We start from the raw sequence: 72,089 nt of genomic DNA, 5'->3' as shown, positions 1-72,089 counted from the left end.
GTCATGCACCCCTGAAGAGTGGTCTATTCTTATTGAATCTCGATAGTACTAACACACATATTCATAATGTTGAAACCAAAAGATGCAGAGTTGATAATGATAGTGTAACTTATTTGTGGTACTGCCGTTTAGGTCATATCGGTGTAAAGCGCATGAAGAAACTCCATACTGATGGACTTTTGGAACCACTTGATTATGAATCACTTGGTACTTGCGAACCGTGCCTCATGGGCAAGATGACTAAAACGCCGTTCTCCGGTACTATGGAGAGAGCAACAGATTTGTTAGAAATCATACATACAGATGTATGTGGTCTGATGAATATTGAGGCTCGTGGCGGATATCGTTATTTTCTCACCTTCACGGATGATTTAAGCAGATATGGGTATATCTACTTAATGAAACATAAGTCTGAAACGTTTGAAAAGTTCAAAGAATTTCAGAGTGAAGTTGAAAATCATCGTAACAAGAAAATAAAGTTTCTACGATCTGATCGTAGAGGAGAATGTTTGAGTTACGAGTTTGGTGTACATTTGAAACAATGCGGAATAGTTTTGCAACTCACGCCACCCGGAACACCACAGTGTAATGGTGTGTCCGAACGTCGTAATCGTACTTTACTAGATATGGTGCGATCTATGATGTCTCTTACTGATTTACCGCTATCGTTTTGGGGTTATGCTTTGGAGACGGCCGCATTCACGTTAAATAGGGCACCATCAAAATCCGTTGAGACGACGTCTTATGAACTATGGTTTGGCAAGAAACCAAAGTTGTCGTTTCTGAAAGTTTGGGGCTGCGATGCTTATGTGAAAAAGCTTCAACCTGATAAGCTCGAACCCAAATCGGAGAAATGTGTCTTCATAGGATATCCAAAGGAGACTATTTGATACACCTTCTATCACAGATCCGAAGGCAAGACTTTTGTTGCTAAGTTTGGAAACTTTCTGGAGAAGGAGTTTCTCTCGAAAGAAGTGAGTGGGAGGAAAGTAGAACTTGACGAGGTAACTGTACCTGCTCCCTTATTGGAAAGTAGTACATCACAGAAAACTGTTTCTGTGACACCTACACCAATTAGTGAGGAAGCTAATGATAATGATCATGAAACTTCAGAACAAGATACTACTAAACCTCGTAGATCAACCAAAGTGAGATCCGCACCAGAGTGGTACGGTAATCCTGTTCTGGAAGTCATGCTACTAGATCATGATGAACCTACGAACTATGAAGAAGCGATGGTGAGCCCAGATTCCGCAAAATGGCTTGAAGCCATGAAATCTGAGATGGGATCCATGTATGAGAACAAAGTATGGACTTTGGTTGACTTGCCCAATGATCGGCAAGCAATTGAGAATAAATGGATCTTCAAGAAGGAGACTGACGCCGACGGTAATATTACTGTCTACAAAGCTCGACTTGTCTCAAAAGGGTTTCGGCAAGTTCAAGGGATTGACTATGATGAGACCTTCTCACCTGTAGCGATGCTTAAGTCTGTCCAAATCATGTTAGCAATTGCCGCATTTTATGGTTATGAAATTTGGCAGATGGATGTCAAAACTGCATTCCTGAATGGATTTCTGGAACAAAGAGTTGTATATGATGCAACCGGAAGGTTTTGTAGATCCAAAGGGAGCTAACAAAGTGTGCAAGCTCCAGCGATCCATTTATGGACTGGTGCAAGCCTCTCGGAGTTGGAATAAACGCTTTGATAGTGTGATCAAAGCATTTGGTTTTATACAGACTTTTGGAGAAGTCTGTATTTACAAGAAAGTGAGTGGGAGCTTTGTAGCATTTCTGATATTATATGTGGATGACATATTACTGATTGGAAATGATATAGAATTTCTGGATAGCATAAATGGATACTTGAATAAGAGTTTTTCAATGAAAGACCTCGGTGAAGCTGCTTACATATTAGGCATAAAGATCTATAGAGATAGATCAAAACGTTTAATTGGAATTTCACAAAGCACATACCTTGACATGATTTTGAAGAAGTTCAAAATGGATCAAGCAAAGAAAGGGTTCTTGCCTGTGTTACAAGGTGTGAAATTGAGTAAGACTCAATGCCCGACCACTACAGAAGATAGAGAGAAGATGAAAGATGTTCCCTATGCTTCAGCCATAGGCTCTATCATGTATGAAATGTTGTGTACCAGATCTGATGTGTGCCTTGCTATAAGTCTAGCAGGGAGGTACCAAAGTAATTCAGGAGTGGATCACTGGACAGCGGTCAAGAACATCCTGAAGTACCTGAAAAGGACTAATGATATGTTTCTCGTATATGGAGGTGACAAAGAGCTCATCGTAAACGGTTACGTTGATGCAAGCTTTGACACTGATCCGGACGATTCTAAATCGCAAACCAGATACGTGTTTACATTAAACGGTGGAGCTGTCAGTTGGTGCAGTTATAAACAGAGCGTCATGGCGGGATCTACGTGTGAAGCGGAATACATAGCTGCTTCGGAAGCAGCGAATGAAGGAGTCTGGATGAAGGAGTTCATATCCGATCTAGGTGTCATACCTCGTGCATCGGGTCAAATGAAAATCTTTTGTGACAATACTGGTTCAATTGCCTTGGCGAAGGAATCCAGATTTCACAAGAGAACCAAGCACATCAAGAGACGCTTCAATTCCATCCGGGATCTAGTCCAGGTGGGAGACATAGAGATTTGCAAGATACATACGGATCTGAATGTTGTAGACCTGTTGACTAAGCCTCTTCCACGAGCAAAACATGATCAGCACCAAGGCTCCATGGGTGTTAGAATCATTACTGTGTAATCTAGATTATTGACTCTAGTGCAAGTGGGAGACTGAAGGAAATATGCCCTGGAGGCAATAATAAAGTTATTATTTATTTCCTTATATCATGATAAATATTTATTATTCATGCTAGAATTGTATTAACCGGAAACATAATACATGTGTGAATACATAGACAAACATAGTGTCACTAGTATGCCTCTACTTGACTAGCTCGTTGATCAAAGATGGTTATGTTTCCTAACCATAGACATGAGTTGTCATTTGATTAACGGGATCACATCATTAGGAGAATGATGTGATTGACTTGACCCATTTCGTTAGCTTAGCACTTCATCGTTTAGTATGTTGCTATTGCTTTCTTCATGACTTATACATGTTCCTATGACTATGAGATTATGCAACTCCCGTTTGCCAGAGGAACACTTTGTGTGCTACCAAACGTCACAACGTAACTGGGTGATTATAAAGGAGCTCTACAGGTGTCTCCAAAGGTACATGTTGGGTTGGCGTATTTTGAGATTAGGATTTGTCACTCCGATTGTCGGAGAGGTATCTCTGGGCCCTCTCGGTAATGCACATCACTTAAGCCTTGCAAGCATTGCAACTAATGAGTTAGTTGCGGGATGATGTATTACAGAACGAGCAAAGAGACTTGCCGGTAACGAGATTGAACTAGGTATAGGATACCGACGATCGAATCTCGGGCAAGTAACATACCGATGACAAAGGGAACAACGTATATTGTTATGCGGTCTGACCGATAAAAGATCTTCGTAGAATATGTAGGAGCCAATATGAGCATCCAGGTTCCGCTATTGGTTATTGACCGGAGACGTGTCTCGGTCATGTCTACATTGTTCTCGAACCCGTAGGGTCCGCACGCTTAAGGTTACGATGACAGTTATATTATGAGTTTATGCATTTTGATGTACCGAAGGTTTTTCGGAGTCCCGGATGTGATCACGGACATGACGAGGAGTCTCGAAATGGTAGAGACATAAAGATTGATATATTGGAAGCCTATGTTTGGATATCGAAAGTGTTCCGGGTGAAATCGGGATTTTACCGGAGTACCGGGAGGTTACCGGAACCCCCCGGGAGGTATATGGGCCTTAGTGGGCCTTAGTGGAAGAGAGGAGAGGTGGCCAGAGATGGGCCGCGCCCCCTCCCCCCTTGGTCCGAATTGGACAAGGAGAGGGGGCCGGCCCCCCTTCCTCCCCTCTCTCCTCTTCCCCCCCCCCCCTTCACGAATCCTATTCCAACTAGGAAAGGGGGGAGTCCTACTCCCAGAAGGAGTAGGACTCCTCCTGGCGCGCCACACCTTGGCCGGCCGGCCCCCCTCCCTTGAACCTTTATATACGGAGGCAGGGGCACCCCTAGAGACACAAGTTGATCCACGTGATCATATTCTTAGCCGTGTGCGGTGCCCCCTTCCACTATAGGCCTCGATAATATTGTAGCGGTGCTTAGGCGAAGCCCTGTGATGGTAGTACATCAAGATCGTCACCACGCCGTCGTGCTGACGGAACTCTTCCCCGACACTTTGCTGGATCGGAGTCCGGGGATCGTCATCGAGCTGAACGTGTGCTAGAACTCGGAGGTGCCGTAGTTTCGGTGCTTGATCGGTCGGGCCGTGGAGACGTACGACTACATCAACCAAACGCTTCCGTTGTCGATCTACAAGGGTACGTAGATCATACTCTCCCCTCTTGTTGCTATGCATCACCTTGATCTTGCGTGAGCGTAGGAATTTTTTTGAAATTACTACGAAACCCAACAGACAATAGGGAAAATAATTCAAGTACATCACTACGAGACTCTCCTCAATGATAACCTAAGTGCCCTCATTTTTTGCATTTATGCTGCAATGTGGCATCATTATTTTCATTCAATAGTTTATACCAATAGTCAATCCAGTTACACGTTGTGAATAATACCAATACCAACTTGTAACACCCTCGATGCGGCTATATCTCCCACGTGTCGAAGTACGACTTAGAGGCATAACCGCATTGAAAGCAATGTCGCAAGTGAGGTAATCTTCACACAACCCATGTAATACATAAGGGAAAGAGATACATAGTTGGCTTACAATCGCAACTTCACACAATTACATGAATAAAACATTACATCATACAGATACAATCAAGGTCCGACTACGGAACCAAAATAAAAGAAGAACCCCAAATGCGACACGGTCCCCGATCGACCCCAACTGGGCACCACTACTGATCAACTAGAACGAAACAACACAAAGGACAAGATCTTCATCGAGCTCCTCCTGAGCTTGGTTGCGTCATCTGCACGGACTCATCGGCACCTGCAAGCTGGTTTTGGAAGTATCTGTGAGCCACAGGGACTCAGCAATCTCGCACCCTCGCGATCAAGACTATTTAAGCTTATGGGTAAGGTAAAGGTATGAGGTGGAGCTGCAGCAAGCGACTAGCATATATGGTGGCTAACATACGCAAGTGAGAGCGAGAAGAGAAGGCAAGGCACGGTCGATAAAATCTATGATCAAGAAGTGATCCTAAAGCAACCTACGTCAAACATACCTCCAACACCGTGTTCACTTCCCGGACTCCGCCGGAAAGAGACCATCACGGTTACACACGCGGTTGATGCATTTTAATTAAGGTCATCTTCAGGTTTTCTACAACCGGACGTTAACAAATTCCCATCTGCCCATAACCGCGGGCACGGCTTTCGAAAGTTCAAATCCCTGCAGGGGAGTCCCAACTTAGCCCATGACAAGCTCTCACAGTCAACGAAGAAATAGACCTTCTCCCGAGACATTCCGATCAGACTCGGTATCCCGGTTCTACAAGACACTTCAACAAGTTAAAACAAATCCAGCAACACCGCCCGAATGTGCCGACAAATCCTGATAGGAGCTGCACATATCTCGTTCTCAGGGCACACTCAGATGAGCCAGACGTCGGGTAGGCCAGCCCAGAGTTGCCCCTGGTAGCCCCGGACATCGCTCGGTTGGACCAACACTCAGAGGAGCACTGGCCCGGGGGGGTTAAAATAATGATGACCCTTGGGCGCGCGACCCCCAAGGGAAAAGAAAAGGCTAGGTGGCGAATGGTAAGACCAATGTTGAGCATTGCTGGAAGAGTTTTACTCAAGGCGAACTGTCAAGGGGTTCCCATTATTACCCAACCGCGTAAGGAACGCAAAAACCGGGAACATAACACCGATATGACGGAAACTAGGGCGGCAAGAGTGGAACAAAACATCAGGCATAAGGCCGAGCCTTCCACCCTTTACCAAGTATATAGATGCATTAATTAAATAAGATATATAGTGATATCCCAACAAGTAAACATGTTCCAATAAGGAACAACATCTCCATGTTCCAACAAGGAACAAACTTCAATCTTCACCTGCAACTAACAACGCTATAAGAGGGGCTGAGCAAAGCGGTAACATAGCCAAGCAACGGTTTGCTAGGACAAGGTGGGTTAGGGGCTTGGTTCAACAATATAGGAGGCATGATAAGCAAGTGGTAGGTATCGCAGCATAGGCATAGCAAAAGAGCGAGCGACTAGCAAGCAAAGATAGAAGTGATTTCAAGGGTATGGTCATCTTGCCTGAAATCCCGCAAGGAAGAAGAACGGGTCCATGAAGAAGACAAACAGACATAGTCGAATGGGTCCTCACAAACGCGACGTTACCGGAACCAACCCGAAGAAGCAAACACCGGAAAGAAGCACACAACATAGTAAACAACCAACAAGAACATGATATGATATGCGGGATGCGGTATACGATGCATATGCATGATTTGGCAATGAATGAATGAACCTGGCCTCAACTTGGAAATCCAAGGGTGCCACTGGAAAGGTGAGATGAAATCGCTTGAAAACGATATAAAGATCACCGGAATCGGATTACGGTTTGGAAATGGCAAGCAATGCAAATATGACACCGGTCTGCGATATACAACAAGTAGCCATCTAAATGCAACAAGATGAACATGCTACAGCACTCAAACATGGCAACAAAATACATGGCAGGGATCCATTCATGATGTTTAACAAAAGACTAGCACTGAGCTACGGCCAATTCATCCATTAACTGATTCAAACAAGCATGGCAAAAATGCAAACGGTAAACAGATTTCAGACTTAGTGAAATTAACACTTGTCTGGAATATCAGATCAGGTAGCACAATTTGGAGCATGAAATCTATATGCTACAGGGTCTGAACATGGCAAAGTAAAGCATGGCATGGAGCTACTCAAAGAGCTTAACAAAAGTCCCTTAGTGACCTTGAGCCAAAAGGGATCAGAAAATACAATTGCAAGCATATGAACATGGCAAAAATATAATCAGTTCTCAGACTTAGTGAAAACTGGAGCATGCTGAAACAGATATCAAGTAGGCATGTTTACGAGCTCGATGCACTCACTACAGAGCATGACATGACAATTTAAGCATGCACCCATCAAGAATACAAATTATACAAGCTAGACATGGCAAGAACAATAACATAGCATGCACGGATCAACTACAACATCCTCGGCAAAATCGCTAACAAGTAGACAATCTGCCCAGATTCACGAACTAGCAAAAGTAGAGCTCGATTGACTCAAGCTAGGGTGCTCCATAATTGCAAGCAAAGACATGGATGGATAGAGCACTACAGGATTAACAAAACATCCTTACTGATTATCCTCAAAAGAGGCACGGATCACTAGGAAACAACATGAACATATGGCATATTGATAAAAACAGATCAAGGACTTAGTGGAATTGCTAAGTCCCTGAAATCAGCATTAACGAATGCACCACTTTGCAAGCTTGTGCTAGTCACCACACACATCACAAAAATACATGGATGGCACCTCTGGAAATATGGCAAAACATATAACAAAACTCATGAAGAGCTCATGGGCATATCATGCACACAATAATCATGGCAAAAATGACAAATAGCTAATTGGAGCAGCAGATCTGACAATTAACTCAAATAGCTCTCTTCCAACAGCATTTCGGGCATCAAGATGAGCTCAAATGAAAATGATGCAATGAGATGAAATAATGTGCTCTTTGAGACGAACATTTTGATATGCTATATGCATGAATCGGAGCTATGGATGCAAAGTTACGATGTGATGAACATGAGCATTTGAAACATGGAAAACTCGGGGACTTCAAGGCGGCGCGGATCTGGCCGGACTTCGTCGGAAGCTCGCCGGAAAAGAGACGGAGGGGGGTCGCCGGAGGACGGGGACGGCACCGGCGAAGGGCGAGGCGATGGAGGGGCACTGGCGACGATGCGCGGCGGCGGCACGGTGCCCGGGGCGCACCGGCTCGGCGGAGGAGGAGTGGAGCATCGGCGAGCAGCGGACGGGCGGCGCGGGATCCGGCTCGGTGGCGCGGGCGCCAACGGGAGAAGCGCGCGGCGGTGGGGAACGGCGTGTGGCGGCGGAGGCGCGCGGGCTCGGTGGCGCGGATCTGGCCCAGGGCGGCTTGGGCGGGCCGGCCGCGGGCCCGGCCGCGCGGGAGGAGAGAGAGAGGGCGGCGGGAGGTGAGGTGGCGGCGTCCGGTTGGTTGGCGGCGGCGGCGGGGTGACGTGGCGCGACGCCACTGGCCGGAGCGAGGTGGAGGGCGGACATGTCCGGCGGCGGGGATTTTTGTCCGGTGACGCGAGGTAGGGGAAGGCTAGGGTTAGACCGCAAATTTCGGAGGGGATCACTTATTTATAGGTAGAGGGAGCTAGGAGAGTCCAAATGAGATGCGGTTTTCGGCCATGCGATCGTGATCGAACGACCGAGATAATGGAGGAGGTTTAGGTGGATTTTGGGCCAAATTGGAAGGGTGTTGGGCTGCAACACACACGAGGCCTTCTCGGTCCCTCGGTTAACCGTTGGAGTATCAAACGAAGTTCAAATGGTACGAAACTTGACAGGCGGTCTACCGGTAGTAAAATAAGGCCGCTTGGCAAGTCTCGGTCCAATCCGGAAATGTTTAACCCCCACACACGAAAGAAAGGTAGAAAGGACCACCGGAGGAGAACGTAGCGCCGGAATGCAAAACGGACAACGGGGAAAATGCTCGGATGCATGAGACGAACACGTATGCAAATGAAATGCGCATGATGACATGATATGAAATGCAAGACACGCAAGCAATGACAAGGCAACAACAGCGAATAACTGGACGACACCTGGCATATCGGTCTCGGAGTGTTACAAAGGGTCAGGTGATCTTATATGCTGAAAATATGCCGCATTCTGGTGGCCAACCTTTTACTATTTTGTTGGAATGAACTCGACAAACTACCAAATGGTTGATCGACATATTAAGTTGTCCGGAAGGTATAATTCCCATTCCAGAAGCACAACCACAAATTTGACCAAATAGATGTAGGTAGGAAAGTCAATAAATCAATAACAGGTGATCGACAGATTCTGCGACATGCACCACAAAATTCACAGGCATTGCTACCTTTCCATCCGTTTTAAGCTTATTATTCTTAGTTAACTCTCCATTCCTCAAAATTGTCCAAAGAACAAATTAATTTTCAGGGGCAGTGAAAGTTCATACATGGTTTTGAATAGGTAAAAGACGGATTTGAGTTGTCAGAGCTGGATAAGAGGAATGTACTGAAAGCTTAATCCCAAACTCTCGTTTCTCTTATTTAAATGCACTAAACACATTCCTTATATAACTGCTGGATTGTTAATTAGAGATATCTGTCTTCTGATTATCTCAATATATATGCTTGTCCAGGTACAAATGACGTAGTGCCGGCCAACGGCAAGAAGTTAGCCACGTTCTCAAGGCGGCCAGCTCCACCGGAGGAGAGGGACTCCACTGCATTCAACGAGCTGTTCATCATCGCTCACGAGGCCCTTGTTGTTGCTCACCATCGTCCCAATGCTCTATCCCTCATGAACTTAGTTGAGAGGTATCCCAAGTCTCTGATCTAGCATGTGATAAAATGGATGCATCAATCTCAACAATAGGTTCAGTCGCAGACTGTCCATTCAAGCAAAATTAATAACACGTCTCCGAAAAGGCAAAAGCTCACCACTAAAAATTTAGAAGTCATGCACATAACAAACTTCTCATTTTGTACCTATGCCGTTGCTTATGTAAAGTGCACTGTTCACAGTCAGATTATTCATGTAAAGATCCATAATGGGGCTTCTATGCATATATGTATCTATTTCTGCAGCTATTCTCTGCTTGAAATCTTAATTTTTTTAATTAAGACAATCATCACATATGCTAATCAGAACATAAAAGTGTGTTAAAGGGTCGACCACTAGCTGGCACCGTCCAGCTCCCCCTCAAGAGGCGCGCAACGGGCGCGCACAACACCTAGTCACAGTTTAAGGGCGCCTCTTCAAAACCAGATTTTTTTCACAATCCCACGGAAATAGGGCGCAGCTCCTTAACTATCCTATTAATTGGGGCGCATTAGGCTGCTTCCGTTTTTCTTCCTCAACTGCATGCAAGTGGGAACATGAATGGTTTGTGCAGCGCATGCAAGTGTGAACATGAGTGCAAGTGGGAATCGGTTTCTCGTTAGGTGCCTCGTTAGGTGCCGGAGGGCGAGATGGGCGTGAGAGGCCGATGCGCCGTCGAGGCAAAGTAGTCGGAGGAGGAAGATGCTCGAAACCAGCCGTGCCGATGGAGAAGGAAGGAGCACCCGCGCGTCCGGTGAGACCAAGAGGAGGAAGACCTCCGGGCGGCGGTGCTCTCGGCTGGAAAGCGACCCTAGAAAGCCCACGGAGGCCAAGAGGAGGAGGCCGGCGATCTTTTGCACCTTGTTGCGGCGGCGCCATTGGAGAGAGGAGAGAGGAGAGAAGATGGAGCCGTCTGTTCGTGTTCCTCCATCGTTGCAGCTACTTATAGAGCGAAACACCGGCGGGAACATAGGCGGGTGCTTTCAACTCTGAAATTTTCGTTTTAGATTTGGTAGCGCAGATCGGCGGGAGATTTGGATGGAAACCGAGCGGGGGAGAAAGGAAAGTGCGCGGGGAAAAAGGAGGGCGCGGGAGGAAGAAGGAAACTCGCTAAAATTTTGCTCTAAACCGTCTCCACCAATGCATGCGATCGGTTGCTTCTTTTACTGGACGGGGAGGTTACAAAGCGTTGGTTTAGCGATTCATTAGGCGCATCTTCTTCAATAACGCAGCTCCAGTGCCTCCTTTTTCCTGCCAATCACACCGCACCTTGGGCCCGGAGCAACACGAGATACGCCCAACAAACTGTGATGGAGGGAGTACTACTTATACTGTAACGGATTAGAAGTACTCCCTCCATTTACTTATATAAGGCCACTATGGAAAATACACTTTGCATTTATACAAGGCCGCCAATGCAATAGTTAATGATATTTCCTCGAACTAGCAACCTATTTAATACTTGCATGCACACAGTCATAATGACACTTCAATCAGCTTTCTATCCCTTTCGTGTATACATGATGCGTATTAATGATCTCACTAAACGAAAAGAAAAGTCGATTTACAAAGCAAGGCATTAAATTTTACCTTGATACATGTAATATGAGTTTGTGACCTTGTATATAAAAATGGAGGGAATAATTTTCTTGTTAGGCAGTTGAGAATATGACTTCTTTCTCCCCTGCTAATTAATCAATTAAGCGCTAGACAACTATTACCATGGCTGCCATGCCGTGTACATATCGCCCAGCGCGTTGGCGTCGTCGGCCGTGTTGGCCGTTGACGGCCGCGTTGCCACGGAGCTTCATTATTCGTCATATCCATCAATCCACGTGCTGTCATAAACATTTGGCCCTTGGATATAGAACATGGTTTCATAGTGCTTAATTAATTGACGCAAGGACCGCGAGGCAGGCGTGGTGAGCAATCTTCAAATCATTCGAATTCGAATGAATTGACGCAAGAATTGAGGTCCACGCATGCGCCACATTTACTAGTACCTCCATGATCGATGTTAGACTTCTTCAAAGGGACTTGTACGCGTACAAAACACGGATATACTTAATTTCACATATGCATGTGCGCTGCACAAAAATGACGCGGAAACTAATGAAGCTGACACATCATCTCCATCGATGCCAACATCTTGTCCTCCATTCGCACGCGTATATATACCCCCGCCACGCGCGCCATACTATCATCAACTCCTTTCAAGGCATACAAATCAAGTTAATTACCAGCTCCCAATCAGCTAGCCAGCAGATCATCTAGTGAAAAGGAAGCAAGATCGATGAATAGTCGCCCGATCATGGCGGTGCCGTCGGTGTTCGCCGCCTTCGACGAGGACGGCGACGGCAAGGTGTCCGCGTCCGAGCTGCGACGCTGCATGGAGGCGACACTGGGCGAGGACGTGTCTGAGGAGGAGGCGGCGGCGGTCCTCGCGACGGTGGACGTCGACGGCGACGGACTGCTAAACCAAAAAGAGTTCTCGAGGCTGACAGCCGGCGCCGGTGCTCAGGAAGAGGACGATGCCGACGTGAAGCGAAGGTGCCTGAGGGAGGCGTTCGGGATGTACGCGTCGTCGCCCACGGAAGACACGATTACGCCGGCGAGCCTGAGGCGGACGCTGAGCAGGTTGGGGTCGCACGAGCTGGGCGTGGAGGAGTGCCGGGCAATGATCTGCAGATTCGACCTCGACGGCGACGGCAAACTCTCCTTCGACGAGTTCCGGGTCATGATGATGGCCTGATCATGGACTCTCTTCGTCGCATTCTTCTAGTAGATACATGTAATGTTCACTTAATTCATTGGTCGATCACATATGTGACATGTGATATATATGTACAGTCATGTGTTCATTCATTCATTGTTTTGCTCGCACGATCTGTATATGTTACCAGGGAAGTTGTGGCCTTAGTTCAAATGTGGACTACATTAAACAGAACCACATAACTGTTGCATGACATGCAGAAAAGGCTCATTCTCAAATTTGTTGCAAAAAACACGGCACGTAAATTTTTGCAAATCGCACTAATAGCTCGTTTTGGCCCGGATAATCCCAAACTGACAAAGGGGCCCACATGTAAGGACGACATGGCATGACACAACGGTTCATGGCTGTGCTCGCAAACAGTACTTTTTTATTATCCACGTAACCAGAAAACTAGTCGCCTATATGTCCACCCGAAAATTCCATGACGGTTCTAGAGAACTGAAATATTGGAATACATGTCCATCTAAAAAGAAGGCTAGTCGCCCGCATCCCCTGTGTTTTGATCTAACTCCATGCAAATGATGATGTCATGCATGCTATTTTTCAAATTGCCTTTAGTTCTTCTTATTTTAAGTTATAACTTTCAAACCGCATATTGGAATCAAGATCAATACTACTTTATTCCAAATGGGTAGGGCTACAAGCCGGCGACAAGAGTTCCTCAATGCATGGGGTCCTCTGTCGAGCCACACATCTGTAACCCGCTCAGAACGACTATATCTTGCCAGACAATCTGCAACACTATTCTAAGACCTATGAAGTTTCTGAGGAATAAACACCGTATCGATCATTAAGGACTTAACCTCAGCAATGAAATGACCATAAACCGAGCGAAAGCATCTTGACGGAGCACGTCTTTCTTCCCCTGTGGCAAGGTGACTTCGCCGGTGGCTCCGGCGACTGGTGGCGAGAAAGGGAATTCTGGTGCCTTGGCTCCCGCTAGTTGAAATGCTATGGTTTTTCGTCCTCGCAATGGTGGTGTTCGGATGGATGGCGTCGCTTCTTCTTCGAGTCAGTCTTTCGGGTTCCAGTCCTCTTCAAGTTTGTTCATTTGGATGGATTAGACGGAGGCCCGAAATAGATTTCTACCAGATCCACATGGCGGCAATGTTAGGTTTCTTGTCGTGCGTACGCGACGGCGAGATTCGATGTTACATTCTTTGGACTCATTCAAGGGTTCAACAACGACGATTGCGGCTTCTGGGTGTTGTTCCTTAGGGATACATGTGCACGAAGACTTCTCGCCTGTCATCGATATGGCCAGACTGACTCCGATATGGAAGTGGCAACAACGACGCCGGCGTCCTTCTCATAAAAAAATATTATAATATAATAAGTGTCTTAAATAAAGCTTGTCTACTGACGGAGTATTGGCGAGTTCTATATGGTCGATCTAGACGAAATGTCACAAATCGATCTAGCTGAGATATCTGGACTTTTGCTTTGGTAGATCACCTGCCTTCCTCCTGACGCAGGGTGCCTTTATATGTGGGGCCCAGGTTGGTTGTTTTGGCTTTCCTTATGGTACTTTAGGTGCTCCTATGGATAGGGATGTAAGAGCATCTACAACCGGGCACTCTAAACCATCCTCATACACCTAGGGGGCGCCTCGGTCAGTGACCGGTCAAAAAGGACCGACCTAGACGGGCGCCTCAAACGGTCCTTAAATGCGCAGGCTGATCGTCGGCCCTCATATTCAACCCAAATGTAGGGCGGATATGGCGAGGCCCGGGCGCGACCGGGCGTGTCTACCACGTCGGTATGATAGCTAGGCCCCACACGGAATCGCTCAGAAACCCAGCAGTCGGACTCTGACGGGCATCTCCTCCGATGGGGGTGTGAACGCCGCATGGCGCCGCTCCGGCTTGTCGCCGGAGGCCAAACTCCGCCTGTTTAACCACTCGGCGTCCCCAACCCTCGCTACAACCTCTTCCTCCCTCTCTGTGCCGCCAGCCCAAACACATCTCTCTCCATCTCCACCTTTTCCCTCGCCGTCCGGCATGGCCCGACAAAAGAAGACTGCCTATGCTATGCTAATGCCAGAGCACCCCTTCTAGATCAAGGACGAGATCCGGGTGAGGCGCGTCACCCGCATCACAGCTGGCCTGCCTTCGGACTCATGGGAGCCAGAGGAGGAGGAGCTGGTTCCGATGGAGGTGGCGGATCTGATGGAGGACGAGGCGAAGCAACCAGAGGAGGAGTTGGTGCCGGCTAGGAGCTTCGACATGGAGGACGCCATGGCGGAGTATGTGTTCGCCCACGCGGCGGAGATGGCAAAGTAGCAGGTTATCCTAAAATCCATCCACGTTGAGGCCGATGTCGAGGTTAATTGGCAGTTCATCCGACAGGAACGGGCGGCGATCGGCAGGCTTTATTGGCCATATTCCTGGAGGCATAGGGTCCCCCCTTATTGCCCCTGCGGCCGATGTCCAGCTCCCCCTTCCCCACTCTCCCCTCGTTATTGGCCATATTCCTGGGAAGCGTAGGTCCCCCTTAGTGCCCCTGAGGCCCGGCTATCTAGCTCCTCCCTCCCCCATACCCCAGCTACCCAGCTCTCCTACCCAGCATAGCCCCAGCCCACTCCTACCCCCTGCCCCGACTCTCTCATCGGAGCATAGCTCTCACTGATAGTCCGCCCCAAGCTCTCCCCCTTCACCGTGCGTGCAAGCCTACTCCCCAGTTGTCGGCAGCCTCCTCCCCCGTCTCCTGCGTCGAAGGCCTCCACAAAGTCAAACAGTCCCCCGACCTATCGGCTACTCCATGGTGGATCCAAGTAAAGATATCGCATAGTGGGAACAGATGGAGAGAGGGCAAACTGGTGGCGAGGATGGCTCCGAATCTTGCGAGGGGTTGGGAATCGACTCTGCTTTTTTCTTTCTTTTGAGATCAGGGATCGGCTCCGTTGTGTGAGGGAGACGAAGAGGAATATCCTATCAGCCGCATTCTATGGCAGATTGTCAACTTAAAGCATACACAAGGATTGATTTGGGCGGACCCATCGCATAGATTTCACGTTTTGATTTTGGGTTTCCAATCAGTTTTTCCGGTTTTATCAAAGATTCCTGAATCGGGTTTTATTTTTTGTTTTCCTATTTCAATTTAGTTTTTAGATTTTCCCTTTTCCTTTATTCCAGTTTCCTTTTCTGTTTTTCTCTTTTTCTGATTTTGTTTTATTTCATTTTTTCTTTGTCAAGTTTGTTTCATTTTACAAAAAATATTTGTAAATTTCAAAAAACATGTTCCTATTTTTCAAAAAAATTGAAGAAAAAAAATCACATATTTGATTATTTTTGTGAATTTCAAATTTTGTTCACGGCTTTCAAATAGGGTTAGGGATTTTCAAAAAATGTTCAAAAGTCAATTAAATGATCTTGTTTTATAAATGTGTTCATAATTTTTTAAAATATTCCCTTTATTAATTTATTAAAAAATTCAAAACTTGCTCATATTTTCTGAAAACTTGATTGTGTTTGTTAAAAATTGTTCGGAATTTGAAAATATGTTCCTGTTTCCAAAATTTGTAGAGAAATATAAAAATGCTCCCATTTTAAAATTTTGTTCAAAGTTTAATACATTGTTTATGCTATAAAAAATTGTTCAGTTTGTACAAGTTCTGTAAATGTTCCTGTTTTTAAAATTTGTGCACACATTAAAACATGTTCGCATATTTCATAAACTTCTTGGGCTTTTCAAAATTTGTTCCGATTTTTTAATAAATATTCAGAATTTTCAAGAAATGTTTGAAAACATAAAAAATCAGAGCTGCGAACATAGGTAGTTTTAAATAATCCGCACTGCATATTTGCCGCGAACACTGTCCAGCACCAATGGCTAGCTGCTTGCGTGCATTAGAGAGGGGGTCGTGAGTTTGATGCGTGGCTAAGGCACCGCATTTTTTGCAATTTTTACACCGCTGGCTGCTCCTTTGTAGGCTGGCTCAGCCTGGGGAGTCTCTGTGCAAAGCCCCGCCGTTCTGCCGCTTAATGCGACACATAGGGGGTTCCGCTGTGTATATCGCTGCAGGCTCCAGCATACGAGAGCAATTAGTTGAAGAACGCTTTTTCGGAAATTGGAAGCCTCACAACGATCAGCGGCACTTGCCGCGCTTTCAGCCGCCGTCACGTATCGCGCTCTGGACGATCTCTTCGGATTTATTTTTATTTTTCCGCACACATTTTCTGCTTTTTAAATGGCTTTTTTAGTTTTCTTTGACTTTTTTATTTTTCATCGGTCTTACTTAGCTTTTGGACCTAATCTTTTTTAAAATTGCCCAAAAAATTGTATTTTTTTTCTTCCGCGAAAGGCATGGTTTTGCTTTGCGAGAGGCACTGGCGCACAACCATGCCTCTCGAAAACGAAAAAATATGTGTGTATTGTTTTTTTCCTTCTGCGAGAGGTACAGTTTTTGCTTCCGCAAGAGTCACGGTTTTGCTTTTTGCGAGAGGCACGACCATGCCTCTCGGGAAACCGAAAAAATGTGTTTTCTATTTTTTTTCTTCCGTGAGAGGCATGGTTTTGCTTCCGCAAGAGACACGGTTGTGCTTTTGTGAGAGGCACGGGCGTGCCTCTCAAAAACGGAAAAAACACGTTTTATGTTTTTTTTTCCTTTCGCCAGAGGGAAGGTTTTGCTTCCGCGAGAAGCACGGTTGTGCTTTCGCGAGAGGCACGAACATGCCTCTCGGAAACGAAAAAAAACACGTTTTCTGTTTTTTTTGCGAGAACAGTTTTGCTTTCATGAGAGGCACGATTGTGGTTTCGCGAGAGGCACGGCCGTGTCTCTTTCAAAAAAGGAAAAAACCATGCTTCCGGTTTGGTTTTTTCGTTCAGTTTTTTGACCAGTTTTTTTTAAATCGTCAAAATCTATTAACATGGGATCTAGTTTAATCTCGACGCAAAGAATCCAATGATGAAAATGGTTCGAGATTTGAACGCACGGTTTAAGAGATGTAACGTTTTAAATAAACGAATCTACGAAAAAATGGGAACCTCCGGGTTGTGACAAGTGGCGCACGTGCAGCGTGTCATTTGCCACAACCTGAGAGGTGGGAGTGACCTTTGCAAGGAGTACTCCTCAATTAGTGATTTTGTCAGAACGCAGCCGCACAAATCTTGCATGGGCCTAGGTCAGTTCTGAAGATGCGGCCCACTCTACGTGTTCAGTGGACTAGGCTGGAGATGAGATTAGGTTTGTTTCTAGGCCGGCCCAATCAAACTAGCCTTTTTCTTTTTCAAATTAGTAACCACACCTTTTTTTTTAACTACTAGTAGTTTCTTTGTTCACTAAAAAACCTAGTAGTTTCTTTGTTCTGAAAAAAGAACTAGTTTCTTTAGATGCATTAGCAACTATTCCTCCTGTGTGACTGAAACATCTATTGTGTTTTCCTACATAACTTTGTTAATATTTTTCAATTTTTTTATTTTACAACTACTTTCGTCATAATAGAATCCATTTCCGCACGACACAAGTTGCAACACACATATCGCATAAAAATAGAACCACCACTCTAAGATGTGTGAACCAGTAATGTTAAGAAAAAGGAACATTTAGAGTCCCCAGCTTTATTATCATAATTTCTGTGGATTTTTCAGAATATCTACTTTTCGTGGCTTTTGATGTTAGCTTGATTATCAGTTCGCTTTTGTAATCCTGAATCCTGAGAATGAAAAGGCTGACTTTGTGGTTAATTGCGGAAAGAGGAAATACATGACAAAAAAAATGCTAAAAACAGGTTCGGTATGAAGAAGAAAAAAGTACACTTAATTCTAGTGAGTTTGTACACAGAACTAAGGGAAAGTAGTGGCATTTTTAATAAGGATCATATACCTGCCGCAACTCTAGTGAGACAGGACAGACACTGCATGGCGGTGTTCTCCACACTAGCACCTTCCTCCTCGACGTCTTCCCGCCGTGCTGCCGCCGCCGCCCTTGTCGAGCTCGAGACGCAGATGATAAAGAGCGCGCAGAGAAAGCAGCCTGCGAGGAACGAGACCAGCACGCAGAGGAGCCCGACCCTGGTGACATGAATGTAGTAGTAGTAGTAGTACGGGGCTGCGGCCGGGCCCTGCTGCCGGTCGGCTGGTGGCTGCTGAAGAATCGCCGAGGCCGCAGCGGCCACCGGAGGCGGCGGCGGTGTCTGGAGTCCCGGCCCCGCTGCAGGGGAAGGTGGCGGCGTGAAAAATGTTGCCGCTGCAGGGTTTATATGGTGGTGTGTCGCCGATATCAGTACCTACCTTCCCATGCACCGCTAGCTGTTGCTGCCGGCATAGGGACAATCTCTACGAAAATGCTAAATGGAGGACTAGCTCCACTTTTAAAAAATAACCTCTTAATTTAAAAAAAAACATCCATATGAACGTGTATGATTTTTTGAGGTTTTTTTGAAACTTACAAAAAATGTGATTTTTGAATTTTAAGAAAACCGATCTTCATGGAGCTCGTCCTCCAAATTGCCCTACTCCAGTTTCTTCTTATAGTGAAGCAAACAAAATGTAGCATGTATGGCATACGAGATACTGAGGTAACGTTTGGTTCACTTGCTATCTTTTTTTTCTTTGCGGGTATGGTTCAGTTACTATCCTTCATGTTGAAGTATATTCCCTGGCTCCCTCTATCAGTACGAAATTTTAGAGTAATTGGTTGGGACATAAATTCAATATGTTGTCAGAGCCAAAAGGTTTTGAGAAACTCTGCAAACACAATATTTTTAAAAAAAATGCATCCTAAGGAGTAAAAAAACTAAGATGTGAGGGGGGGGGGGAGGGGGGGTTAAAATATATCGAACCCTTTCTCTACCAGTTCAAGTTTTTAAAGTAACTGGTTGAAGCATGAGTTCAATACATCAATGAGATATGATAGTCAATTTCTTTTTTGCGACGCCACTCATTTGGTTTAAGAGTAGCAATGCAAAATGATAGGATAACTAGAAGCTTTTAATATTCCTCTAAAAACAGATTGGTGAGAGCCGGTAAACTAAACTATGGCGGATAAAGGCAACCACATGCGCTTCACCTCGCACTAATTTTTTTTCTCAGTCACATCCCCCGAACGAGTTGGCTACGACGGTTGGTTTCTTTGCGGCAGCACATGCCCTCTCCTCACTCCCTATCTATCCATGAAACCTTCTCGTTTAACCATCACTGACCTATTAAACTTTGGGGCATACACCTTTATGTAGGAGAAACAACCGAATTGGACATTTCCAAGTATGAGGTCAAATAGAAAGTAAAAAATACCTAGAAATATGAGAACAAAATATGTTATTTAGACTAAAGTAGGCACCCAACCTTGAACAATGCACCAAGTAACCAATTCATGCAGTAGTTAGGCTTTTTATAACAAAACCCATTGAATAATATGCACCTGCACCTTGCTTCCCTTTCCGATTACTCTTCCTTCCTCACCTGCCATGCATTACACCCTCTATGTGCAAGGCAAATTCGAACAATTTGTACTAGACATTCGTTAATACGTTTCACAACTCCCTTTCACATGTTTGTTGTCTGCAATCAGTATGTTTTAAGAAAAAGGAAAGGGCCTCTCCTCAACTAACTTATCGTTGGCGCACGTCAACCACCTCCGCAGCCGTCAATCAATCTTTGATTGATCGGCGCACAACGCCCTCTCCCATCGGACACATGTGCTTGCAACATGGGTCGTGTTGCAGACAGCCGAGCGACATGAGGCATGTTGTGGTGGGTAACACGACCAACTACAAAGGGGTTTGGTGATGTTGCAATAGTTAGGTGGATGGATGGCGAGTGTTTGCAACATGGGGCATGTTGCAATCTCCCAAGCGCAACATGGGGCCCATTACGGTGGGAAATGTAGGTCGTGTTGTAGATAGCTAAGCACAACGTCAAGATGTCACCATTAGTAAAGGGATTTATTGCGACGGCAACATGGGGCACGTTGCAATCTCCTGAGCGAAACATGCATGGGGCCCATTACGGTGGGCATCATGGACAGTGTTACAAACAACCAAGCGCAACGTCAAGACGCGACCACCATTGACGGGATTTGTTGCGACAGCAACATAAGACATATTTGCAATCTCTTGAGTGCAACATGGGGCACATTACAATGGGAAACGTGGGTTGTGTTGTAGACAATCGAGTGAACGTCAAGACGAGAGCACCATAGAAGGGATTTGTTGTGGTGACAACATAAGACACGCTGCAGTCAACTAAGCGCAACATGGGGCACATTACAGTGTGCAACATCGTGCGTGTTGCAGACAACCGAGCGAACGTCACGACGAGAGCACCATAGAAGGAATTTGTTGCGGTGACATCATAAGAAATGCTGCAATGAACGCAACATGGCGGGCAACGTGTTGCGTGTTGCAGGCGACCGAGCAAACGTCAAGACGCGGCAATCGGCGAAGGGATTTGTTGTGGCGGCAACATAAGACACGTTGCAATCTCCCGAGCACAACATGAGGCACATTATGGTGGGCAACGTGGGTTGTGTTGCGAAGAACCAACCGCAACATCAAGATGCGGCCATCAACGAAGGGGTTTGTTGCGGCAGCAACATAAGACAGGTTGCAACGATCAAACAACAGCCGACGATACTCTCGCATGCACAATCCATTGGCTCTGGAGGCTACCGACCGGATCCAGGTGTCAACTGACCGATGCGTACCCAAAAAAGAGGGTTCAGTAGGAAGAAAGAAAGAAAGCACACTTAATTACACCGATTCCTGAATCAATGTCCCCAACAAACGATGACAATTAGTACGAGCTATAGTATCACAGTCCACATAAGTACTACTTCAACTACCTGAGTCCACAGACTAGTACTCCAACCACACCTCAAACTAGCTAAACCATCTTCTAGTAAGAATCATACACATGCCACGATTCTAGCTAGGCAGGACAGACATTGCAGAGCGGTGTTCTCCATAGTAGGACCTTCCTCGACGTCCTGGCTCCCCGTCGCCGCCGTTGTAGAGCGCGCGACGCAGAAGATGAAGAGGGCGCAGAGAAAGCAGCCTGCGAGGAACGAGACCAGCACGCACAGAAACCCGATCCCAGTGACATGAATGCAGTAGCAGTAAGGGATTGCGGGCGGCTGCTGATCTGCCGCCGGTGGCTGCTGAACGATCCTCGAGGACGCGGCAGGTACCGAAGGTGGCAGTGGTGTTTGGAGCATCGTCGCCGCTGCAGGGGGAGGTGGCGGACGGACCTTGTCGAGGGCCCGGCCGGTAGCGACGGGGACGGGGACGGTGACACTAATAGAAAATGGGGCAACGGTCTAGGCCGGGTCAGTCCATTAGTCCCGGTTCAGTCCAGAACCGGGACCAATGGGGGCGTTGGACCCGGTTCGTGAGCCCAGGGGCCGGCCGGGCCACGTTGGCCAACCGATTGAACCCCTCCGGACAAAGAGCGCATTTGTTGCTCAGTGCGGGGTTTTGGTTAGGGACAAGATCCCGATCAGCATCCAGCAATGGTTAAAGCCGGCTACAGAAGACCCTGAGGTGTCTTATGTCAATGATATGCAGAAAAATGATCTTTGGACTGAGCTGAAGTCAAATTTCACCCTACCGCCAGAGGATGATCCGGAGAAGCCAGTTAAAGAGCAATTAATCAAGTCTTTTGCTCTTAAGAGGATGGCAGAACTATTCAGGAGGTGGAAGAAAGAGCTGAATAAGTTTGTCGAAAATAAAGAGACACCAGAATTCAAGGGCAGATATGAGAAGATCAGAGATCACTGGCCCGCATTTGTGGCCCACAAGACATCGGAAAAGAGTAAGAAAATGTCGACGACAAATAAGCAAAATGCTGCGAAGAAGAAGCATCACCATCGAACGGGGTCAGGTGGCTACCTCGCAGCCCGGCCTAAGTGGGCCAAGATTGAGAATGATCTGGTTGATAAAGGGATCGAACCAGAGACAATTAACTGGCCAGACCGTTGCGGACTTGGTTCTTCGGGGCTGGTGGAACCTTGGACCCTGTATCAGGGAAGTGCATTTGGACGGACGAGCAAATGGAAATACCAGTCAAGAGGCTTAAGCACTATATCAAAGCAGCGCGGCAAGGGACGTTCGTTCCAGATAGAGAGAACGACGAGCTCACAATGGCCCTCGGGAATCCTGAGCACCCTGGACAGACACGAGGCACGCCAGGCTCCATTCCGTGGAAGGCTGGGTTTCCGGACGCAGGCGGTTACAAATGCCACGAGAGGAGGAAGAAAGTGGAGCAGACCCAACTGCAGGCGCTACACACTAGGGTACAAGCGATAGAGGAACGAGAAGCAAATCGCAGCAAACGAACTGTCGAAGCTTTCCCCGAAGCTACCCCGCCATCTCAGCGGAGAAGCAGCGTGGCTTCCACCGAGCTGCTTCAGCCGGAGCATGTCTTGACGGCTCCTGCCAGCTATCCCGTGGATGCTATCACGGAGTCTCAAAATTGCCACCTTATAACGCAATGGATTAATATGAAGGTCAAGGCGGCTGTTGGCTCTGTTTTTCCTACTGAACCCGGCGTAACTTTTCACTGCCGGCCGATTCCAGAAGGATATGCTAGGGTGATGGTGGATGAAATAACGGAGGGATTTGAGGACCTCCAACTTGACCACCCTACCGGTGAAGAGGAGACTCGGCTGGGTTCTGCTCTGAAGACTCCATGCCTATGGCGGAAGGAGCTCATCAACCTTCCGAACTGGATGCCTCCGCCTCCTCCTCCTCCTCCGGCGAGTCAGGGCACTCCGCCTCCTCCACCGCCTCCTCCTCCGGCGAGTGACGATCAGGGTACTCGGCCGGCTCCTTCTCCGGCGCATGGCGGCACTCCGCCTCCTTCTCCGCTTGTGTCGGCGCGCCCGAGCAGCCAGCCTCCTCCTTCTCCGCCTCGTCAGCAAGGGCGGAAGAGACCTGCCGCCGCTACGGCTGCTCCGGCGCGTCGTAGTCCTTCTCCTCCGCCTCGTAAGCAAGTAAAGAAGACAACCGCTCCGTCTGCTCTGCCGGCGTCTAGCAGTATAGCTAGAGGCGGGAGGACGTACATATTCGGTCCTTCTCTGAAGACTCCAGAGAAGTTACCATACGAGAGGACCCCGGAGGAGAACGCCGAGATCGCGCGAGAAGAAGTGAGGAACTTATTTGAAGGGGTGAAAGAAAAGAAACATCCACCTCCGGAGGAGAATGTAGATCCGGTGAAAGCGAAGCGCACTCTGGCTGCCCTGACAAAACCAGCCAAGTCTCCGCCGAAAGGAAACTATGAGCACATTATTGGAAAGGAATTTGCCGAAGCGGAGCGGTCGGGAAGTACTGTCAGTGATCAAAGGTTGAAAGAACGACGAGCTGGGAAACAAATTGCCCAGCTCGGCGAACAAGCGAAGCAATCGTGCCCCCCGCTCAAGGTGCCTAGCGACATCATCGCTAATGATCCAAGGATGGTGCCCGGTTATAGCAATCTTGGAGATTACCTGCCCGACGATGTACATTATGATTTCATGGAGGTGCAGATACAAAGATACGAGTACGGGAAGCCTCTCGTCAAAGATGAAGATCTCTATCAACGATGATGCGAAGATTGCATGATTGATACTTGAAAATCTGCAGAGAGTCTAGGGGGAGGAGTATTTTGTATGTGAGAGTTAAAAAGGAGTATGACCTCGTTGGAATTGATCTGTTGCCTGTTCCATTTGAGGAGTTCTTTCAGTTTTCAATCAATTGGCCCTCGATAAAGCAACGGTCACCTGCTACTGTCTGTAAGTAGTACTACTTCTGTCATTAAGTCTCTCTATATAGCTCAGCTCTTTCATTGCATGTATTTATAATTATCCTCACTATATTATGCAGATTGAAGATCGTCGAATTAAAGAAAAGACAAATCGGTGATATTGGGTTCATTAACACAAATATCATAGATGCAACTCAGGTTAAATTTCATGCCGCAGATACCGAGGCCAACTTGCTACGATCGTTGGTAATAAATGAAAACAAAGATATAATACTCTTTTCTTACAACTTCAAGTGAGTGTTACTGTCTTGTGCGTATTCGGTTTCCCTTATATATTAGTCAAGGTTATAGTAATGTAATTGATGAGTTATGCATGCGTGTGCAGTTTCCACTATATTCAACTTGCTACGATCGTTGGTAATAAATGAAAACAAAGATATAATACTCTTTTCTTACAACTTCAAGTGAGTGTTACTGTCTTGTGCGTATTCGGTTTCCCTTATATATTAGTCAAGGTTATAGTAATGTAATTGATGAGTTATGCATGCGTGTGCAGTTTCCACTATATTCTCCTAGAGATTAAGCTTGAGCAGGGACTAGTAACCGTCTTAGACTCAAGACGAAAAGATCCCCAGGACTATGCGGACATGACTCAAATGCTCGAGAAGTAAGTTAAATCGATCATTATCCACCATATCAGCAACTTTGTTCATTTCCTGATATATCAAGTAATTGTTTTCTTTGTCTGGCAGGGTTTGGAAAAAATTCTCCAAAAAAGCTCCGGGACTCCCGAAGAAGCTGCAATTTAGACACCCGAAAGTAAGTACTATAGTAGCATGTTCCGCGCATCTCCTATTGATTCAAGCGCTAGTTTCATCAATACCATTTGGCATTCTTGCTTATCAGTTTGATTGACCTCTATTTCTTGTAAAGTGGTTGTGGCAGGAACAAGGGAATGATTTCTGTGGATACTACGTTTGCGAGTCCATCCGTCACACGACCTGTGAGCGGGGCTACTCTGACGAACAATATGAAGTGCGTAAATAACAACATTCACAATTTTATTTTATTATCATCATTTGTGTTGAGTTTCATTCATTCATATATATATGTATTGACCCCCTTCTTCAAATTAGATGTTTCGGAAGCGGGATGAACTCCTAGCACCAGCTCGCATGCGAGCAATTCAAGAGGAATTGGCGGCATTCTTTCTTAACCACGTGATCGCTGAAGACGGAGAATACTATGTGGACCATGAGTCCGTATGTTAGGAGATTATATTTGTAAGAGATAATTATTGTATATATGTAGCCGGTAGTGTCGGATAGATATACGAGAACTTGTTGTTCGACCAATCTTTCGGAGAAGGAGAGGTGGTCGATATCACTTCTCTCTGTATGCATATATGTTCATGATGATCTTCTGTTTCCTTTGTTTGCTTACTAGCTAGCTAGCGTGTCTAGTCCTCTCTATACGTATGTATAGTACGTAGCGTCGACCAAGCACGGACATAAGAGAGGACACTTCTCTCTATTAATTATAGCTAGTTAACACAATATATGAAACACCTAAATTAACTCCCCAAGCCCCCCCCCCTCCCTAAATAAAAACAAAAACTCCAGCCACAGAAAAGTTGACGCGTGGATGCCTATTGGTCCCGGTTAATGCCACCAACCGGGACCAAAGGCCCTTCTGCCTGGGCTCCGCGCACAGGCCACGTGAAGGCACATCTGTCCCGGTTCTGGATTGAACCGAGACTAAAGGTACAGGGCATTAGTACCGGCCCTTTAGTCCCGGTTCAGGAACCGGGACAAAAGGCCCTTACGAACCGGAACAACAGGCCCTTTTTCTACTAGTGTGAGGAGGATGATGATGATGCACAGGATCGCAGCTGGCTGCTGTGCCATTGTGGATCAAGAGAAGCAACGAGTTAATTAGCTAGCACCGGGGGAGAGTGTGGTGCTGTGGTAACGAGTAGATCATGCTGTGTCCAAGTTTTAAGCAATGGTGCGGGCAGATACGTTGGGGCCCTCATCATATAGTAGCCGTGGTAACCAATTGTGATTTCGTGTGGTCGGCCCCGTACACGTCTTGCTGATTTGTTTAGTGCAGTCCGCCCGCTTTTGACTTGCCCGCCCGCCCGCTAGCGCCGCAAAGGTTTGCAGCACCGAAAACTAAAGAAACTGTTTTCATGTCTTCTCCCGGCGTGGGAACGTGTGGGGTGGCTGCCGGCAGGCCGGACACAGGCGGTGATGGGGTAGTGCCATGTCATCAACTGACGATTCAATCACTAGTAGCAAGGTGTCCGTGCATTGCACGGAACATCAAGATTTATTTTTTTACAAAACACCTGTTGTAAGTCACTCATGCAGAAGTAATTTCATGTGTAAAAACTAATGATATTTCGAGAATTTTATTGAAAAAATGGTATCTCAAGAATTTTATCGAAAAAAAAATAAAAGATTGAAGATAAGGTGAGGAGGAGTGGAGCGTGGTGGTGACTGGTGGTCAGACTGGGCGGAGGCATGAGGATGGACGGTGCCGGCAGGCGGCAGCGGCCACCATGCTAGATTGTTCCAGAGACTTCATTTTTTAATTGCTCAAAATGAGGTTGTGGGATATAAGGATGAACGAGGCAAGGCCTTATCTATAAATATAGAGAGAGGTGCGGGTATCTTTTGTAAAATTATTATAGTTTGCTTTCTATCCGTCAGATATAGATCGGATGGTCTATAATACAAGATGGCAGGCACACTATCATCACCAACTCAGTTTTTTATAAAAAGTAGAGATTTTGGGAAATCTCCAAGGACCCCTAAAACTAATAACATGGTATCTGTACACGAACGCGGTGTGTCTACGGATAGTGATGAAGCCGGTCATCCAACCATGCCCACATACATGTCAAAGCAGTTGAACAAACCAGATAAATTTTATGCAAACCGGATAGTTTTCATTCAAAATGGACCAAGTTCATTATATTTTCAACATATTTCAACTAAACCAAAGCGGACAAGACTTTTTTTAACCTAGTCTAAAGATCGCCATCCGTGGCGGGTCCGTGTCCCACGTCCTGTCTTCCCATGTCCGGCAAGCTCATTAGCCGTGAGCCACGGGAAGTGAAGTTGCGGGAGAAGAAGAGTAGGAGTGGCCTTCCTGGGACCCAAGCTAGTCGGCGCAACCGACGTGGAGCTGGAGTTGTCCACCGCACGCGACTCCTCTTTTGCCACCTCTACACCGACCTTCGCCCGCAGGTCGCACTCTAGTTTTCTGCCTCTTATGGGCTAGGTTGCTCGATTAGAATTAATAGATGAGCTGAGGTGGTAAAAAAAATATTGTCACATAAAGAAGAAATATGTGTTGTGCTATACTAACGATTTCAATGAGCTATTCATGAAACTCGTTAGCTCGTCCGTTAAGCCAATTTTTTTGGAACCTTCTAGAAGGTATCTGAACCCTTTTTTCTATTTCTTTTTCATTCTTCCTCTCTTTTTCCGTTTTCCTTTTCCCATTTCAAGATTTTTCATTTCTTTCCTTTTTATTTTCTTTCATATTTTTTCAAGTCTATTTTTCTTTTTCAACAAATGTTCACATTTTTAATTTGTGTTCACAAATTCACAAACTTTGTAGGAATTTTCAAAAAATGTTCCCATTTTCCAAATTCTGTTTAAAAATTTAAAATACATTCAGATTTTAAAAAAAAATGCAAATTCAAAAAAGTTTGGAAATTTCAAAAAATGTTCCCACTTTCTAATTTTGTTCAAAAATTTGAAAAAAATTCATGTTTTGTAATTTGTTCTCAAATTCAAAATAAAGTTCTAGGAATTTTAAAAATGTTTGCATTTTCCTTTTTTGTTCAGAAAAATTCAAATAATGTTCATGTTTTCAAATTTTGTACATAAACCCAAGAAATGATCCAGAGAATTTTCAAAAATGTTTGTGTTTCAGAAAAATTTCTCTTAATATTGAAAAATATTCTCATTTTCAATTTTTGTTAATGTTTGCATTTTTTTACAAAATGTTCTTGCTTCCAATTTGTTCCTTTTTTGCAAAAAAATGTTTGAGAATCACAAACAATGTTCGTGTTTCCGTGAATTGTTTGAGGTTTCAAAAAAATTCACAATATTGAAAATGTTCGTTTTTCAAAAATTATTTACTTTTTCGAAAAATAAAATCATGTCCAAAATTTCAAAATTGTTTTAATCTGTTGTGACTTATAGTTCATATACGATGGACTGCCATATTATACACAAATTCCCATGAATTACAGTGGGTAGCGACCTGGTTTCCAAGTAGGGGGTGCTCGGTGTTCGATCCCTCGCTGGGAATTTAGTTGTTGGTGTTTTTTGCGACGTTTAAAGTTTTGCCTTTTCGTTTGTTTCTTTTTAGTCTTGCGCTGCTAATCAAGCATAAGAGTTAGCCGGTAACAACGGCTACCACAGCGTGCGCAACACTATGAAGTCACGGGTTCGAATCCTTAGCGCTAGTGTGCTCCTCTTTTTGTGTTTTTTCACCTCGTGAACGCCAAGCCCAGGCATGCCACCCCTGTGCGAAACGTCGACTCTTTGACGCAAGGGGCGTCACATAGGAGCTCCTTGATGCCTGTGCAACAGGGGTGCCCATCGGGCTCGATAGCTCCTATTCAGCGTGTACGTCGCTCGCGAGCGGGAGCGCGCGCACCCCGCTGCTCCCCGTGCGAACAATTGGGCTGACCGTATTTGCAACCGGTTCTTTCTTTTCTTAATTTTTTCTTTCGGTTTTTTCCGTCTTCTTTTTTCTCTTTTTCTTTCTCTTCAAATCCTCTTTTTTTATTTATTTTTTATTTTTATCTTTTTAACTTCTTCTTATTCGGTTTTTCAAAATCCGCGAGCATTTTGCTGAAATCTAGGAACATCATGTTTCAAATTAGTAAACACTTTACAAAATCGGTGAACATTTTCTTAAATTCAATTGTTCTTCATCAAATTCAAAAATAATTCATCATATGTTCAAAAAATTGATGAAACTTTTAAATATGTTAAACATATTCAAAATTAATCATCAAATTCAAAATTTTCGTCAAATTCTAAATTAGTTCATCAACCTAAAAAATTTCATAATATCAAAAAATGTTTATGAAATTTATAAAATTTTCATCATATTAAAAAAATCATCAACTTCGAAAAATGTTCTCAAATTCAAAAAAATGTTCATTGAATTTAAACGTAAAAATTTTTTGAATCCGCAAACATTTTTTGAATGAACGGTTTGGTAAAATTCATGAATATTTATTTAATCCGCCAAACATTTTTTAAACACGAAGCTTTTATGATTTCTGCAAGATTTTTCCAAAATGCAGTTTTAAAAAAAACTGTTTATAAATTTGGAATTCATTATAAATTTCCAATATTTTCCAAAATTCTGGGCATGTTTGCCAGCGCCTCAGGCGCCAAGTAGGGGCTCCCATTGGGCTTCAGCTCATAAAGCGGATTTAATCCAGATGCACCAAGCTCCCCTTGCTCTAGCAACTATAAGAGCCCAGGTTATCAAGCTCAGATTTTATATACCTAAAGATGCAATGATGGTTGATGAGTGATGACCCATGTACTTCTTCAAAGACAAGTGTTGCTAAGAAGCTGTATGAGTTCTTATTTTTATTTTAGAGATCCAAAATCAAATTATATTTTTTTGTACAGCAAAAATCAAACTATATCTTAGTTTTACTGTAGTGATAATTAAATCCATAAACTGATGATACTATCAAAAGGGAATCAGAGATCAGTAGTGATACTTTTTCCTGCTGTGTGCTCATAGATCACACTCGAAATCACCAAAACACTGCAGCCATTTCCCCTACTATCGCTCACGAGCAACATACGCAACACCGCAATTACCAAAGACGAGCTTCCTGAGCACGCGTTCCTCATAGATGGATCGAAATCGTCATCAGGCTCAGGATCGGTGGTTCTTTGAAGAAAAGTGTAAGGCTATGGCCCTGTTTGGTTCAGCTATGGATTTCTAAAAGCAGTTGTGAAAAATCTGCTGTGGAAAAACAGCTATGAAAAATCTGATGCGAAAAAGATGTAGGTTATTTGGCAAACCAGCTGATACAGCTTTTTTAGATTTTGGCCCACAACGGAATCAGATTTTGGAAAACACGTCCTGAGCTGCTTCAGCTTTTGGTTTAGATTTTGGCAGTGGATTTCTAGAATCGGATTCTACTGGATTCGCCTTTTAGTTTAGATTCTGCTGCGCGGCAGCGGAATCTGTCGATAAAAGCTGAACCAAACAAGGCCTATATGTGTTGTGTAGCTAACTTCAACAGCTTCCTCCCCCGCAAAAAAAAAGAACTTCAACAACTTACTGTTTTTTGAATCACTGGCACCTCTAAACAGGGCACATAGCTCTTCATTTCCCTATAAACCGAGCAAACCCGGGTAGAAGCTGGAGTAGAATACATTCGACGAGGCATGTCACTGCTGTTATTTATTCCAAACAATAGTAAACCGTTTCGACAGCGTTCGTTCATCAGTATCCAAAATCCAGTCTGCCCTTACTGACGAAACAGTTAAGCACAACACAACACAATTATAGTACATAGGGCCAACTATCAGCCTATGCAGACAAGAGCCTCCTCGCGAGTCTGTCATGTATGTATGTATTCCTACGATAGTATGCCACTGCTCTAGCGGTCACAGGTTCGTGCACGGCCGGGAACTTACACCGAGCGTAGGGCGATTCTGTCCGCAAGAGATGATCAGATCACTTGATCTGGGAACAGACCGCCCACCCGGCTGGTGTTCAGCAACAAAAACGTCGCTGAATTCATTCCTTCCCAGCGTGCATAAGAAGGCACTGCCTCGGTAAAACCTGCAACGACAAGGGCCTGTAAGTTTCCTCAACGCGCCGCTTGCATGCAATCCACATGCCCTAGCTAGACAGAGATGATCTGAAATGGTCTGTGTTGAGGGAAAGAGCAGAGGGTTTACCTTTACTGTGTTTGTAACAGTGAAACTTCTATCTCCTGCAAAGTTTTTCCTTTGGTTTCGACTACGTGTCGCCGCACAAATATTGCTCCTACCACACACGCTGATGAGAACATTGTGTACAGAACCTGTGGACCAAGTTGCTCCAGAAGTCGCAAGAATAACAAACTGACGAAGAAGTTGACGCCCTGCCCATTACAATCAAGCATCGTGTGTAAGCAAAAGAGGAAACAATTTATAACTCAAGGAAATTCGACATGGAATAGAACTATAATCAAGGATATCTAGTGCATTCTTGTCTACTGATATTCCAGCTCTTCATTGGAAAAATCTACAGAAGCTGTCTGCATCGATTTAGCCGCTGGTTAAATTATACATACAGTAGCAACCATATTTGGGTATAAATTAAAACCATGGTTGCATGATGAGGATTGACTGCATAAACATTTCACGGTTACTTCTGTTTCTCTTCTTAATAGCACGCGAGAGATGCATTAATTCTGCTAGATAGAAAAAGACTTCAGCCTACAACATCTAACACTTCATGACCACAACAAAAGTGCTTTCAATCTTCATAACATGCAGAGGGTCAGTATACCAGTTTGGCACCCTCTTGCAGTCTTGCAACGTAACACTGCTTGGCTACTTGCAAGTTATAAAATCATACGAACAACCTGGCTAACTCATAACTGACAGAAACTAGTCAATTCTTCAATTGCTTACAACAGTATAACTGGATATACGACCATAACCTCTGTCTGTTTTCCCTATTCCATTCAAAGGGTGTGCATGTCTAGACTTTTACCCAAATTTGAGCACTACTGAGCACTAAGGTATTTTTGTTGTTTTCTAGTTTATGCATTTACTCTCAGCTGAACCAAAGCCCATGACAAAGTAGCGTACAAATTTAAAATGCATATTTTTTTTCCATATTGGCAGATTTTGTTTGATCTGATGAAAAACATTTAGCTTGATCCAATGGTTGCTTCATGCTGAAAATAGAACTCTTACCCAGTGCACTGACATACACAGAGCCATAGCTTTGGCCCGAATTTTGTTTGGGAAAATCTCAGGCAAAAGAAGTCCTGGAACTGGGCCTGCTCCCAACGAAAATGCCAAGACAAACCTGCCAACAAAATGTCCAACTATAAGTACCATATGTACCATAGTTATCTTATAATTATAAGAAAGAAAAATATAACTGGCAAAAAAGTTAAGGAGTCCTACCATGAGAACATAGGCAAAAATGCTTCATATGTTGGTTAACTGAATAGAAAGTAACTACCATAGCGGCTCAGCGGTGGCCTAGCCAGATTCCTTGACCTCTACGGGTGCAAATATCGAATGTAGCTATGGGTTTGGGGAGGGCAGGTGGGTAGGGGGGAGATCATAGATCAATCCCCACACCCCTGTCACATGTGCTGCTCACTTGGCAAGTCCTTTAGCCACCTCAGAGCTAACAGGTGACCCTAGCCTTGTCAGAATTTTGTGAACGTGCTAAGCCGGCAATCAAGGTTATGTTTGGCTATCTGAATCGCGGTGGTTTTGCTCAAAACTATCGATGTGGTAGTTGTGAGCAACAGTGACAGTTAAAGTGGTGGTTTGAGGGAACTTATTCAACATAGATGATTTGAAGAACCAAAACTAAGGTTGAGAAACTTGCATGGTAGAACCAAGCTACTAAATGGTATAAATCTGCATGACTTACAGCAGTATCCCACCAACCGAAAGATACACACTTGCAGAACCAAGGTGACGATTCGCTCCAATAGCCTGAAGTCCCATTGAGAAGGCCTATACGTTACACCAGTAAGGAAGTGCAGTCAGTAATATTCCATATATCTTACAATTACAGTAATTGCTCACCATGAAAAAGAAGCTTCCTACAAGAAGCATTTTCCTGCCTAGTTTGTCCATTAGAAGCATAGCTATAATAGAACCTGGCAGCGAACACAGCAAAATAAGATCAGCAGCTGAATATAGCAGAGCAGTACCAAGAACAAACAGCTTTAATGGGCTTACCTAACAAATTTGCAATCCCCATGCATATATTGGCAAGGCTAGAGGGCACCCCCACACTTCTGAACACAGTTGATGAGAAATAGAACACAGAATTTATGCCCGATAACTGTTGTAAAGCAAAGAGCGTTGTGCCAATAAAAACAACTGTAGCAAAAAAGGGACTTGTAATGAACAAACTTCAAGGAAGAACAGAGATAAGGTCACACTGAAGCAGAAAAATGCGACACAATCGACAGCTTGTACCATTGAAGTGGCGGCCATAAAACAACTCTGAGAACTTCACACTTTCCCCATCATCTCCTCTCTCCGATCGAGAAAGTTCTGCCATAGCAGATTTTACGTGAAGAGGGCCTAGAAGCTTCTCAAACTGCATTTCTGCTTCGTTTGTTCTTCCACACTGCATAGAAGAACAGGACTCTTTAAATTGTTTAGAAGACTGCTAAACATGTTACTTCCTAGATGTAAGTTGTGTGTGAGCACGCACGCGTTGGAACTGAAGAAACAAAATAATACACCCTGGACCATAGTCAGAGATGTATACATATCGCAATACAAACAAAATGTGAGGTACCTAGAATTTCATTGATCTGCACCAGGAATATATATGTGTTGTATCTGACCTATATGTGTCAATGGATTCATCTTCCTTCATATTTTCGAGCAGATAAATTATAAATATACCTAATATTACTTAAGTAGCAGTAGGCAATAATTTCCTGAAGGGACAAAAGGCTGTAGGGTGGTGGATAAAGATTGTAGCCAACGGCCCAATGTACAGATTGTTCGATTCAACACATACCCAATTTAGAGAACAACCTTCATAAACTAGTGAAAACTGGAAAGACCTGCACATCTATATTGCAGACAGTTTACCAAAACTTGTGCTGTTTCTAAAAGATAACTCCGAAGTTCGGTGCAGTAAAATGATATCCAAGGTTCTGCTCAGAAAATCAACGCCCTATTTTATGACTAGCAAAGGCACATAACATCAAACTATAGAAGCCCATTCAGAGAGCAGTGGGTATTTCCATGGGTTTGAATCTTTGAATTGATAAATGGGAAGGGTGACATGAGAAAACAAGCAATATCCAGGCGTGTTCAAGAAAAGAAAAAGGAAAAGGCAATATTCCTAAGTGAAGGCACCTTATATAGCCACTGGGGGCTCTCAACACAGAACTCCATAGCAATAGCTTGTAAAACTGCTGGGACAGCTGAAACCCAGAAACACACTCTCCACCTGCCATTGGAAGGATAATGTCAGTAAATATCAGTTTTGTACACATCAATTGTAACACACAAGTAAAGATTGAAGAAGTAGAGCACAAGCTTCTGACCATCTATCAATGTCCTTGACAGGGGTACCGACTAGAAGAGAAAATAAGATTCCCAGACAGGTCGCAATCTGAACAAAGCTGCCATACATGCCCCTCACAGAGGGGGGAGAGACCTAGATTCAAGCAGGTAGGTGATAGTGAGCACCGGCGAAGTATGTTGATATCTGCTGTTAGCAATCGTGCATTGACAAAAATACGAGATGCATACCTCCGTTATATAGAGCGAAGCCACCGGTGGACCCAACCCCATTCCTGCTCCAACCAATAATCTTCCAAATAGCATTCCTTCCAGGCTGTTGGTGAGAGCACTGCAAAATGTTTTTCTCTTCTTCAGTATGGTCTAGCAAAACATAGTTGCACGAATGGTTTGTATACAAATCATATAAAAACAAATCGAGAGCAGCCATGGTTCCTTCCTAGATCAGATTAAGTAGTAATATTTGCAAAACAAAGCATACTAAAAATGATTGTAGACGGCACAGGCTGCTGGTATTTTAGTTCCTGGTCTAATTGTATTTTGCTGGTGCAAGTAAATCCCACATAATGACCAGATCAGCAGTCAGCAGTCAGCAGCCAGCAGTCAATGTGTATATTCATTTAAAACACCCAGCAATCAATTACTAGTATACTTGCAATAAAAAAGAAGGAATACTCGCAGGTGGCAATTAAACAAAATTAACTAGACTGGAGAGAGACAAGTATTGATTTAACAGGCTTATGGCTTGTGAATGAAATGGTGTCATACTACAAATAGATGGTACCTTAAGGCGGCTCCCACGATCATGGGCAGGGTGCTGAGCTGAAAAGCGCGGCGCCGGCCGATTCCGTCGGCGACTGAGCCGCTGAAGAGGCACCCGACGAACGCTCCCCCCAAGCATATGCTCACCACGAGCCCTGCGTCCACGGAACCACACACGCAAATCTCATGACCGGGCCCCAAACAAAGCAACCAAGGCCGTGCATACGGAGGGAGGGCTCGTGTGCCGCGTACCTTCGGCCAGCGTGTTGCCGGCGAATCCGAGGTCGGCGGAGATGCTCTCGAGCGGCTCGTTCACCACCCTGCACCAACCACCATGGCATCAGCACGAAACAGACATGCGGGACATGCGTGAGATGAGATCCCTCTAGCAGAAAAACGAGGGGGGCGTGCGCGTGAGGTGGAGCCCGTGGGGACGGGGGTGACCGGGCACGGGACGATGAGCGAGCGAGCGCAGGCACGCACCCTGTGTGGTAGCCGAAGAGGAAGGAGGTGACGGTGGCGACGCACACGTGCGGCAGCGACCGGCGCCACGACGGGCCCGCCCCTGCTCCGCCTCCTCCTGCTCCGTCGGGCGTCTTCTCTGCTGTCGGATCTAAGACGTCACGGAGATTCGACCGGCGGCAGATTAAAGCGAAATGCGAAGGGGATCGGTGGAGGGGCGCACGGACCTGGCGTCTCGAGGTCGGGATCCATGGCGGCGTCGCGGGACGGCACGCGCTTGTACGCCGCGGTGCCGAGCTTCCACCGCATCGCCCCGCAGGAGGAGATTGGGGGATCGGGGGCGAGGGGAGGGAGAGAGAGAGAAAGGGATCTGGGAGAGGGAGCGCGCGCCTATATTGGGGCTGGGCGCGTGTCGCTGGGCTGAGTGGCACGGAGGAGGAGGGAGATTTGACTGCCTTTTGAGTCGCAGCACGGGGACCGACCAGCGCCGAGAAGAAGGACGGAGAAGGTGGTGGTGGTGGTGGTGGTGGGGAGAAAGAGAAATGCCTTTGCTTCTTTTCTCCGTTGGTTGGCGAGGCGAGATGCGTGCGGGTGGCGCTCGCGCCGCCGCGTGGCCGCCCGCGGGGATCCAGGACCGTCGCCACCGGGCCGGGCCCACCGCGCTCCGTCGGCGGGCTGAACACCGTCGGTTCCCCACTTGCAAATCCGAGACAATGACCAGAGCATCCCCAACATCAACCCGCAAAAGTCTTGTTCGTTTTTATATCCGGATGCGGTTCGCAAAAATAATATCAGCGTGAGTCATCCAATGCTAATCACAAAGTGTCCGATTGAAAGGGGAGATAAGAGGAGAACAATTCATGTGAAGAGATAAAAAAATGAGGACGACCATGCGGAGGCTTTTGGTGGGTCAAAGTGAATGTCGAGACTTCGGTATAGCTCTCTCCCCATTTTTGTCTCCGATTTTTGCTGAAAAATGGGCGTCCGGACCACTTTATAGACCGATGCAGGCCCGTGTTAGATTGCAAAAGTGAACAAAAGTGCCCGCTCGTACATATACCGGGGTTTTGCAGCTCCCCTTTGAACTTTGGAGATGCGCTCACGCGTCAAATAATTCATTTCACAACCGAATACCTCAAAACCATACTATTACATGCAATGTAAAACCTAGCCTCGGCAGAGCTCGTCCGACTCCACCATGCCCAAATCCCCTGGCCGACTGCGTTCCCCAAAGTGTTAGTCCGGTTGCGGTTGGGCATAAGACACAAGCTGACTTACAGGACTCAAGACTTCGCCGTCTTCTATGCCCTATTCCACCGGTGGGCAAGCAAAGCGCGGTCAGCTGTTTTGTTTTGTTCCTCGCGCTCTCTGCCAACTAGTGAAATGCAGGACAGGAGGACCCGACGGCGGACGGAGGGAGAGGCATAGATCAGCAGGTTTGCACGGTGACATGGCTCTTTCAATTTTGGACTTGGGTACAGTTCGGCCTATTTTACATGACACACCGGAAAACTTGAATTACCTATAACTTTACAGCTTTTGTTGAATCTCAACAAAAAAAAACTTTACAACATGCCTTGTAAAGATACTCTTTTTTGCACGAAAGGAACCAAAACTGCCCCGACTTCACCTCTAAGGGCATGAACAAACGAAGCATCACCTAGTAATGCCTCGGCCCATCCAGCTAGGTAGAAAAGAAAACGAGGCATCGACTTTGTACTTATCGCCCAACACGCTAAACCGAGCCAACCATTGCCATGCCCCCACACTGGCGTCATCTTCTACCTCCCATGTGAGCACCCAGTTCCATCTCTCACCTCCTTTTCCTCTCTTTCTCCTCTCTCTTTTCCCTTCTCCCATGAAGTGGCCGGCTCCTCTGCAAGCCACTCTAATACACTGCGAGGCTACCATACCAGCTCCACCTGGCATCCGAGCCTAGTTGAACACCGAGGCATCCGGTTTGAAGCATACCATTGGCCATGCCCTAAATGCCGGTAATCATGAGCAAACTCTCACAGTTATTAATGCTGAGGATACCGTTGTCTGGCCTCATGATGAACTTCTTTTTTAAAATGAAGTGATTATGGTGATGAATGATGACGTGAAAGGGTATAGGTATGCTAAGGTCAACTACAACACCACACCGTATTTGGTCCGCCCTGTCCATTTGGATCGAAATGAACAAATATCACGGGCCAACACACAGCCTCAGTCGCAAAAATATGTTTGCCTTGTGTCCACCTAGACCCATTTATATATGACGTAAATTTAAGATTAATTTGTATTCAGACGAACACTAGACTGACATGCGCATGTCGTCTAGGCCTCAGGCCCACATGTCTGCCGTCCAACCACTTCCCACTGGCCCCATTAAATCCGAACACGTCAATGGGTCCGCATGTCAGCCATCCAGCCGCCCACACCGAGGTTCTTTTTCATGGCTAGTCCGTGCGCGTGGACCGGCCAGTCCACTTCCAAAGCACATCCACACTATTTCCCTTCCCGACAAGCTCTAGCCCGCGTCGCCCATGCTCGCGCCGGCGGCCGTCACCCATCGGCCAACAATGGGGATGTGGAAGTGGGGATCCCTGACGCGTCGGAAAAGCGCGACCATGAAGCGGGGTCGTCTTCTAGGTTGTCGGGGCCAAGGAGCGCCGCCGGCTTTTCCATCTCGGCGACCTCCGCGGCGCCGGCCCTACATCATTGTGGAGTTCTGGCGAGCTCAAGCAGTCTGGAGGATAGAGTTAGCCAATGTACTGGCATGGCATGCTGATCCTCTTTGGAAACAGTTAACAGAATGTGTTGTCTGAGGAGAAGAATATGTGCAACTTCTGAAAAAAAAGCAGATTCCATTATCTTCTAAAAATCACCGGCATGAAACAACGACAGGAGATAAAGTTGCCCGCCCAAACAAATTACATGGTCATCACCATTCACCAATCCCAGCCCTGAGTCTCTGACTACTGAATCAACAATATATGCTGCACGGCATGTATGTTGCAGAGCCTGGTCGAGCTTCAGGACAATTGATCCACATGTGCCGATCAAAGCCCCCCGCTTGCTCCAGCAAACAACCATACCAGGAGCTGGCAGGAACGGGCATATGGATTTTTTTACCATCAGACGATGTTAACTGAATTCAGAGAAAGTGTTTTGTATCTGAAAAGTCTTGGACTGAATCGACTGCGTCCCCGAGTTGCGGGTCAGACCGCTGAAGCCACATGGAAGTGGCCAGCTTCATTCGTAGCCACACCTGCCTCTTTTTTCCAAAATGTGATTGGCAGTCTGTTTAACTGAGATGCACCTCGTGAGAGATTCTGCCTTTCTTCTTCAAGGAGCACTGCATTTCGACATGATTACATTTCAAGAACAGGTGAGGTGCTCCACCATATTCGTTCTGTCTTCGGCATACAGAGCATAAGGGATCATCATCAATGCCTCACATTCAAACATTCTTCTGGGTCAATGGACTGTCCCATGCAAGCCTCCAAATAAAATGGTTTACTTTACCTGGACAAGGCAAGCTCCAAATTAACTTCCAGGCTTGATTCTTTGTACCATCCGCATGCATCACTTGAGCTTTCCACAGCTGCACATGTCCTGCATGAGCCAAACACATGACAGTTCTCAACAACATTGCTTATGGAAATATACCAAGATAATGTGGTTCCTATGAGAAGAACATAAAAGATAAGGGCTCCGCTGAACAACAGCCTCCCTGTATTCGACTATTAGCTGGAAACAGTTAAAATAAAGGCTATTAGTTCGAACTTATGTGTCACACCTAATCAGCTGATTAGTATGCCTAGGTGCTGGCTGGCGGGCCCAGCCAGCTGGCCTGCCAAGTGGAGGCGTGGGTGCGTTAAGGGTGGCCGCCTGTGGCCGTGTGGAGGCATGCGTGTGTAGATCATTCTCTGTATCCAAACCTTCCTCTACAATCCTAACCCCTTCTCCAAGCTCATCCCCCTTCCTCACCTGCTCCCTCTCACCTACTCTAGATCGCCGATCCCCTCTCCGATCAGGGGCGTTACATTGGTATTCAGAGCCAAAAAAAATTTCCCCCTCGCCGCCGCTGCACCTTCTGAAGCTTGGGAGGTGGATCGGTAACATCCACCGCGCACGGTGCGAGTCCGCTCGTCGGATCTCGCCCAAAATCCGTCGCGGGGTTCGATCCCCTTTCAGGCAGGAGCAACGGCGCCCTCGAAGCCCTCCGTTGCGACGCGGCAAGTCCTGGAAGCCATGGAGGAAGGGAACGCCCACATCGCGAAGATGCTCGACTCCCTCCTCACCAAGCTCGACGAGCAAACCGCTCTCCGCGACAAGCAACTCGAGGTGCAGATCGCCTTCAACAACCAGATCTCGGCGGAGCTGCGGGGCCTCTCGCGGCAGCTCGATCTGACGCAGGCAGACATCGATGCGACCTGCAAGACCGTCGACGGCTCGACCTCACCAGCGGGCTCTGTCACCACGCTGGTACCACCACCACCACCACCGCCGCCGCCACCACCGCCTCCGCGCCATCAGCCCCCTCACGCGGAGCCCCATCGTCCCGCCTCTGCTCACGCTCGTCTGGGGGACAACCGACCACCACTCAATCCGGTTCCCCCTCTCGGTGCGCCCATGGCTGGGGTCACCGCGCCGCCACCCAGCCCCAGCCACCCAGAGAGCTCCTACCACAAACCCCCAAAACACGATTTCCCCCGTTTCGACGGATCCGCACCCTACCTATGGCTGGATCGTTGCTTGGCATACTTTGAGCTCTACAAGGTGGGTCAGCAATTTTGGGTGCCTACCGCTGCTCTGTACATCGAGGGGCAGGCGGCACACTGGCTCCAGGCGTTTCGCCAGAGTCACCGCAACCTGACATGGGACATGTTCTGCGCCGCCGTGCTCGAAGAGTTTGGTGCGGACGAGTTCGAGCTCACTATGCATCGTCTCCTTCAGCTACGGCAGACGGGCAGCGTCGCCGATTATCGCACGGCGTTTGATGAACTCATGTATCACCTTCTGGCGTTGGATCCCTCCATCAACAACAAGTTCTTCATCACCCAGTTTTTGTTGGGACTGAAGGACGAGCTGCGCGCTGCAGTTCGTCTACAAGCCTCGTCGAGCATCATCCGCGCATCCGTGCTGGCGCGCATTCAGGAGGAAGAGCTGGGCACGACACGTCCACGGGGCCGACCAGTTCCTCCATGGCGTCCTCCTCCACCAACAAACGCGGCTCAAGCCAAGCGGCAGCCCCGCGCGTTGTCGGCGACGAATTCGCTCGGGAGCGCCAGTTGCGGGATTACAGGTGCGCCAACAACCACTGCTTCAAGTGCGGCGACAAATACTCACGGGAGCACCGCTGCGCGCAGCCGGCACAGTTGCTCACCATACACGTGGGGGAGCATGGGGAGGTTCTCTCCGACGACGCGATCCATGCTCTCCAGCTCTTGGACGAGCCCGCTCCACCAGATCGGCCTGCGGAGTGCTGCGTTCTGTCAGCCCAGGCGCTGGACGGCTCCGACTCGCCGAGCACTATTCGCCTGCGCGCCTTGGTCGGGAACCAAGTCATGCTGCTCCTCCTCGACTCGGGCAGCACCCACAGCTTCGTCAAGAAGAGCTTCGTCGACCGCATCGGCGCACAAACCCAACCTCTGCCGCCGGTGGAAATACGGGTTGCCAACGGCGATCGCCTCACCTGTGATCGCATCATACCCGACCTGAAGTGGTGGATGCTGTTGGGTTTCGTAGTAATTTCAAAAAATTTCCTACGCACATGCAAGATCATGTGATGCATAGCAACGAGGGGGAGAGTGTTGTCTACGTACCCAATGCAGACCGACTGCGGAAGCGATGACACGACGTAGAGGAAGTAGTCGTACGTCTTCACGATCCAACCGATCAAGCACCGAAACTATGGCACCTCCGAGTTCGAGCACACGTTCAGCTCGATGACGATCCCCGGACTCCGATCCAGCAAAGTGTCGGGAAAGAGTTCCGTCAGCACGACGGCGTGGTGACGATCTTGATGAACTACAGCAGCAGGGCTTCGCCTAAACTCCGCTACAGTATTATCGAGGAATATGGTGGCAGGGGGCACCGCACACGGCTAAGGAATAGATCACGTGGATCAACTTGTGTGTCTAGAGGTGCCCCCTGCCTCCGTATATAAAGGAGTAGAGGGGGGAGGCTGGCCGGCCAAGGAGGAGGCGCCAGGAGAGTCCTACTCCCTCTGCGAGTAGGATTCCCCCCCCCCCCCCCCCCAATCCTAGTTGGAATAGGATTCGCGGAGGGGGAAAAGAGGAAGAGGGGGCCGGCCACCTCTCCTAGTCCTAATAGGACTAGGGGAAGGGGGAGGCGCGCAGCCCATCTAGGGCAGCCCCTTCTCTTTTCCACTAAGGCCCACTATGGCCCATTTAGCTCCCGGGGGGTTCCGGTAACCCTCCCGGTACTCCGGTAAAATCCCGATTTCACCCGGAACACTTCCGATGTCCAAACATAGGCTTCCAATATATCAATCTTTACGTCTCGACCATTTCGAGACTCCTCGTCATGTCCGTGATCACATCCGGGACTCCGAACAACCTTCGGTACATCAAAATGCATAAACTCATAATGTAACTATCATCGTAACCTTAAGCGTGCGGACCCTACGGGTTCGAGAACAATGTAGACATGACCGAGACATGTCTCCGGTCAATAACCAATAGCGGGACCTGGATGCCCATATTGGCTCCTACATATTCTACGAAGATCTTTATCGGTCAGACCGCATAACAACATACGTTGTTCCCTTTGTCATCGGTATGTTACTTGCCCGAGATTCGATCGTCGGTATCCAATACCTAGTTCAATCTCGTTACCGGCAAGTCTCTTTACTCGTTCCGTAATACATCATCTCACAACTAACATATTAGTTGCAGTGCTTGCAAGGCTTATGTGATGTGCATTACCGAGAGGGCCCAGAGATACCTCTCCGACAATCGGAGTGACAAATCCTAATCTCGAAATACACCAACCCAACATCTACCTTTGGAGACACCTGTAATGCTCCTTTATAATCACCCAGTTACGTTCTGACGTTTGGTAGCACCCAAAGTGTTCCTCCGGTAAACGGGAGTTGCATAATCTCATAGTCATAGGAACATGTATAAGTCATGAAGAAAGCAATAGCAACATACTAAACGGTCGGGTGCTAAGCTAATGGAATGGGTCATGTCAATCAGATCATTCAACTAATGATGTGACCTCGTTAATCAAATAACAACTCATTGTTTATGGTCAGGAAACATAACCATCTTTGATTAACGAGCTAGTCAAGTAGAGGCATACTAGTGACACTCTGTTTGTCTATGTATTCACACATGTATTATGTTTCCGGTTAATACAATTCTAGCATGAATAATAAACATTTATCATGAAATAAGGAAATAAATAATAACTTTATTATTGCCTCTAGGGCATATTTCCTTCAGATGCAGGGGCACACCTTCTCGACACCAATGCGCGAGCTCGACATCGATGCTTACGATGGCATCCTTGGCATGGACTGGCTGGCGCAGCACAACCCCATGACCTGCCACTGGCAAGACAAGTTCGTCTCATTCCTCCACGACGGCGAGCAAGTCACGCTGCGCAGCGTCAAACCCAAGGCCACCGAGACCCTGACGGCGGTGGAGCCAGCAGAACTTCGCAAGTTGATCGCCGACAACGAGGTTTGGGCAATGGCCATGGTGGATGCTTGTCCGCCCGTGCAGACCAAGCGCAAGTCACCGAGCCAGACCCCACTCGCCGACCTCCTCGACGAGTACACCGATGTCTTCGCCGCGCCCCAAGGACTGCCGCCGCACCGTCAGTACGACCACGCCGTCACATTGGTGGAAGGGGCGATTCCGGCCAATACTCACCCCTACCGCTACTCTCCCCTGCAGAAAGACGAGATCGAGCTGCAGGTCCGCGAGATGCTGGACTCGGGGATCATTACTCACAGCGTGAGCCCCTACGCGGCACTGGTGCTGCTCGTCAAGAAGAAGGACGGCACCTGGAGGTTTTGCATCGACTACCGCCGGCTCAACGACACGACGATCAAAAACAAGTTTCCCCTGCCAATCATGGACGAACTGCTCGATGAACTGGCGGGCGCTACGGTCTTCTCCAAGCTTGATCTACGGTCTGGCTATCACCAGATTCGAATGCGTGAAGAAGATGGGGCCAAGACGGCGTTCAAAACCCATCACGGCCATTTTCAGTTCCGCGTCATGCCGTTCGGCCTCACCAACGCACCGGCAACATTTCAGTGCCTGATGAATGCAATCTTCAGTAAGTACATTCGCAAGTTCGTCATCATTTTCCTTGACGATATTCTGGTCTTCAGTGAAACGATGGAGGAGCACCTAGAACATGTGCGCACGGTGCTGGAGTTGCTCTGGCAACACCAACTCTATGTCAAGGCCTCCAAGTGCGAGTTTGCCACCGACCACATCGACTACCTCGGGCATGTGATTTCACGCGAGGGCGTCGCCACCGATGCGGAGAAGACCCAAGCCATGGTGCAGTGGCCTACGCCTACGACGCCGACTGAACTTCGCGGTTTCCTCGGCCTTACAGGCTACTATCGCAAGTTTGTGCCGCACTACGGCATCATCGCCAAGCCACTCACGCAGCTCCTCACCAAGAAAGGCTTCGAGTGGTCCGAGCACGCCCAAGCTGCGTTCAACCTGCTCAAGCAGGCCATGGTCACCACACCGGTGCTCGCGCTTCCCAACTTCGACAAGCCGTTCGCCATCCAGACGGATGCCTGCGACACGGGCATCGGCGCGGTGCTCACTCAAGAGGGGCACCCCGTGGCCTATTTTAGCAAGGCGCTGGGTGCACGCAACCAGAAACTCTCCACTTACGAGAAGGAGTTCCTCGCGGTTATGATGGCTGTGGACAAGTGGCGACAGTATCTACAACGCGGGTCGTTCGTGTTGGGTTTCATAGTAATTTCAAAAAAATTCCTACGCACACGCAAGATCATGTGATGCATAGCAACGAGAGGGGAGAGTGTTGTCTACGTACCCACGCAGACCGACTGCGGAAGCGATGACACAACGTAGAGGAAGTAGTCGTACGTCTTCACGATCCAACCGATCAAGCACCGAAACTACGGCACCTCCGAGTTCGAGCACACGTTCAGCTCGATGACGATCCCCGGACTCCGATCCAGCAATGTCGGGGAAGAGTTTCGTCAGCACGACGGCGTGGTGACGATTTTGATGTACTACAGCAGCAGGGCTTCGCCTAAACTCCGCTACAGTATTATCGAGGACTATGGTGGCTGGGCGCGCCGCACACGGCTAAGGAATAGATCACGTGGATCAACTTGTGTTTCTTGATCTCTCTTTGGTGCTAGCCCTGCCCCTCCATTTATATGTTGAGCCCTCGGGTCGAAACTTGGAGTAAAAGCCTCCACAAAGTCGGTTTCACCCGAAAGGCAAGAGTCCTTCTCGGACTCCAGGGCCAGACGCCAGGGACCCTGGCGTCTGGCCCCTGGACTCCGCAAAACTTCCTTTTGCGCTTTCCAAAAACCTTGTGGGCTTTCCCCTTTGCACAAATAAAGTGTTCTCGTACCCAAACATTTCGGGAAACATCCGGAACCCCTTCTGGTGATTTCCGGAACCCTTCCGGTGACCAAACACTATTATCATATATATCAAACTTTATCTCCGGACCATTCCGGAGTTCCTCGTCATGTCCGTGATCTCATCTCAGACTCCGAACAACATTCGGTACATCAAAATGCATAAAACTCATAACAACTGTCATCGTAACTTTAAGCGTGCGGACCCTACGGGTTCGAGAACAATGTAGACATGACCGAGACACGTCTCCGTTCAATAACCAATAGCGGGACCTGGATGCCCATATTGGCTCCTACATATTCTACGAAGATCTTTATCGGTCAGACCGCATAACAACATACGTTGTTCCCTTTGTCATCGGTATGTTACTTGCCCGAGATTCGATCGTCGGTATCCAATACCTAGTTCAATCTCGTTACCGAAAAGTCTCTTTACTCGTTCCGTAATACATCATCTCACAATTAACATATTAGTTGTAATGCTTGCAAGGCTTATGTGATGTGCATTACCGAGAGGGCCCAGAGATACCTCTCCGACAATCGGAGTGACAAAACCTAATCTCGAAATACGCCAACCCAACATGTACCTTTGGAGACACTTGTAGTACTCCTTTATAATCACCCAGTTACGTTGTGACGTTTGGTAGTACCCAAAGTGTTCCTCCGGTAAACGGGAGTTGCATAATCTCATAGTTATAGGAACATGTATAAGTCATGAAGAAAGCAATAGCAACATACTAAACGATCGGGTGCTAAGCAAATGGAATGGGTCATGTCAATCAGATCATTCTCTTAATGATGTGATCCCGTTAATCAAATAACAACTCATTGTTCATGGTTAGGAAACATAACCATCTTTGATTAACGAGCTAGTCAAGTAGAGGCATACTAGTGACACTTTGTTTGTCTATGTATTCACACATGTATTATGTTTCCGGTTAATACAATTCTAGCATGAATAATAAACCTTTTATCATGATTATAAGGAAATAAATAATAACTTTATTATTGCCTCTAAGGCATATTTCCTTCGGTTCGACATCCTCATGGATCATAAGAGTCTCTGCAATTTGGGCGAGCAACACCTCGAGACAGACGTCCAGCGCAAGGCCATGTCCAAGCTCGTCGGCCTTCAGTTTCGCTTCCTGTACAAGCGCGGCCTCGACAACGGAGCCGCGGATGCGCTCTCCCGGGTGCGCAAGCTCATGGACGTGGCCGCGCTCTCGATCTGCCAGCCGGCGTGGTTGCAAGAGGTGGCTAACTCCTATCCAACGAACGCGGAGGCTCAAGAGCACCTCCAACATCTAGCCGTGTCCAGCCCGGATGCAAACGGGTACGAGCTCCACCGTGGCGTCATTCGTCGTCAAGGCCGGCTCTGGATTGGGGCGAACACGACCCTGCGCACCAAGCTGATCGCCGCGCTCCACAACAGCGCGGTGGGCGGCCACTCGGGCGTCACGGCGACTTATCACCGTGTCAAGAAGCACTTCGAGTGGCGTGGCCTGAAGAGAGACGTGGAGGAGTTCGTGCATCAATGCGTCGTCTGTCAACATGCCAAGCACGAGCACACCAGGCCGGCCGGCCTCCTCGCGCCTCTGCCCATTCCTTCGGCGCCATGGGAGGACCTGACGATGGATTTTATCGAGGGCCTGCCGGCGTCCGAGAGCTGCAATTCCATCATGGTGGTCGTCGACCGCTTCACCAAGTTCGCGCACTTCGTGCCACTCCGCCACCCCTTCACCGCCGCGACTGTCGCCCGCGCGTTCTGGGACAACATTGTGAAGCTGCACGGCATCCCTTCGTCCATCATCTCCGACCGCGACAAGATATTCATGAGCAACCTCTGGCGCGAACTGCTTGAGAGCGCGGGCACCAAGCTCTTGTACTCAACGGCGTACCACCCGCAGACTGATGGCCAGAGCGAGCGGGTGAACCAGTGCCTGGAGATGTACCTGCGCCGCGCCGTCCACGATTCCCCCAGCAAGTGGCGCCGCTGGCTACCGATGGCTGAGTTCTGGTACAACTCGACCTTCCATTCATCTCTCCAGTGCACACCCTTCAAGGCCCTGTATGGCAGAGAAGCCAACTTGGGCGCAATGGCAACCTGGGCGGAGGCGACACCGGCCGGCGACGACCTGGACTGGGTAGAGCATACAGATGCCATACGCGCCTAGCTGGCGCGTGCCCAGCACCGCTTCAAGAAGCAGGCGGACAAGCACCGCGTCGAGCGCTCATTCCAAGTGGGAGAACATGTCTTGCTGAAACTGCAGTCTTATGTGCAACGCTCCGTGGTCTCGCGCCCATGCGCCAAGCTCGCCTACAAGTTCTTCGGCCCCTACACCGTGCTTGAGAAGATTGGACCTCTGGCTTACAAGCTGGATCTGCCGCCGGACAGCCGCGTGCACCCGGTCTTCCACGTCTCCCAGCTGAAGCCGTTCACGCCGGACTACTCACCGATTTTCGCCGAGCTTCCCCGAGTCGAAGACCTGTCTGCGTCGACGACAGAGCCCGTCAAGATCCTGGAGAGGCGTATGATGAAGCATGGCGACGCGCCCGTGGTGCAGCTCAAGATACAATGGTCGTCGTCGTCCCCGGACTCGGCCACCTGGGAGGACTATGACGTGCTATGTCGGCGTTTTCCCACGGCACCCATTTGGGAGGGGGAGGCCTCTTCTTAAGGAGGGGAGAATGTCACACCTAATCAGCTGATTAGTGTGCCTAGGTGCTGGCTGGCGGGCCCAGCCAGCTGGCCTGCCAAGTGGAGGCGTGGGTGCGTTAAGGGTGGCTGTGGAGGCATGCGTGTGTAGATCATTCTGTGTATCCAAACCTTCCTCTACAATCCTAACCCCTTCTCCAAGCTCATCCCCCTTCCTCACCTGCTCCCTCTCACCTACTCTAGATCGCCGATCCCCTCTCCGATCAGGGGCGTTACATTATGTAGTAAGTACTCCCTCCGTAAATAAATACTTAACATATATGGTGACCTCTTTATAAATTAAGTGGAAACCGCGGTACACCATCATGTACTGAAATTAGATGTGCATATCTTCAACAGATTAACCAAGCATTTATACATATCTTCAATTAGATGTGCTGTTCATCTTGTACGCTAACAGAAGAACTGAGCTTCTTGCTGCACCTGTACCGCCGGCTCTCCTGCCGGTCACACACCTCCCCCCTGTACCCCCCACCCCCCGCCGGTCAGGCGGTCATACACCTTCCCCCTGTAGCAAGTACAGTTGAGGGTCTTACCACAGTGACCGCCGGATTTCTCCTCCTCCCGCTTCCTCATTGAGCGGTGGCCGTGGCGGGAAGCTACGACGCCAACGCATCTATCGATGCGCGCACGGTCATCTTGCCCGGTCGCATAGTGGGGAGGAAGAGAGATGGGGGAAATAGGCGGAGGAGGGCGAGGGCTCCGGCGCCGGCGAGGGATTGGGATCACGAACATGAGGCCTTCGGTGCGCCTGTGTATATCGCTATGGGCTCCAGTACGCAGCAGCAAAAATCTTGCTTGGGCCTGGGTCAGTCGTGAATAGGCGGCCCACTTAAGCGTGTTCGGCGGACCAGGCTCGATCAAGCCAGCATTTTTTTCAATTATCAACATTTTTTTGCCCTAGAAAAAAATTATCAACATTTTTTTAGGTGAACTGGTAACTAGTTTGGTGATCTATGGAAACATACTTTGGTTAATATTTATCTTTTTCGTCAGGTTTATCATTTATGTTATGCTATGGCTATTTCTTTTCATAGAATCCACTTTCCGCATGACCCAAGTTGTGACACACATATCGCACAAAAGTAGAATCAACCACCGTAACATGAATGATAATCTTAAGAAAATAAAACTAGGATCACTGGATTTATTATCATATTTTATGTGGCTATGGATGTTAGCTTGATTGTGTGTTCATTTTTGTAATTCTGAGAATGAAAAGGCTGTATTTGTTTCTTTTTCCTTTTTTTTCTCGTCAGTTTTTCCCATTGTATATTTTATTTATAAAATATATGAAAAATACATTTGTGCAGTTACGCATGGCCGGTGGACATGGATTGCGCACGAATCGGCGGCATATGCAACTCCGGTTGCACGAGACCGGTCAACAAGCAATTGCAGTTGCATGCCGGTGCGGGAGCGGACAATTCTAGTTGTGTGTGGCGTTGCCTAAAAAAATAAGTTGGGTGTGGCTTGTAAACACGGAAAATACATAAATCTATTAAACCAAAAATTGAAAAGAAACAAAAAAGTAGACAAATATCTGAATCTTCGTGTAAAATCCGACAACACATGAGCTAGGTGGAATTTAGTTAATGAAAACTAACATATTCGTGAAATCTTTTCTAAGAAATATAGGATTGGATTTTAGGAAGAAGAACAAAAAATGGAAACCCATTTTTTTCTAAGTTCCCATAACATTTTTTGTATTTCTGTATTAAAAATTAGAAAACAGGAATATTTTTAAAAAATTGAATGCGTGAACATTATTTGAAACTCCCTGAACATTTTTTGAATTGTTAAAAAATCTAATGGTCTTCTATGACCAATTTAAGGCACCATGCCAAGTTGTTTGAGTTTTAAACAAGTTTTGTATTTTTTGGAGTTTTCTCAGTGAATATAAATGGCCGAACATTTTGCAATATGTATACAATGTCAAAAGTCATTCAAACCTGACGTGGATGCCTACCATGGACATGCCCACCTGCTTGCCAAATTTGGAATCATTCTAAGGATGTTCAAAAATAGACCATGTTTAACGTAGTGTGTCCGGGTAGGCCTTTCAAAAAGCAACAAATTTATTTTTGACATTATGTTAGCTCTTTCCATGTTCAAATTTTGTTAGCTCTTTTTTGAAAATGTTCATGTTTTGACATTATGAACTATTTTTGAAGACACGAACATTCTTTTGAAATTTGTACAACTTTTAAAAATGCGAATATTTGTATTTTATGAACAAAATTTGAAAATACGAACATTTTTTTAAAATAAACAATTTGATTCAAGAGCGAGCATTTTTTGAAAAGGAAAAGCAACGAAAAAGGTAAAACAAAAAAATGAAAAAGAAACAAAAAAATTGAAAAAAGAAATAGTGGAAAAAAGACTGGTTCGACAATGGGCGGGCCCAGCGAAACCGGAGGAGAAGAAAAGGAAATTAAGAAGTAAATAGGCACGAGCATTTAGATCTTGTAGTTGGTTAGTGAAGTTCTCTCTGAAATAAGATCGCTGGGTCATCCGTGAGCGTCTTGATCCTGGAGAGATGTCCGGTGCGCCGCTGAGGGAACCCCTCTTGGCTCTTGCATACTGGCAGGAGCTATCCGAGCGTGCCCTCGTGTGAGCGGCGAACATCTCTGTCATTGCCGCTTCAGAGCTAAGACCTTGGCAGCGGGAATTTCTCACGAGACTGAGGCCATGGAAGTAGCCGAGGACCTGCTGCTCCTGGGCCACGGCCACCCACAGGTTGAACGACGGCGACAGTGCGTGGCGGTGCCATGTTGGCCTCCTCCTCGAGGAATTGCTCTCGCTGGACTCCTCAGAATTCTTGGAGCACGGTGGCGCTCCGCAGCAGGTAATTATTCTGGTGAGTTCTTTGTGGATGCGGTGCTGGACATGGTGGGGAAAAAAAGTAACTAGTAGATGTGATCTATAGAAGAAAAGATGGAACACGCGCAAGAAACACCGAGATCAGCTAGCATCACACGAGTTTTGGAACGGGCCGATAAGCGATTGGTCCAATGATTCCTTATCTTTCAGCTGATATATTGCATTCCAGTATTCGGCACTGATGTAATTGTACAATGGGATACACCTGCTGAAGGGTCGCTATTGCTTTGCTGCTACTTCTACTTCTATAATTTAACTCGCCTCTTATGTACAAGTACTACCTGCCGACACCATTGTGGCACAGCACAATCACAGACCCAAAACCAAAAAGTATATCTTTGCTTCAAACACCATCCATGGAATGGAAGGACGGATCCATCCATGGAGCGAGGGAGTCAGTCGTGCCAGCGGAGGAGCATGACGACGCAGCGCTGGATGATGTAGAGCCTGGCCCTGTGTTCCTTGAGGCTCCTGCTCAAGCCTCCTCCACTCCTCTGGCTCTTCCCCATAAGCTTCATCTTTGCTTCAACACACACACACTCTCTCTCCCTCTCTCTGTGGTGTGGAGAACTGGAGATCGTTGGAAGTGAACGAGGTGTAGTGAAGGAGTGTTGCTGAACTCTCACTCTGGCCAATGATTTCTCCTCGGCAACGGGTGGGCTTATATATAGGGACGGAGGAGGGGGCTAGATTCAGATCCAGATGGCGCACACGAGCTAGGTAGCTGGTAGGGATGAAAGAGGTAGAAGGAAGAAGACGACCGCGGCTTAGCAGTTGATAATGCGGGGCGAGCGTGGGGAGGGAGGGAGGGCCACATGGGCGTGCAACGGCAGACAGCGCAGCGCGGATTCCTGCTGCCCCCGGGACCGCCGGGCAAGGTGGCTCGGCCGTCGTGCTCCGCGTCAGAGGGCGTGCATGCGTGCGGTGCGCTGCCCCGGCCTGGCCCCGGTGGAAAATGTGTCGGGGCACGGCGGCGAAGGGGTCGCTGCCATGCCCACGCACGCCCTCTCGTGCGTCGACCGCTAGCTCCACGCTTGGTCCTCGTGCGCTCCAGCTCAGGCCAGTGCAGGCCACAACCTCTCCCACCTCCGCTGTCTCGTTCCCATGGTGGTTCATGACTCGGATCTGATCGATCGGACCGTGCGCGGGTCACCGTTTTCCTCCTTTCTTTTTCTTTCACCTGTCGTTCCTAGCCACGGCCTACTGCGAGTCCACCGCAGCAAACCGGCTGGGGTGGAGAATGTTTTTTTCTTTTGAAACAAGGGGTGGAGAATGTTTAGGGCATCTCCAACATCATTGCATCAAACGCTGCTAAAATCTGGGAAAAAATGTTTAAACACTTTGTGTCATCCAACGCTTTGCATCAAACTGTCGTGGTTTGCACGTCCAAATTCCACCAAACCAAAAACAAAGCTGAGAAGGTTTGGGGGAGTCTGGACGCCCGCCAAGTCAGACTTCTGCACATCTCGCCCACCAAAGCCCTCGCCTCGGAGCCCTTTCCCCACTTCATCCCTCCTTTCTTACTCCGTATCCGCATCCACCAAGATCGCCGCCCAGTTTTTGCCAGGAAACCGTTGCTCCACCCAGGCGCCTTGTACTTTGCTGTCATTTCACCTCAGAATTAGTCCTCAGCCCAGGTACCGTTTGCTCCTGCTAATGTCGTCCATGGAGTGTTCGACCAAATGTCATTGAGATCTTTTTTCTAATTTCTCCTTGTTTAACATGAAGCAAGTACGATGGTGGGGCACCAGTGAGGGAGAATGCATTGCTGTGCAACGCGTGGTTGGCCACGATGTATTTGCAACATGTGCATTTTTTGGTTTCATGAGCACAAGCACAAACACCCTACAATTTGGATGTGATCCATGACTGCAATACGAAGTCACATCAGTGGTACACCATTTCAAAAGCTGTCATGAAATATTGCGGTGCGATTTTGCAAGCGGAAATATTGTGGCTAACAGGCATGCCAGTCATGGATATCGTAAGTTTTGCTTTCATGTTGCTCTACGTGCTGGTCAGTTCATTGATCAGTGAATGTTGGAACTTGATGGTCATGACATTCTATAGCTCGGACGCGTCGCTGCAATGCACCAAAGGATGGAGGGCAAGCTCTTCACATTGACACATTGTTGTATGGGAGGGGGCAGCCCATGTGGGTGAACTCATGCATCGATGGAGAAGTTCAATCTCGAGGAGAGAAAGCCTGAGACGAAGGCCGCTTTCGAGGATTATGGGTTAACATCTGGCGCTTTTATTAGATTTTAAATGTATAGTTGAATTGTTGTAGAACGATGATTCAAAATGAGGTTGCATGGCAGATATTTGGTTAGGTTTTATTCTGTTATTTTCTTTTTAAAACGGATATTTGGTGCACCGAATTGGATGATCGCTGTTCCATTATCCGTGAACACATCCGAACGTGTCGTGAATGTTTATTGTCAATTTTAATGCACAGCGTCGAAGATGCCCTCACAATGCAGAGACAGAGATACTCCTTTGCCTTTTCTTTTTCTAAAATATCAGTTTGCGTCCAGGTATCAGGAGATAGGGGGTACCTGAGGCTTGACAAAGGTATTTTTTTGATTAATGGGACACCAGGATCTCATTAGCGACTAGTGAGGTCGGGAGCACATGCTTTTTTGAGGACAAGTCATTAAGAGAGTGTCGCCGGGACGAGGTGCCAAGGACCAACTCGTAGGCGTTTTGTCATTTTCATATTCCCACAGGCAGATGTTAACAAAGTAACCACTTGAAGGCCGGGGTTGGGGGTGCATGTGCGCCTGTCGGCCTGGCCTCCTTGATGCATGATGATGGGTGCACAGGAGTAACCATCTTTGCTTTCTTCGATTGGTGGATTAAATTTGAATCTGTGTACTTCCATGACTGTAAAAACAATTCCAGTCAAGAGTCCAAGCCGCGCTACATGTGAGCACGACGTGGAGGGAGATTCGCGGCGACGCACAACTTCTATTTACTACACACAAGGTACTAACCGTCATGACTAGGCGAGCTTACATACTTCCTCCGTTCCGGTTTACTGGTCTCCTGATGTTTTAGATCAAAGTGGTTTATGGGTTTTCTCATATTTTGTGTAAAATTTTAAGCATATGCACGACTAATGAAATAAATTTATATTCTGCAAAAAATGTACTATTGTATTAATACCAGAAAGTGGATTCACAACGTATAAGTTTTGTGACATGTGGTTTATATTATTTGTTAAATTTATAATCAAAGTTCGACCCTAAACACGATGGGCCCTAATAAACGAGGAAGAAAGAAGTACAATTGATCAAGGAACTGACTGTCAGACAAGTTGGCTGTTGGCGGCAGAGCACTGTGCGCCTTGCCCGCCACCCGTGTTGGAGCCCCATGCTCCGCAGGGTTGTGTGCCTGGGTTGCTTTCTTTTAGAATAATTCCTTAAGATTAACATAATAGGATTTTGATCTCCGAGTAGAACACTTTATATATGGCGGAAGATTAGGTACTGACCATAATCATGTGAATCCATTAGGGGTGGCCATGGCCGCACCTGTACCTTTGTGTCTCTAACAATTAAAGTGATGGTCATGGAAGAAGTGCAACAACAAGGAGACGTAGAAAATGTGTGGGGCGTAGCATGGTGCACCTTTACCTTTGTGTCTCTAACAATGAAATGAATGGTCGTGGAAGAGGTGTAGCAACAAGGAGACGTAGAAAACGTGAGGGCCATAGCATGGCTGCACCTTTACCTTTGTGTCTCTAACAATGAAATGAATGGTCGTGAAAGAGGTGTAGCAACAAGGAGACGTAGAAAACGTGAGGGCCATAGCATGGCTGCACATTTACCTTTGTGTCTCTAACAATAAAGATGATGGTCGTGGAAGAAGTGCAGCAGAGACGTAGAAAACGTGAGGGACGCAGCATTGCTGCACCTTTACCTTCATGTCCCTAACAATGAAGTGATGATCGTGGAAGAAATGCAGCGACAAGGAGACGTAGAAAACGTGAGGAGCGTAGCATGGCTGCACCTTTACCTTTGTGTCTCTAACAATGAAAGTGATGGGCGTGGAAGAAGTGTAACAACAAAAAGATGTAGAAAACGTGAGGGACATAGCATCACTGCACCTTTAGCTTTGTGTCTCTAACAATGAAGCGATGGTCGTGGAAGAAGTGCAGCAACAAGGAGACATATAAACCATGAGGGTCGTAGCATGGCTACATCTTTACCTTTCTGTCTTTAACAATGAAGGGATGGTCATGGAAGAAGTGCGGCAACAAGGAGATGTAGAAAATGTGAGTCATGTCCCTAACAATGAAGCGATGGTCGTGGAAGAAATGCTGCGACAAGGAGACGTAGAAAACGTGAGGGGCATAGCATGGCTGCACCTTTACCTTTGTGTCTCTAACAATGAAATGAATGGTCGTGGAAGAGGTGTAGCGACAAGGAGACGTAGAAAACGTGAAGGCCATAGCATGGCTGCACCTTTACCTTTGTGTCTCTAACAACAAAGATGATGGTCGTGGAAGAAGTGCAGCAGAGACGTAGAAAACGTGAGGGACGCAACATTGCTGCACCTTTACCTTCATGTCCCTAACAATGAAGTGATGGTCATGGAAGAAATACAGCGACAAGGAGACGTAGAAAACATGAGGGGCGTATCATGGCTGCACCTTTACCTTTGTGTCTCTAACAATAAAAGTGATGGTCGTGCAAGAAGCGCAACAACAAGAAGATGTAGAAAACGTGATGGACGTAGCATCACTCCGCCTTTAGCTTTGTGTCTCTAACAATGAAGCGATGGTCGTGGAAGAAGTGCAGCAACAAGGAAACATATAAAACATGAAGGTCGTAGCATGACCGCATCTTTACCTTTCTATCTCTAACAATGAAGTGATGGTCGTGGAAGAAGTGCAGCAACACGGAGATGTAGACAACGCGAGGGGCGTAGCATGACCGCATCTTTACCTTTGTGTCTCTAACAATTGTCATGGAAGAAGTGCAACAACAAGGAGACACGGAAAAAAAATGAGGGGCATAGCATGGCTGGACATTTACCTTTGTGTCTCTAACAATGAAGTGATGGTTGTGGAGGAAATGCAGCAATAAGGAGACGCAGAAAGCATGAGCAGCGTAGCCTGGCTAGACACTTATCTTTGTGTCTCTAACAATGAATGATGGTCATGAAGAAAGTGCAGCAACAAGGAGACGTAGAAAATATGAGGGGCGTAGCATGGCTGGACCTTTACCTTTGTGTCTCTAACCATGAAGTGATGGTCGTGGAAGAAGTGCAACAACAAGGAGACGCAGAAAACACAAGGGGCATAGTGTGGTTGTACATTTACCTTTGTGTCTCTAACAATAAAGTGATGGTCATGGAAGAATTGAGAAACAAGAAGACACAGAAAACATGAGGGGCGTAGCATGGTGGACCTTTACCTTTGCGTCTCTAACAATGAAGTAATAGTCGTGGAATAAGTGTAGCAACAAGGAGACGTAGAAAACATGAGGGGCATAGCAAGCAAGGACGCCTAGGGGCGGCGGCTCTGGGGAGTTCCGCCGCGTGGCGTGGTGGCATGGAGGTGGCCAGGGATGTAGGGATTAATCTAGGCTCTACGTGCCTGTGGTGCCTACTGCTCACGAGAAAGCATGGTGGCCATGGACGGTGCTCCAGTCCCAGGTTTCTCGGTTGGCCATCATGGTCGATGTCGGAGCAGATCCATGGAAAATCTGATCCCTCCCCTTTGCAACCTCTCTCGGTCGTGTCGGTCCAGTCCTAAGACGGGCTGCCACGTCATCGTATGTTTTGGTTCTGGTGGCCACAGATATGGTGATGTGTGGGTGTCTGTGGGCCAAGGACAGAGGGGCTATTGCCATGGCGTACTTGAAAGTGGGCATCAGTGGCACTGAACTGTATCTATGCTCGGTCCAGTTGGGTCTGGCTGGGGATGTAGCGTGGTTGAGTCACCAGATTCGCTGAGACTCGATAGTCGATGTCGGGCCATGTGTGGAGGGAGATGCCTTCCTGCTATTCCTTCCGTAGTTTTTAAAGTGCAATGTTGGCGGTGGGCTGGATCTTGGATGTCGGAGCAACGACTCTGGGTAGCGGTCCATCAATAGTGACTTTACTTGCCCGTCCGATGTGGCCACTCAATGTGCACTTTTGTTTGGTTATTTTGTTAGATGTGTAGCCATGGTGTGTATATTCTTTTTTCTTGTAATTGATTTATGTTGTTCAAACACTTAAAACTTTGATGTAGGTTGCTTGGTTTCTTGTTAGAGTTTCTCAATTTAAAGAGGGACACAGCTTGCGCCTATTTTAAAACAATAAGAGCATCTCCAATAGGTGTTGCATAATAAGCCATGACCACTTTTTAGGCTAAAATAATGCTCTAATAGGTGCCCATCAATAAAAATTTGAGATACATGGGCACCAGAACCCAGGATATATTTTTGTAAAAGTAGCCCAACTGAGTGAGATCGTAGAAATTTGCTCCTGCTGGGAGCCGAACCCCAACCTGCAAGGATGCGCCGTTGCAACCTTGCAACTTTTTAGGCTAATATAATGCTCTAATAGGTGCCCTATCTATAAAAAATTACTCTGAATATACAACACCACCAAAATGGGGCAGCAAGTATTGCAAATGTGCAACACCTGGGCCTTTGGAGCAAAAAAAATCTAGTCTCGTAGCAGCCCTAACCCCACGCGATAGCCGCACCACTGTTGCACCACCGCCGCCACCAAATTGGCCAAATCCGCATCACGTCACACACTGCTGTCGTCGGATCTTCACCCATGTCGTCGTTTCCCACTGCACCAACTGAATCTGCCACTGTTCGACCTCTATTTTGTCGACGCCCACCTCCACACCTCCGCCACCACCGCACACTTGATTCGACAGTCGCCCGTCCCTAGCCGATGTTGCACCACCTCCGTGCTTCCACTGTCTCGTCTCATCGCCACATTGTCGCTGTACTTGCAGCACCGCAATGCCATCGAAGCTCAAGTCCAAGAGCAAGACCGGCTTGCAATGGGGTGCGGGCGCGTGGCTACAACATCTTCGATGTCGAGTTCCAGTGCAACAACCCTCTCTACTGGCTTGACACGTTTAAGTTGGCAGACCTCATGGTGCGAGCCTACGATGTTGCCGTTTGGCGGTTCGACGAGCTACGAGAGGAGCTCAACTTCCCGGAGATCGCAACCCAGGAGGATGTGAAGTTCATTGGTCTGCTGGTGACCATTGTGCCAATCAATGAGGAGGAGAATAATAAGTAGGACATCCAAATTCTTCCCGGTGAGAGCGATGCGGAGGGCATGGCAAGGTTTGCGAGGGAGAACACACAATATGTCCAATACGAGGCAGAGTTCTTTTGGAAGCGAGACCACCGAAGAAGGAGTAGAACAAGGAGGAGAACAAGGCCAACCCCTCGACTCGGAGGAGGAGGGGTTCACTTCCGATCAAGAGTAGACCCTAGCATAAAGGAACTCCACCGACATTGACTATGGGTCGGACGAGTAGAGTAGTAGTGCTCTTTTTTGTTTGATGAAGTAGTATGACGAACCTTTATGTTTAGGATTTAAATCTATGCAATACTTGGATGTTTGTTTGAATTGGTCTATCAATATTAAAAAATGTCTTTAGGGCATCTTTTGGAGTTGGAGGTCTTTGGGGTTGTACATGGGTGTTGCCAAATTTGCTCCAATCACCAAAAGATGCTCTATTATAGGGCATCTATCAAAGATGCTCCTGTACACATAGTGTAGTTACATACAAACAAGATGGTCCGTAAGAGCATTTTAAATGTGGACCATCAAAATGCCGGCAATTGTCTGGACGAAGCTGTTCAGACGCAGTTTGCCATCAAAGGCGAACCCTTATTTGTTTGTGGACGCGCCCGCCTTTCTGTTTTCTTGCAAACTGTAAGCAAACTAGGTAGGCTTTGCAAGATTCCCGACCTCTGCCATGTACACGTCTGACACCTTGGGCCCACACAAAATTGAGGTAGAGCCTGCGCATTTGGAGCGGCCCGCACAGTTTCTGCGCCAAAACCCGCGCTTTCCCAATCCTCTCCACTCTGATTGCCGCCACCCTCCACCCTAATTCCTGTGCTTTTCACCTTCTGCCGTTGCATAGTCCCATACTTAAAACTGACGGAGTCGGCGAAAGTGGAGGATGCTAGGTCCGCAAGATCAACTCAGCGACACAACAAGCCTGCCACATCAAAAGGAAGTCAAAGCTTCAAGAGGGTGCTGAGCAGGGTGCAGGGGGAGGGAACGAGGTGGAGGGGCCAGTCGGGGTGGGGACGTGAGGCATCGTCGCCGTCGTCCATGCACAAGCTGCCCTAGTCACACCAATACCAGCGTCCCTACTTCTACGCCGCCAAGCAGCTCGGCCGGTAGTCCCCAATCTTCGCTGCTGAGTACGTGTTGTATTTTGTCGACGTCAATGCGGCACCACTATATTTTGCCAACTCGGCATCGTTGTATCTTGTCTGGACACCGGGTGTGGATCAGCTCGGTGCTCGCTCTCTATTCGGCGGTATGTCTCAACTGAGCAAGACGATGTATGATGATGCGGGCATGGAGTTGATGGAGATGATCCATGATGGAGGCGGTGTTGGCTTCGAGGATGGAAAAGTGGAGGACTTAGAGCCAAAGGTGTACACCCAACAGCGGGGCACGTACACCCAGCAGCCAAGCACGTACACCCTATATACGGACTCGTACACCTGGCAGTTGTGCCAGGACATGTACGCTGATGCGATGGGCCTTGACCCAGAGGATTGGCCAGACGATCCAAAGAAGAGGGGCATAGGAGAAAGTTTCAGCATGAGGGAGGACAAATTGTTGTGTGATACATCGGTTGGCCACTATTCGCCAGCTTTTTTATTATTGTGATCCGGCGCTATGATAATCCTATTTTAATTGACTCATATTACTATGCATTTGAAATGAAGGGTGGCCAGGCTATGCGGTTGGATGGGCGGCTCCCGTATCTGTATCCGTAGACTGGTCTGGATCAGTTCGTGAACAAATAGTGTGTATATTTTTTGAACATGGTATAGAAGCAGACGCTCAAGCATATTCATATACGCTTATCCACATTAACACACGTACACACATACTACCCTATGGGCACCTTCGAAAGACTGCACCGACACATCGTCTAGGGATTGATGAAGTCACTATAGACGCTTTCGTGGTCGACGTGAATTTCTCTTTCCACTGAACGCACATCGCCAAAAGGCCTGAAATAAATTCAGGAAATGCGTCCATCTTAAGGACGGCGTTGGACATACCCTAACTTTAGGCTAGTATCCCTGGCCAAATGAACGAAATATTTTTTTTATGAATAAAGCAAATAAGTTTAAATGCGCTGAAAATTGGCATGGATTTGATGCACTAAAATATTTTCCATGTAAAAAAATCAGATTTTTTTTAAAATAGTGTATTTTTATTTTACTGTTCACCAAGATCAAATGAGCTCAGGATATTTGATAAGTAATTTTTTTGGAACCTGATAAGTGTCATACGTGTGGCACGAAGCATTCCGCCTACACCTGTGGGCTGAAGGAGGTCGGGTCAAACGCCCTTCTAGCCACCCATTGGCTAGCCTTTTTATTTCTTTCACATATGCATCTAAATAGGGACAAAAACAGATGATGTCAGCGGTAATCTTTTGGATTTTTCAAACTTTAAAATGTTTTACCTTTTAAATACAAAATCCAATCGAAAATCCTTTTTCTCCAATAAATTCGTCGCAACGCGGACTTCAAAACTAGATCACATATTGATATGTTTCGACAATATTTTTTGGCGGTCAAAAGATGACATGTCTATTGCACATAAATTGCCATGGTGTTTACACTGAAGTTGCCACGTTTCGACTATTTTTTCTCATACGTTTAAAGTAAGTTTTGACATGTTATAAAATAGTGAATTAAGAAACTAAACTTGCCATGGAGAATTACTAAAATTTGCCATGATCCATGAAATAATTTTGACATGGTTCATAGTTAAAAAGAAATCCGTCATCAATTGCTTTAAAAATGCATAGTCAATGACTCAAATATTCCATGAACCAGAAACTAAAATTTTGATGGTGAATTACTTAAATTTTCCATGATACATGCACTAAAATTTGTCATGGTTCATACAAAAAATAATTTCCATGGTCAAAATACTAGAATTGCCATGGTCAAAATAATAAAATTGCCATGATCTATAAACTAAATTTACCATGATGAATTACTAAAAATTGTCATGATCCATGAATCAAATTTGCCGTGGTTAATTACTAAAAATTGCCATGGTCAATTAATAAAATTTTCCATGTCGATTAGTAAATTTTGCCAAGAAAAGTAGTTAAAACACAATGATAGCTTTAAATCTAGAAGAAAAAAATAGATGAAACAAGTCATGTCAACTTTAGTATCAACAGTATGGCAACTTTTGGCTAAAAAAAGTCATCGAAATATATCAATATGAGATCTAGTTTTGCAGATCTCTTTGCGACGGATTTAATGATGAAAACAGATTTTTTTATTGGGTTTTTATTTAAGAGATAAATATTTTTAAGTCCAAAAAACCAAAAAGATTCCGCTGATATCATCTGTTTGATGTGTCAAAATGGATGGTAATAAGGGTGTTCAGACTATGTTGCTTCGTGTCACATGTGTGATACTTATCATTTGGGTTATTTTTCGTCTTCTTCAGTTTCTGTTCATTTGGAAGTGAATGCCCCCTCACATTGAATCAAAACAAACGGGTAGATAATCTTCCTCCTCCAACCGTTCTATCTCCACTGTATGTTCTCTCCCGGTCCATTCACTCTTCCTTCAGTTGTCCCCTGCCTTTCCTCTGGTCGCCGTCTTAGAAGCATTAACCTATGTGAGCCCTGACTTCCCACACCTCGGAGTTCGCGTCTCCGGCATGGCCACGGTCCAATCCGACATGCAGTTAGCATGAAAAGACCTCCGACCTGAACCCGTCAAACCTCCGACTCGCCTCCATCTGCGACGCCGTGGCCAGCTGGGCCAGCTCACTCCTTGCTAGGCCTCACGGGGACACCGCAGCCAGCTTCGGACCTGCTATCCACCGCGCCGCGAAATCGAGCCGCAAAAACTATAATCAGTTGCCTGTGATTTAGCAAATCCGCTGAAGTACTGATCAAACAGAACACATATGCACGGAAACACACTATATATACATTCATCATCATCGCTTAATATGGCAGCAAACAACAAATGCATCTGTGACGCATCCCTGCCATCCCCGCACACCACACGCGCACACACGAGCACATAGATCTACATCTGCCAAGCAAAAAATTATTCGTCCTCCTCTAAATCAACACAACATGCATGATAAAAGAGGAACCATTCAAGAACCTTCGTGTCCTGGACTCCTGATACACGGTTGCATGCATGGAGAGTGTTGCATGCTACCTAGCTAGGTGTTGGTGGTGCCTTTTTCTGGTGGAACTCGTTGATGTAGTTGGCGGCCTTGCGGTCGACGTCGCGCTCGCCGACCCACCAGCCGGAGTCCTCGTCGCTGGACCGCACCTTGCTCCCGCACCTCGGCCGGCCCTCCCAGTCGCTCATGTAGCCGTCGTCGTACCTCGAGCTCGAACTCGACCTCGACAGGAAGCTGAACATCGGGCAGAAGAAGGAGAAGGGCGACTTCCCTCCCATCCTACCTAGCTCTACACCAAGTTTAGCTTGCTGCCTAGTGAGAGAAACTTGCTGGCTAGAAACTAGAGAAGCATAGAGAGAGTGATTATTGGTGGCCGCTAAGGGGCTCTGTCGCTTCTTGCTGTCTTATGCTTAAGGAGAATGAGAGGCCAGCGCACCTCCTCAATTTATAGGAGAAGGAGGATCGATCGCACCGTTGGATCGAGATGTTCGACGATGTTTGGACGGCCGAGATCATGCCGCTATAGTATTCGCATTGCCGGCGCAAGATGGGGTTGATGATGAGACGAGGAGAGCGCTAGCTAATTATTTAGGTACCCATAGCGGAAAGCAAGCGTGGCTTCTAGGCCTCTGCTTTACTATCGTACCAGCACCCCTAGAGGAAGAAGGAACGCATGCATTTACCTTACAATTGCCTCTCTTTATTCTATCTTTCCCTTGTTATGCCGCACAGCAGATGAAGCTTCATCTTCATTGCTCGTGTATCGCGGTCTCTCACCAGAGCTTTCTAGAGCACTATGCCAAAAGGTACACGAACGTATCTAACAGAAGATATCTTATGGTTCTTCTTCTTGTAGGGTTTGTTGGTTCACGGAATGTGTACACGTATGTATCTCCATTTTTTTAGGGTAAGGAAGGAGAAGAACAAGAAACCTTGATAACTCAGAAAAGTGAAAATCAGATGGATGTGGGGAAGAAGAAGAAGAAGAAATAGATCTAAAAACCTGATAATCTATAGGAAAAGGGAAAAGGAACATCAGGATTTTTTTTTAGAAAAGGAGGCATAACCCCCGGTCTCTGCATCACATTGATGCACACAACCATTTTATTAAAAATCAAAGAGGTCCAAAAGTATCCTCAAGCATTCTCAAAATATCATAAAGGAACATCAGGATACCCGTTTGATATAGTGGTTGTTCCATAGTTACATGATTATCATTAAGTTTTGAATTGTTTTTTATAACAAATTAAATTTCCACATATATGAAAAATTGTGGGGTTAGCTACTTGCTGATCGAGCACGATAGTGGCATTGTTTTGATTGAGGGGAGGGTCATCAAATGTTCATGGCTTAGAGTGAGAAATCAGTGCTGAGGTGCTATGTCGGAGAGACCATGGTTCTGGAAGCAAATTAAACTACGAAAAAACTGCCTGACATGGCAAATATTTTGTTTCTCAACAGATGGCTAATTTTAACATGGTCCTTCTCACCTCGTCTTTAAACATGGGAGGTAATAAGGTATATATAGCAAAGCCATTGTTTACTTATCTTAATTGCTAAAACCTTTTGCAATCATCATTGCAACACCTTGCCCATCTCCATCTCTGAACGAGGCTACAGCGTAAGACATGCTTTTTCTTGGCAGTTTCAGTGACATTGTGTGCCAAAAGCCAATTTGGCCTAGTTGCATGCATGATCCGAATGAAAAGTGGCACGCTTTACCTTGTGACATCTTGTAATTTAACCATTAGCTTTGGTGAGAAGGCAAGGTAGTCCAAATTCGATGTTTCAAACAAAACAAAACAAAGGTGGCCGAATAATCTGCTTTTCGTAGCTTTGGTCCGTCTTGAATGTGCAGATAGACTTGCTAAGTGTTTAGTTGTTGCAAGCTGTGTTGTTACCTTTGTGGTACTATAGCTAGCTGCCTTGAACGTCCTACATCCTCATTCGAGGTTTGAGATCAAGGGGTATGCAATTCCATTGCCGACTCCTGATTTAATCTGTTCAGATACACGGCTGTCCATGCATCATCAGATTTTTTTCCTCAAAAAGGAGGTTTAAACCTTGGGCCTTTGCAACGTTGTGATGCACACAGTCATGACGCGGAGTATCATAGCTCAAGTTCAAATGAGCTCGGGAGAAAAGTAAAATCCAAATAAATGAAAAAAAAATATGTTTTTTGTGTGGCAAACATTGATAAATGTGTGCTTGCAAAGTTTCATCATGGAATAACATCTGTGGAAGTCGTGGCAAACATTGTTGTTTGTACTCTACCATGGGAACAGTTTTGAGCTTATTTATCGGAATGTTTGATTATCAGACTGATCAGCTCGCTATGTACATACCGTGTTCATCAAGCCACTAATTTTTTAATTGAAACAGAAGCTAGATCAGCTAGTTTAGTGCAATTTTCGAATATGCCGTTCCTTATTTTATAGAACCATGATATGCTGTTCTTTTTAGTATAAACAGTGCGTGGATCCGCATCGAATTTTTTTCCTGCAAATTAAGTACTCTAGCTTGCGACCCCGCAAAAAAAAAAGTACTCTAGCTTGCAGCGGCGCCGGCGTCCTCATCTAGTCATCTCTCTGTGGGTAGGCGAGTTGGGGGAAAGAAACAATCGCCACCTTTTGCACAATCGGATACGAAACCACTAGAAAGAACAAGATACACAATCATGCCTAGATAAACAAGCAGCTGATATCATCTAACCTTTCTGTGGAGCACATCTCAACCACTCAAACTCTCAAAAGAAATCCACGAACATACTTGACATATCACAGGCCACATATGACATATCATTTCCTTTTTTTTGTTCTAGCTAATGAACCATTCTGTAGGTCAATCTCTGTCTTTCTCTGACATGTGAAATTCAGTAACAGCCAAAATCCGCAAAAGGCGAGACTCGATTTAAGCATGCATACACCATCGGCGAGCGCAGATGGTTCCTGGTGGCGGACATGGTGCGGTGTGGCATCTACTGCGTTGACGAAGGTGGGTCTTGGTGGCGTGGCGCAGCGGTGTCTCAATGATGGATGTGTGTTAATGGACATGGGCAGGATGGTGACTTTGTCTGGCGGCGTGGTTGCGTCGACGGTAGTTGGGCCTGCCAAGGTCATTGTGTGGATCTTTTCTGAAGTTCGGACAGCGGAAGATGGCGGTGGCGGAACTGGAGGGTGCACATGCGGTGCGCGCTGAGGGTCTGCTAGACTGGTTGGTGATCTCGGCTCGCCGTGGGGTGGCTTGCTGAGACCACCGGATTATATGGTGTGCGTTGGTGCGTTGTCAAGACACATCATCAGGCTAGTAGGTGTAGCAACATAATTCGTCAGGAAGGTGGCTCTGGACTGATTCATGCATTCGTTCTTATCAGTGTTGAATAATATAATAAAGATGGTTGTGTGCATCGCTCGATGCAAAGGCCGGGGTTATCCTCCTTTAAAAAAATTGCATCCACATATATCCTTGAGGTCTAAGGCCAACTCCAACGTTGTGCATAAAAATGGACACGCCAAATGTTCGCAGACACATCTAGACTTGACCACATACAGCTTTAGCGGAGCTGGTCATCAAACACGGTGCATCAAATAAAAAACATACACTAATTTTCATTAATACTCGAATTTTTTTAGAATGCAATGGGATTCGACCATGGTCTACTCTTCGTCGGACATGGGCACGTGTCCGATGTCCGCCGCCTGGCCGTCGATATCGTCGATGGAGGTGAGCTCGACGATTGAACTGGATTGTCTGGCCTGGTCGTCGTTGTGGCCCAACACGGACGACACGGAGCTGCCAATGTTGGCCTCCGCTTGCGCCTCCTCCACCTTCGCCATCGATGCGATCGGGTCGAAAACACGGTTGAGCTCCACCTCGTTGATGCGGAGCTACCACCACTCTCGTTGGATGGTGCAGGCGATGTGCACAGAGTCGAGGACCGCCTGCTACTCATTCGCCAAGCTCGGATCCATCGAGAGCATGGCCGCGACAACTTGTTCGGAGCCTGTTCGCCGGTGATATGGTCCTCTGCCAGCCGGTTGTGCTCAAGGAGCTGTAAATTGTACCATTGCTCCTCCTACAACATTCGGAACGCGGTGACCAGCGTCACCTACTGATTACCTTTGATTCGGTTTCAGATGTAGATAGTCCTTGACTTTTTCCCTAGAGGTGTCCCTGGCTATGGATCCCACGGAAAAGATGATAACTGAAAGGTGATTCTGACAAGCTTTGTTATCGTAAAGAGTTCTAGTTTCGCGAACCAAAATTACACTGTTTTGAGGAGAAAATCATGAAGTAAAATAAGTTAGGACTTAAGATCTTACTTGCAGTCGTATACTTGCACTTGAGGTTTTATCTAAATATTCAATATGGCGCGGGTAGATACCGGTATTATGTGTTTTGTTATCTTTTGGGAAAATTCTGGAATTCTCTCTTACTTGGTACAAGTATGGGTACAATATATATGTACACTAGTGGGCCTATGGGCCACACACACACAACCCAACACTCCCCCTCAAGATGGATGATAGATATCTATCATTCCCATCTTGTTACATGCCAAATTACACTCCTTTGCTCCTAAACCCTTAGTTAGGCTATCCGCCACTTGATTCCCTGAACTTACATGCTTTAATTCTATTGTACCCTCATCGAGTTTCTCTTTAATAAAGAAGCGATCAATCTCCACATACTTTGTTCTATCATGTTGGACTGGGTTGTTGGCTATGCTAATAGCCGATTTATTATCGCACCACACCTTCAAAGGGCCCTTTCTCAGCACTTTTAGTTCTGATAGAAGATTTCTTACCCACAACATTTCACTAAGGCCTAGTGACATGGACCTGTACTCTGCTTCGGCTGTCGATCTAGATACAATTGATTGCTTCTTACTTCTCCATGACACAAGGTTGCCTCCAACAAACACACAATACCCTGAAGTAGATCTTCTGTCATCAAGACAACTCGCCCAATCGGCATCACTGTAGCCATCTACATTCAAATGGCCATTCTTCTTAAACCATAACCCCTTCCCTGGACTACCTTTTAGATAGCGTAATATATGGTGTACTGCATCTAGATGTTCACTTCTAGGATCATGCATATATCTGCTTACCACACTCACCGCATAGGCAATATCAGGCCGTGTATGGCATAAGTATAGGAGTCGCCCAACAAGCCTTTGGTAGTTCTCCTTATCCACTGATTCTCCTGCCTGTGCACAAAGCTTGTGGTTTTGATCAATAGGAGTTGATGCAGCCCGACATCCAAGCATACCCGTATCACTAAGTAAGTCCAGAACATACTTTCTTTTAGAGAGGACTATGCCTTTTGGAGACCTTGCAATTTCAATCCCGAGGAAGTATCTAAGTTGGCCAAGATCTTTCACCTCAAACTCCTTGCTCAGGTTCTTCTTCAGTCGCAATATCTCCACATCATCATCTCCTGTGATTATAATATCATCCACATATACTGCAAGAATTGTAATTCTACAGTCCGAGTGTCGATAGAATAGAGTGTGATCACCATTGCATTGCTTGTACCCCATATCACATACAACATGCCTAAACCTATCAAACCACGCTCGTGGAGACTGCTTGAGCCCATACAAGGACTTCCTCAATTTGCACACCTTTCCCACAGTTCTAGGAGTAGAGAAACCAGGTGGAATCTCCATATACACCTCTTCATGTAGGTCACCATGCAAGAAAGCATTCTTAACATCTAGTTGATACAGAGGCCACCCAAAATTAGTTGCACACGAGATTAGAATCCTCACGGTGTTCATCTTTGCCACCGGTGCGAATGTCTCGTCATAGTCAATCCCGTAAGTTTGGCTGTATCCTCTGGCAACTAGTCTTGCCTTGTACCTTTCGATCTTCCCTTCTGAATTTTGCTTCACCGTGAATATCCATTTACAACTAACAAGTTTTTTTCCTTCAGGAAGGTGTACAAGTTCCCAAGTTTTATTTTTTTCAAGTGCATTCAACTCCTCCATCATGGCCTCATGCCATTTTGGGTCCTGCTTTGCAGTTTTCCAATCTTTTGGAATGTCCACTGATTGTAGTGATGCAACAAAAACTCTATATGCAGGGGACAATGATTCATAAGAAACATAGTTGCTCATGTCATGCTCAAAGCCATACCTTGATGGAGGCTTTCCAGCCTTAGCCCGAGTTCCTTTCCGTAAGGCAATTGGCAATTCACGATAGCTATCTGTCCCAGATGGAGCGGGTGTGCTACACGGTATATCAGTTGTTGGCATAGAGGGATTAATAATTTCAACTATTTCAGGGTCTCCTTGTTGTACTGTTGGTTGTACCTGCTGCTCCGAAGGCTGGATCTCAACAATCTCTAAGGGTTGTTGCTGCTCTGTGAGCACCTTCCTTGTATTTCTCCTTGTATACACTTGTAGGTTTTTTTCTTCATTTTCCCTTCTCCATGTTTTCTCACATGTTGGTTCATTCATTGGGCATGGAATGGAACCAAATACTACCTTTGACCTCCTTACTTCATCGTTCTCAGTATTTGGTAAATGCTCCCCCTTTTGACCGTCACCGTCAACATGAGGGGTTTCAAGATCAAACAACGAGCTGAGGTCAGTCTTCTCACCATAAAATGGCTCAAATTCTCTAAATGTTACATCCATGCTCACAAATGTGCGTCGCTCACTAGGACTCCAACACTTGTAGCCTTTCTGTCCAGAAGGGTATCCAATAAAGATGCATTTCACTGCACGTGGATCTAGCTTCCCCACCGAGGGTCTATGATCCCTAACAAAACAAGTGCATCCAAAAACTTTGGGTGGGACCACAAACTTGTTCTCACCTAGCAGCATTTCACATGGAGTCTTCATCCCAACCACTTTGGATGGCATGCGGTTGATGAGATATGTAGCTGTCATTACAGCCTCACTCCACAAAATTTTTGGCACATTCATCGTGTACATCAATGATCGAGCCACCTCCAAGATGTGACGATTTTTCCTTTCTGCCACTCCATTCTGAGGAGGTGTATCTGGACATGAGGTTTGATGCAATATACCATGTGATGACATAAAAGAACCAAATTCCTTGTTCACATACTCTGTCCCATTATCTGTCCGAATAATTTGGATCTGTGTGTTGAATTGATTTTTCACATAAGCATAAAAATCCAGAAAACACTTGAACACCTCATCCTTGTGCCTCATAAGGTATATCCATGTCATGCGAGAGTAACAGTCAATAAATGTAACAAAGTACTTCATTCCACTAACAGAGATAACAGGACATGTCCACACATCTGAATGAATGAGTACAAAAGGAGATATACTCCTAATCCCTCTACTCACATAAGATGTCCTTGTGTGTTTGCCAAACTCACAAGCATCACACAAAAGCTTGTTCTTATCCACCCCACACATTACATCAGGAAAGACCTTAGTCATTTTATCAAAAGACATATGCCCCATTCTACAATGAAAAAGCATCACTGTAGCTTCTTTCTCTCCCATCATTACTGCCAGCACCATACACAATGCGTTATCTGGCACCTTATGATCCATGTACCATAGTCCATTACGCCTGGTTCCAGTCCCAAGCTTCCTCCCTGTTCGCCTCTCCTGAATTAGACATATTTTTCGGTCAACGGTTATCCGACAATCCAAGTCATCAATCAAAGCACTCATTGACATAAGGTTGATTGGAAAAGCAGGGACATGCAAAACTGAAGAAAGTTTAATAAGAGGTGTGCATTGCACTGTACCAACACCTTTAATGGGCCGTGAGGTGCCATCGGCTGTTTGTATAGTTTCTTTATGTGTGGGTGGATACTCAGTATATGACTCAAACACATTCAATGTACCCGTGACATGTTTAGATGCACCGGAGTCCAGAATCCAATCTGGTTGTGACACTAGCGATAATGTAGATGTATGAGCACAATTACCTTCATTAGCATTGGCAAAGTGAGCAAAATCACCAAATGTGGAGTCCCTTTCGTCTTTACCACCCATACTCTCCATCCTTTTTTTTAGTTTCCTCAACTCTTCTAACTCTTTTGCGGAGACCTGAACTTTGTCATATGATTGCTCGTCTTGGACCGCCACATTTGCTTTGTGGCCAATCATATATCCTCGACCTCTAACTCCACCTCTAAATCCTCTTGGCCGGCCTCGGTCATTTCCTCTCCCCCGCCCACGGGTTGGCTTGCGCGGGGCATCACAATCACGACTCAAGTGTCCCACCTCACCACAATTGAAACACTCTCTGGTCTCATTGTTCCTGGTTACTATGAAGGCGGGTCGAGATGGAGTTACTATATTGCTTTTCATCACCTTCAGCTTGACCTCCTCTTGTGCAATAGCAGCTATTGCTTCCTCCAAAGTAGGGAGAGTAGGATGATGGAACATAGTAGCACGCCGACCCTCAAATTCAGAGTTGAGACCCTTAAGAAATTGTATCACACGTCTGCGCTCAATCCACTTCTTCATATTGGATATGCATTCTGCATGAGGTAAATCAAGGGGATCATAGTGATCTAGATCAGCCCACAAATGTTGCAACTCAGCAACATACTCCATCACACAAAGCTCCCCCTGCCTCAGTCACTCACTTTCTCCTCTGCCTCAACCATCAACATCACATTACCCTCCCCAGAGTACAATTTTGAAAGAGTTTTCCATACCTCATTTGCACTTGACATTGTCTCAACTGTTGTAGCGATGGTTGGAGATAGGGAATTTAATATCCATGCCACAATCAGGGAATTGGTAGTACTCCAAGTCCTCCATTCTGCACATTTCTTGTCCAATGGCTCAAGTGCTTCTCCATTAACAAAGCTCTCAAGTCCCTTTGTTTTCAAGATCAGCAATGCCCTCCTTGACCAGCTCAAATAATTTTTGAGGCCCTCCAATTTGATTTCATTCGGCATCAATTCTATTTTCTGAATCGACTCCGGCTGAGCGACAATCGCATTGCCTGAAGGTGATGCGTCGCTCACCTTTGTCGTAATAAGTTGAGCTAGTTTCTCAAGCACTTTCTCAATTCCTTGGTTTCCCCCCATCGTTGCTCCACCTTGAACTTGCAGATGAGGAGCACTAACAACTGATTTCACTACTGCACCTCACTCTGTTCACAGGAAGTCAACTCCTCCCTTGCCCAAATCTTCTCCTCACCAAGTGAAATGAAACTTTCAGATGCAGCACCACACGAGCTTCCAATCCCTGCACGTGTGTGTACACTGCTGCCAAATCTCACCTCTTCCTGAGCAGCACAACGTCCCCTGCCCTATACACAGCCAGATCCAATCCAAGGGGCGCCTCTCCCTCCTGGCTGCACACCACACCTGCAACTTCTCCTTCACGAGACACACCTCACCAGCTTCTCCTCCACAGCCGTAGCTTGCTGCACTTGCCCTTGTTGCCGACCGCTATCTCCGCACTTCCGCACACCTTGCAACAGCACCTCCGCCTGGGCAGCACTCCTCCGCCTGGGCCTGGTGCCCATCTGCCCCTGCCTGGAACTTACTCTCCGCCTGTACTCACGCCCCCAGAGGCCGGAGCTTCGCCCCACGCCGCCGATTTACTGCCGGCGACCTCCAGGACCAAGCGCCCCCCGTGATGCTCTGACACCATGTTATCTTTTGGAAAAATTCTGGAATTCTCTCTTACTTGGTACAGGTATGGGTACAATATATATGTACACTAGTGGGCCTATGGGCCACACACACACACACAACCCAACATGTTTTTTATGTGCAAATGTGGGGGATGCGTCTTAATACCCACACGACCAATTAGCAAACTGCATCGGGATTCTATAATCCAACC

The 72,089-nt window shown here is 46.7% G+C and overlaps 3 protein-coding genes and 3 pseudogenes across 4 annotated transcripts; 2 read left to right on the top strand and 4 right to left on the bottom strand.

The window, feature by feature from the left end:
• The first annotated feature begins 11,891 nt into the window (after positions 1–11,891).
• On the top strand, positions 11,892–12,563 carry LOC125522437 (putative calcium-binding protein CML25/26). The gene has a single exon (XM_048687499.2). It carries the CDS (start codon positions 11,992–11,994, stop codon positions 12,448–12,450), a length of 459 nt encoding a protein of 152 aa, XP_048543456.1. The 5' UTR covers positions 11,892–11,991; the 3' UTR covers positions 12,451–12,563.
• Positions 12,564–30,587: 18,024 nt separating this feature from the next.
• On the bottom strand, positions 30,588–36,201 carry LOC125519715 (putative plastidic glucose transporter 2). 2 transcript variants are annotated; one of them, XM_048684456.2, is made up of 14 exons: positions 35,903–36,201; positions 35,697–35,817; positions 35,466–35,533; positions 35,236–35,368; positions 34,683–34,782; positions 34,475–34,587; positions 34,284–34,377; positions 33,384–33,537; positions 33,141–33,284; positions 32,985–33,058; positions 32,827–32,912; positions 32,130–32,244; positions 31,122–31,306; positions 30,588–31,002 (listed from the first exon to the last, which is right to left on the bottom strand). In XM_048684456.2, exons 1-13 carry the CDS (start codon positions 35,982–35,984, stop codon positions 31,124–31,126), a joined length of 1,467 nt encoding a protein of 488 aa, XP_048540413.1. In that variant the 5' UTR covers positions 35,985–36,201; the 3' UTR covers positions 30,588–31,002; positions 31,122–31,123. The 2 variants fall into 2 exon arrangements, with proteins under 2 accessions (XP_048540413.1, XP_048540414.1); XM_048684457.2 differs by having other exon boundaries at positions 35,697–35,814.
• Positions 36,202–39,800: 3,599 nt separating this feature from the next.
• LOC147961937 (uncharacterized) lies at positions 39,801–41,384 on the top strand (annotated as a pseudogene).
• Positions 41,385–51,004: 9,620 nt separating this feature from the next.
• On the bottom strand, positions 51,005–51,813 carry LOC125521185 (small polypeptide DEVIL 4 pseudogene; annotated as a pseudogene).
• Positions 51,814–62,032: 10,219 nt separating this feature from the next.
• LOC147961936 (uncharacterized) lies at positions 62,033–62,706 on the bottom strand. The gene has a single exon (XM_087535172.1). It carries the CDS (start codon positions 62,557–62,559, stop codon positions 62,314–62,316), a length of 246 nt encoding a protein of 81 aa, XP_087391298.1. The 5' UTR covers positions 62,560–62,706; the 3' UTR covers positions 62,033–62,313.
• A 7,131-nt stretch (positions 62,707–69,837) lies between these two features.
• LOC147961935 (uncharacterized) lies at positions 69,838–71,323 on the bottom strand (annotated as a pseudogene).
• Positions 71,324–72,089: the final 766 nt, after the last annotated feature.

This window comes from Triticum urartu, chromosome 7A (assembly GCF_056163025.1).
Source record: "Triticum urartu cultivar PI428250 chromosome 7A, HENAU_Tu73, whole genome shotgun sequence".
Taxonomy (NCBI): Eukaryota; Viridiplantae; Streptophyta; class Magnoliopsida; order Poales; family Poaceae; genus Triticum; species Triticum urartu.
The sequence above is the reverse complement of the archived record's forward strand: the minus strand, read 5'-3'. Positions and strand labels throughout refer to the sequence as shown.

Coding starts and splice junctions, on each gene's coding strand:
- LOC125522437 (XM_048687499.2), top strand. CDS start 11,992: ATGAATAGTCGCCCGATCATGGCGGTGCCGTCGGTGTTCGCCGCCTTC.
- LOC125519715 (XM_048684456.2), bottom strand. CDS start 35,984: ATGCGGTGGAAGCTCGGCACCGCGGCGTACAAGCGCGTGCCGTCCCGC. Junction 35,534..35,696: donor CTCTTCGGCTACCACACAGG/GTGCGTGCCTGC, acceptor TGGTTGGTGCAG/GGTGGTGAACGAGCCGCTCG. Junction 34,783..35,235: donor ATCGTGGGAGCCGCCTTAAG/GTACCATCTATT, acceptor AACATTTTGCAG/TGCTCTCACCAACAGCCTGG.
- LOC147961936 (XM_087535172.1), bottom strand. CDS start 62,559: ATGGGAGGGAAGTCGCCCTTCTCCTTCTTCTGCCCGATGTTCAGCTTC.